Source organism: Octopus sinensis, linkage group LG18 (genome assembly GCF_006345805.1).
Source record: "Octopus sinensis linkage group LG18, ASM634580v1, whole genome shotgun sequence".
In the NCBI taxonomy this organism is placed as follows: Eukaryota; Metazoa; Mollusca; class Cephalopoda; order Octopoda; family Octopodidae; genus Octopus; species Octopus sinensis.
This window is the reverse complement of record NC_043014.1, coordinates 31,203,634-31,275,722: the sequence shown is the minus strand read 5'-3', so window position 1 is coordinate 31,275,722 and position 72,089 is coordinate 31,203,634. Positions and strand designations below refer to the sequence as shown.

General features: G+C 37.2%; 2 protein-coding genes across 5 annotated transcripts; both read left to right on the top strand.

The window, feature by feature from the left end:
- The first annotated feature begins 4,335 nt into the window (after positions 1-4,335).
- LOC115221815 (glyoxylate reductase/hydroxypyruvate reductase-like) lies at positions 4,336-14,630 on the top strand. 2 transcript variants are annotated; one of them, XM_036510848.1, is made up of 5 exons: positions 4,336-4,417; positions 5,078-5,209; positions 6,674-6,848; positions 13,009-13,187; positions 14,208-14,630. In XM_036510848.1, exons 1-5 carry the CDS (start codon positions 4,351-4,353, stop codon positions 14,459-14,461), a joined length of 807 nt encoding a protein of 268 aa, XP_036366741.1. In that variant the 5' UTR covers positions 4,336-4,350; the 3' UTR covers positions 14,462-14,630. The 2 variants fall into 2 exon arrangements, with proteins under 2 accessions (XP_036366741.1, XP_029647907.1); XM_029792047.2 differs by lacking the exon at positions 4,336-4,417 and having other exon boundaries at positions 4,798-5,209.
- Positions 14,631-18,075: 3,445 nt separating this feature from the next.
- LOC115221560 (DNA repair protein XRCC1) lies at positions 18,076-65,917 on the top strand. Of its 3 annotated transcripts, XM_036510847.1 has the most exons (16): positions 18,076-19,123; positions 24,661-24,753; positions 26,985-27,089; positions 27,842-28,000; positions 34,121-34,225; positions 36,577-36,697; positions 40,838-40,926; positions 44,603-44,888; positions 46,771-46,933; positions 52,718-52,831; positions 54,689-54,915; positions 55,342-55,408; positions 58,723-58,842; positions 58,882-59,061; positions 63,766-63,841; positions 65,704-65,917. In XM_036510847.1, the coding sequence occupies exons 1-16, from the start codon at positions 19,073-19,075 to the stop codon at positions 65,818-65,820; spliced, it is 2,073 nt and encodes a 690-aa protein (XP_036366740.1). In that variant the 5' UTR covers positions 18,076-19,072; the 3' UTR covers positions 65,821-65,917. The 3 variants fall into 3 exon arrangements, with proteins under 3 accessions (XP_036366740.1, XP_029647622.1, XP_029647623.1); XM_029791762.2 differs by having other exon boundaries at positions 18,077-19,123; positions 58,723-59,061; XM_029791763.2 differs by lacking the exon at positions 18,076-19,123 and adding an exon at positions 20,646-21,219 and having other exon boundaries at positions 58,723-59,061.
- Positions 65,918-72,089: the final 6,172 nt, after the last annotated feature.

Here is a 72,089-nt window from a genome sequence, read left to right as displayed (position 1 = left end):
TTGGTGTCCAGGGTAAATTTTGACAATTGCATAGAAGGAAAACAAATCATGATATCTCATCCAAAAACTGAAGTATTTTTGAAGAATCATAAAATATCAACTATATTACGACTAGAAGATAACAGTTTAGCGCAAGTAGCTGCCTTCAGCTCCTGCTACGGCTTCAAGATGGCTCCGAAACATGGTGCATCCGTTCCTCATTGCGTCCCTGAGAAGTTCTTCGAACACCTTCTTGATCTTGGCCACCAGCTCGGCCTTGGTGTTGCAAGAAAAACGGTTGGTGTCTTTCTGAACTGTTCCCCACACATGCTAAACCATGGGATTACAATCGGGGGATTGGAAGTTCCTTCTCGAGTCATCCCTGGTTTCCCGGTTTCCTTGGCGTATAGGTTCCCCAACTGGACGGGACGCCGGTCCGTCGCAGGGGAGCTGCAAGATGCAGGCGTTAAGAGTGAGAGAAAGTTGTGGCGAAAGAGTCAGCAGAATTTCGTCATTCCCTTCTGCCGAAGCATAAACACACACATCGCCCGGTCTGAGATTAAAACCCGCAATCCCTCGACCGCGAGTCCGCCGCTCTAACCACTAGGCCATGTGCCTCCACTAGTGGGGGGAGGCCAGAAATTGAGGTTGGTGAAGTCATAGAAATTCTCTGACAACCATTTATGACTCTATTTGGAGATACGAAAATCCTGAAATTGACTTATCTAAGTGGTGAGACGATTTAGCGTCTATTTCTCAGCATATAGGCCAGTGAATGAGAGTAAAAGGGAAAAGTAACTAAAGCACAATATAAAACTCAAGAAGAATATAGAGCAAAACTTGAGCAATAAAGTACCGTAAATCCTCGAGTATAATCCGCATTTTTTCCCAAATTTTAATACTCAAAATCTCCAGTGCGTACTATATACGAGGTTAAAAATGAAAAATATTTTCTAAGCAATGTCCGAGTCTCTATTTGCTGTCCGGCAATGTTTATTCAGATGCATTTTGTGATGTCGGGCGCGAAAGTACCTGAAAGCAACGAAGTCATAAAAGAATCATCCATAACTTGCAGTAAGCAACATTATTAAAATAAAAGTATTCAGAACACAGAATAACATGTAACAAAAACAATTTGCAAACATATTTACATTCCCATATAACAGTTAAGAACATCACCATTATTGTATTACGCATGCGCGGAAGTGTTTGTTTGACTAGGTGCTGCTGGCTTATTTACACACGACTCAAGTTAGAGAAGGGGTGCGTATTATACACAAGGTTTAGGTTTTTCAGAGGTACAGCCCCCTAAAAATCCCCTACGTATTATACTCAAGGGCGGACTATACTCGAGGATTTACGGTATTAAGAATTATTGAAAGGAGGTGAAATAAATCCCATTGTTTTTTATGTGTTCTAAAAATTAAAAGGAATCATTTACTTACACTGAATTATTTTCCTTGACATTGCCAATAAGAGTGCCATACCAAAATTTGCAGCAGCTCCTCCATCTTGGATGCTATGACCAATCCTAATGCCCATTCAGTGTCAACACTATCGAAACCAATGCCAAAGAAGGAAATAATTTTAAGGTTTACTAACTTCTCAAGTAATTCAAGGAATTCATGGTTACTGTTTAGGTCCGAATGTACATACAAGCCAACAACCTTCTCACAGAATGAAGGATTTTGTTCCAGTTCTTTGAGAGTCACCACATTTTGTTTACGGAATACAACATTGAAGAAGAAGCTCTTAAAATCAGGCAATTTTTCATAAAGATGTCCACAAAAATTCACTACCAAAGCCATGGTATTGCTGTTATTGAGAATGAAAAATATTTCACAGACAGTTGAAACGGTTGAACGAATAAGAAACTACATATAATATAGGACCAATTATTTTCCATATTAAATATTTTCTGTCATACAAAATTAATAGACGTTCTATTGGGAAGTAATCTACGCTGCCTGACTTTCCTCATAGCTTCCTTTGAAATAGAATATAATTTCACCATTTCTTATTTTGTTTAAACCATAAAGACAGAAATAAAAAATTATCTACGATGTATATTAATTTTTGAAATATACTTTTTTTTTATCTTTCAGGAATGCAGACGTGACGTTACATATTAACAATGTTTTATATTGTCATCCTTCCCTTTTATAATTACTCTAGTATATCCATGCCTCACCAGTTAACATATTTTGACACAAGTGAAATATGACACCAAGATTTACACAATCTGTATTAGATAAAATATATCTCTTTACTGACTGGAAAGTAATCGTATAATTTGTCATGCAATATCTGCAAATGCTAGAATCACACACACACACACATTGTCTGATATAATTTTTACGCAACCCTTACAAAATTATCGTCAGTCAACTTTAAAGAAAAAAATAATACTGACCCAATCACTAATCCGGTATCGTTGAAACCGGGAGAATACCGAATTAGTCATTTCGCCTGATTATCGATTGATTAAGTATGGTAGGCTATGTTAGGTAAAATACCCTGTAAATCAGTACAAGTTGGTTAATAAGGGAAAGGATAACATCAATTTTAGTGAAATTTTAATGAAATCAAATGAAGTTGAATGAAATTTTAATAAAACTCAGGTAAAATGAGTGATAAAGTACTGGTACACTAATTCTGTTGACGTACACAAAGATCGTCACTGAGGTGAGGGGATATCAAGATTGGCATCCTCTTGAGGTGAAGGGCTGTCAGGACCCCCATCTTCATTATCTTGTAAGGTGAGTGAAATATCAAGAACTGGTGATGACAGTGACAGCACATCTAGGCAAGATGATGTTGAAGACACTAGATTTTCAAATGATGACTCCTCTGTTATACGCTTTCTAGCTATTTTTTAAACATATCTTGCAAGCTAAGCTGTTTCGTATATTTTGGCGTTTCTTTGATCAGTTTATCTTGCAGCATATAAATGTTCAATATTTCTTGCTCACTTATAAAACTGCATCGATCTAGACCTTTTAGCAGTTCACCTGTTATCTGAATTAACCGATCAATAGAAACTCTTTCGCTTACATCTTCCTCATTTTCATCACTGCTTTCTCCTTCACTGTCTTGCTATTGTGGATTTACAACCGTCTGCACAATTTCTTGGTCAGAATAATAATAAACAACGGCTGCGTTTTCATTTGATCGCTTTTCACCACATACGCACGAAATTTTAACCCATGTCGCTCCTTAAAACGCTGCAGCCAGCCTTCTCTCTAATCGCACTTGTATTCCAGTCCGGGTTCCTTCACAAGATCACCCGACGACTCGACACCGTCATTTTCACGCATTCTAAACCACTTCTTTTTTGCAACCGAAGGATCGTTTATATGGTTATTCGATCTGCTAGAAACGACAGACAAATTTCCCTGAAACTATCCTCTATCATATTCAAAAATGAAAGAATACATATAAGATAATGTGACTTCTGGTTCGTGGTGTTAATTTAAAAAAAGCCATTTTGACGGTGTTGTATAAAGTCTCCCTTGGTTTTACTACGGGATTTTGCATACCATTATATAATGTATGTTGCGCGTTCACTCGTGGAAATAATGCAAGAAACGAACTTTAAAAACAACAGCGAGACTTTATTCCTCCATTAAATAGTACAGGGGACAAAATAAAGATATCGCGAATTCTGGTGGTTGTATAGTTCAGCCATCGTTTAGATAATTCAGCTGTGATCGTAGTTGGTTACACGTGTTCCGTTATATTAATGTTGTTCAGGTGAATAACGGCAAGAAAGTAACATGCCTCGCCTTCTTGAAAATCGGTCACCCCTCTGCATATAGATGATTTGTTAGACTTATATTGTAGGGATGAGATGAGCTGGAAGGAAAAGGCAATGACATCAACGGTCAAGGGGCCTGACCGAAAAATGAAGCGGGAAGAGGAAGTGAGGGAAGCAAGACCAGGATCGTCCTCTTTCGGCCTGCTGCAGTCGCCGTGAACGGACGTCAGTGGAGCGAGCCAGCGGGATTGGTAGTAGCAGCTGCTAACGTTAGGTGATACGGATAGGGCACGTTTGGACTTAGCACAGCTGGACAGCCAACAACGAGAGGTAGGTGAACCGTATCTTATTTCCCTGCATCACAATTCTCTCATCCTACAAGCTATTTCGGCTCTCGTGTATAAATACATTTTCCCATTGCTGTTGTCTCCTTCCACGAGATGACAGTGAAGATAAGAATCGGCAGTGATGCCATCACACCTTTCTATGGTGAAGGAGATGTAGTCGCCTGGATCCGTAAGATCAAGGTGGTAGCCAGGCTACAAGGCATCGATGATGTAGTAGGTCTCGTGGCTCTGTACCGGGAAGGAAGCGCGTTGGCGCTGTACCTAGAAATGGACGAGGAAGACCAACTGAGCGCGGCGAAGATCGAGCAGCGCTTGAGGGAGGCCTATACAGAGGGTACGTACGCCGCGTTTCCTAAGCATGAAACTTTTGTAAGGGATGTGTAAATTTCCAGTCAGCAAAGAGATATATTTTTATCTAATAGACACGATAAAAGTTCGTGTTACATGTCACCTGTGTTAAAATATATTAACTGATGAGGCATGGATATACTAGGGAAAGATGATAGAATATAAAACATCGTTAATATGTAACATCACGATTCGAATTCCAAAGATAAAGGTGTATATTTCAACAAACTTTAAAATATTCTCTTTCAAAAGAAGCTATTAACACTCTACGGGGCTCTCCTTTATGGAATGTCTATTAATTTTTTGTGACAGAAAAGATTAATATAGAAAATAATTAGTTCTTTATTACTCGCAGTTTCTTATTCATATTAACATTTCAGTAGCTTGCGAAATAACAGTAATATCATGGCTTTGGTAGTGAATTTTAGTGAACATTTTTATGATATGCCTGATTTTAAGAGATTTTTCTCCAATGTTGTATTCCGTAAACAAAATATGGTGACTCTCAAAGAACTGGAACAAAATCCTTCACTCTGTGAGAAGGTTGTTGGCTTGTATGTACAATCGGGCCTAAATAATAACCAAAAATTCCGTGGATTACTTGAGAAGTTAGTAAATCTTAGAATTATTTGCTTTTTCGGTATAGGTTTTGATGACGTTGACATTAAATGGGCTAAATCGCGTGGCATTAGGATTGGTCATAGCATCCAAGATGGAAGAGCTGCCGCAAATTTTGGTATGGCACTATTATTGGCAATGTCAAGGAAAATAGTTCAGTGTAAGTAAAATTATTCCTTTTACTTTTTAGAACACATAAAAAACGGTGGGATTTATTTCACCTCCTTTCAGGAATTTCTTTTTTTTTTTTTGTTCAAAGTCTTGCTCTATAATTTCTTGAGTTCTATTTTGTCTTTTAGTTATTCTTATCCTTTTTTAGCTTGTGGAGGCGCGTGGTTTAGTGATTAGGGTGTCAGCATCATGATCGTAAGATTGTGGTTTCGATTCCTGGACCGTGCAACGCGTTGTGTTCTTGAGCAAAACACTTCATTTCACATTGCTCCAGTCCACTCAGCTGGCATAAAGGAGTCCAGCTGGGGAACACACACACCATTGAAACTGGGAAACCGGGCCCATGAACCTGGCTAGGCTTTAAAAAATAGGCGCATTTATTTATTTTTATCCTTTTAACTTAATTTTCTCTTTCCTTATTCTCACAGACTTACATCATTATTTCTTCTCCCCACTCTCTCTCACGTGCGCATACACACACATACACGCAGACACGCGCGCACGCGCATACACAATCATTTTCCCATCTTTAAGTCTCATCAAAATGTACCTTCATGTAATTATTTGGTATTATTTGATTCATTCACTCGCACGATTTTCACTAAGAAAAAAACTCGGATTTTTTGCACAACGTTTCGTCCCTTTGATGTAGGAACCTGGGTTCTCGAGTATTTTCCATGCAATCGAATATGGTATCCCTTCGTCTCTTATTTGCAAGATATGTTTGGCCAGCGATGTCACGTATCTCCTTTCCGGGACTGTGAAGGAGGACAAATGATTGGAAAGACGCTGTTTAATAGAATACCCAGTGCATCCCACGAGAACCCAGACCCCTACATTAAGGGGACGAAAAGGTTGCAAGTTATGCATTGCCGAACACACGAGAATCCTAAAAGACTCGGTCGTGCCGGGAGCATCCTGAACTACAGGACGGAGATATTCGGGCCATGCCTGTACACCACATTTGATTCCTCCTACGCCCTCTGTTGAACATGCACACTGACGTTACACATCCAGCGAAGCATACTGGCTTCATTTCTTTCAAGCTTACGCCTAATCTTATTCTCACAACTACGATCTCCGAGCATCCACCTCCACTACAAACTTGGTCACCTAGATATCTACTACCTCTGGCAGTTGATGGAGTCTATTTTCTGCACATTTTCAGTGATTGTTGTACCTATACAGTTTCCCTGTTAACCATCCTGGTGTTGCTGCATCTTTTAAGCGTCCAAAGCTTACACTGGGTGCATCTTATGCAGTTTTTACCTACACCTTTTCTACAGATTGAGCAGGGTCATCTACCTGAAGAGATTTTTGATTTGTCTACCTTCCTACTTACTAAGACTTTGGTTTTTGCTAGGTTAACTCAAAGGCCCTTTGATTCTAGACCTTGCTTCCATATCTAGAACATCTTATATATAAGTATCTACGTATTTATATCTTTATACAGGTGCCGAATATTTTCCGAAGACATTGAAAACAAGTTTGTATCCACCAGAACTTTTGGCACATGACATCACAGGAAATTCGATTGGAATAATTGGAATGGGAACCATTGGCTACAAGCTGGCAATCAGAGCTCATGCTTTTGAAATGAAGGTGTTGTATCATCAAAGAAGGCAAAGGTGAGTGTTTCAAGTATATTTGTGTATGGGACATTATGACAAGTGAAATAAGTGAATTGAAGGATAATGCATGGATTTTTTTATACTTTCTGAGTGTGGCGGAACAAGAGGAGCCCATGACTCACCTTTGTAGGCTCTCGAAGACTGGTTAGGTAGATGCTGTTTGTGTTCTGTTCAAACTGTTGTGGGAAAGATATGAATGGAGAGGAGATTCCAGATAGCCAATATTCTGTGGATGAAGACGTGGAAATCCTGGTTAGTGCAGGGAAAGAGAAGGGATTTAATAAAGGTGACAATAGGTGGGGATACAAATGGTACAGGGATGGGCAGTGTGGATGGGGCTACGAGACCAGCCAGCTCCGAAAATCAGGGGCTATTATAGGGGCGATAGAAACGAGAGAGGGATTAAATATGACGGTCAACGTCATTGTTAACGGATGTCTCTACAATCTTAGAAATGTTAGAATTGGTAGCAATGAGACAACAAAAGCTGGCCGATCCTTAGGGTCCCTTTCTTTGAATGGATAACACTGAAGCATGCCTGCAAATGAGAGTGAGATATTAAAGAGTTTGGTGAAAGCAAGAGAAAGTTTTGGGACGCATTGTTTGAGTGTAATACAAGGTACATCATAATGTTATTCTTTTATCTGTGGGAGTCTAGCCAATTCCTGATCAAGCAGACCTATGATGGTAGGAGGTATTTCAAGTGAGATTTGTCATTTTTTAGCAGATCGCATAGTTTTGTAAAGGCTCTCTTATAGATGGCCCTCTCTGCTCCACATAACTTCTTGATGAAAGGACCTCTAAAATCTTTCAGACAAGATAAACTTGGATGGCATGGGAAAATCAATCACATATACTATATACGGTGGCTGTCCACTCGTGACCCAGGAAGACCGTCACTGACCACTAAGAAAATGTACAGTCTAACAAAATTGTACTTTACACTTGCTGATCCGCTTGGGACTAATGAGACCAGCTCTTGATAGACGTACACGTCTGCAGACACTGCAGACGAAACTTTACCCATTCACTCCACTGGTAGTGTGTTTTCTAGCAGTTTGCTTAAGTTCAGCATTCAAGATGTGTGTTTCTTCAAAAATTTTCATTCCTTCCTTTTCTAGTTTCTTTCACTGGTGGCGATGACAAGCATTGCTTTGCCTGTTGACTTTCCATATATTACAAGCCTTCAACAAGGATTTTATACAATCCTTGAACCGTAGTCTCAGCATCTGTTTAGGGATCCTCTAATCATTCATCTGAACAAGGTGTCCAGTCTAACTTAATCGACGCATGTTTATATTTACGAAGTTATTTCGTGTTAAAGTTGTCGAATTTCGGTAATTTCAACCAATCAATGACGTGTATTCAGCTGAATAAAATTACTGTTGTTGTTTGTCAACAACAACTTCCAGCGGTGTATATTTCGTTTGTCGCTGTTATTTATGACATCGTGCGTACGTTTGTACTGGTTTTAGCTTTAATGTTTTAGTGTTAGAGTTACGGAAAAAAATGAAAAATGAAGAAATTGGAGAGGGGGGCAAAAAAGTCTTTCCGAAATTAGTAGATGAAAAACAGAGAAAAATAACTAAAAGCAGTAGAAATGCACGAACGATTGTGATGGTGCCATGAAGTAAACATGCTTCAGATACACTCGTTTATTCATACAAATGTAACTGAGATGAAATATGTCATAAATAACAGTGACAAACGAAATATACACTGCTGGAAGTTGTTGTTGACAAACAACAGCAGTAATTTTATTCAGCTAAATACACGTCATTGAATGGTTGAAATTATCAAAATACGACAACTTTAACACGAAATAACTTCGTAAATATAAACTTCGCAAAAACGCTAAGAGTAAAATATGTTTCATATGACACATTCTACCAGTATACGAAGTTTGAAAGTGTTTAGTTACAAAAAAATTATTTTCTAAATCTGCCGGTCAAAAGGTAAAGATCCAATTTCTGAAGTGTTTTGCATATTTTTAATGTACCGCTGATAAATTGTAGTTGGGGAAGGCAACATTCCAACAAATCGCGACATTCGGGTTTTAATGGCGTTGTATAAAATTTCTCCGACTTTAACTATGGAATCTAGTATACCATTATATAATATATGTTGCGTGTTCACTCGTGGGTATAATGCAAGAAACAAACTTTAAAAATAACAGCGAGACTCTATTCGTCCGTTAAACAGTACAGTGAACGAAATAAAAACATCACGAATTCTGATAGTAATATGGTTTATTCATTGTCTGGATAATTCAGCTCTGATCGTCGTTGGTTACTTGTGCTCCATTATATTAATGTTGTACTGATGAATAACGGTAGGAAGATATCATGACTTGCCTTCTTGAAATTCGCTCACCCCTCTCCTCATAGATGGTTTGTTAGATCCATTTATAGAAGGAGGATGTGCTCCAGCGCACATTCAGATTATTGTTTGTGAATGTATTACGCGTAACGTGATTGGATCGACGATCAGAGCTGAATTATCCAGACAATGTTTTCATTTTGTTCACTGTACTGTTTAACGGACGAAGTCGAGGATTCACTTACATACTTACATGTATCGACCGCTTTTCACGTTGGCCTGAAGTCATCCCTCTAGTCGATATCAGTGACGCATGCCCTCATATCAGGTTGGATTTCACGTTTTGGTGTTCAATTAAAGATTGCTACTGAATGCGGGAGGCAATTCGAATACCAGCTTTTCCAACAACTTTCAAGCATCTTAGAAGTTTGCCATATCCGGACGACTAGTTATCATCCAGTCCCGAATGGCATGGTGGAACGGCTCCACCGTCAATTAAAGGCGTCATTGCGTGCCGATTCTGATCTTCATCGATGGAGCGAATACCTGCCTGTTGTTCTATTGGGTTGTCGCTCATCAGTGAAAGAGGATTTAGGATACTCCCCTGCTGAGCTTCTCTACGCTTCACCATTATCTCGACCAGGTCAGATGTTGGCATCTGTGGACTTATCAGTTCAAGATCCTGCGTCTTAGGTACATAGACTGCAAACTTACTCCGCGGATCTTCCACCGATGTCTTCTTGACATCAGACTGTTCTTGCTGCAGTTATAGCAGACATTGCTACTTAGACTCATGTGTTCCTTAGGGATAACTGTGAGTGGTCCTCTCACAAAACCATATATAGGGCCCTATCGTGTCCTTGCACAAACACACAAACTCCTCACCATAGACATTCATGGTAGAAAAGAAACAGTGTCTATCGACAGAATGAAGCGCGCTTTCTCTGAGGCCCTCACTCTAGAGCCAAACATTCCCCTCCAATACAAACCGCAACAAACTACAAGTACTGCACCCATGCAATCACCACCTTCAAAAGCGCATACACCTTTCCCTTCATCAACACTCGTCACGAGGACTCGTAGTTGTCGTCGTGTACACTGGCCAAAAAAACTGTGCAAGATTGTGTGTATTTAAGCTTCTTTTCATGCATCAACTTTTGAATTGTCTTGTTGTCCCACTTCGCAAGTGCATTCATTTTATTCTTTGAAATTATGTTGCTATATTTTCTGCTTAGTAGCAAACACTTGTACCTTAGCTCGCCTTTCTTTCCAGTCCTCCACCACAGAGTGTTAACTTTTTCGACTGGTCGTCGAAAGGGGGAGTATCTGTAAAGAACCCTACTGGAGAGAAAGGGAAATGAACGAGAGTTACATTTCCTACTTCGCTACAACATGTTCTGAAAGATGTTGCAACTTCCAGTAGGAATGCCTACAGGTGGCATTACCGTCGGTTGATATAAAAAGCGAAGTACCGCGAAGTTCTCTCTCTTCTTCTTCTTGCCTGGCTTTCTCTGGCACATTAGCTCTTCGCCTGACCGCTCGACATGTGTGGTCACATACAGCTAACCTGATGTTTCGGACTTGCAACGGCGAGTTCTATATTAGCAGCATTTGGATCTTTTCGCTTTGACCGGCAGATTTTTAAAATAATTTCTTCTTTTATGGCAAAAGCGCAGTGGTTTATTTTTATTAGACCTGCAAATATCAACACGAAACGAAAAAGATAATTACAGAGATGTATTTGCAAGGCGAGTGTTTTGATCTGAAACGATTAGAGCGTTGAAGGCACATGTTAGCCATCCAGGAACACATACTAATAAAATGTTTGAGAGGTATTTCTGTATGGATATAATCGAAAAAAATAATAATAAAAATTAGAATACAGTTATTTCCCTTGGATGAAGTTGGCTGGAAGTTACTTCCCTTCAACAATAAATTTTGATTGAGGTAAACTCTTTTTAAACAGTTTTCAAAAGATTAAGGCGACGAGCTGGCAGAAACGTTAACACGCCGAGCGAAATGCGTAGCCGTATTTCGTCTGCCGTTACGTTCTGAGTTCAAATTCAGCCGAGGTCGACTTTGCCTTTCATCCTTTCGGGGTCGATAAATTAAGTACCAGTTACGCACTGGGATCGATGTAATTGACTTAAGCCCTTTGTCTGTCCTTGTTTGTTAAGCTCCTTGTGGGTAATAAAGAAATAAGTTTTCAAAAGATTACCAACAAAATGATTTAACAGAAATAAAATTCGAATTGCTTGTTTTCTTTTTTCATTCTTATAAACTTTATAAGTACTGTAGTAAAATGCAATAAAGCGTTTCCCTCTTGATCCATTGCATTTAACTGCGCTTTGAGCAGCCAATGCTGAGCTCTAACCGACCACAAGGAAACATACATAGGAACTAATAACATATACTTGCGCTTATCGCGATTTTCTCCTAAGTAGGAAGCTTTAAATTATTTTTTAGTTCATTAGCACTTTTTGCTTTATAAAAACACAAATTAAATGTTTTAGAGCCACATCCGAGCGTTATTGTTGCCAGAACGGCTAACTGCCTTCCGTACCGGTGACATGTAAAAGACACCATTCGAGCATGATCGTTACCAGCGTCGCCTTACTGGCACCTGTGCCGGTGGTATGTGTAAAAAAATTCGAGCGAGGTCGTTGCCAGTACCACCTGACTGGCCCCCGTACCGGTGGCACGTAAAAAGCACCCACTACACTCTAGTAGCGGTTGGCGTTAGGAAGGGCATCCAGCTGTAGAAACTGTTCCAGATCAAGATTGGAGCCTGGTGCAGCCATCTGGTTTGCCAGCCCTCAGTCAAAATCGTCCAACCCATGCTAGCATAGAAAGCGGACGTTAAACGATGATGATGATGATGAGTTAGTTATTTGGTTTCACGGTCCAATATTGGACCTTACTAGCCAGAACGGTCACAGACAGAAAACGTTTGAACATGAGGGTGTTCAGAATAACCGGAAGCTGAACAACAACAATTATAGAAATTTATGGGTAAAAACACCCAAACGATGCTTGTCATTCTTTCAGTCTGTTATAAAAAACAACAAATATAAAATTAAAATAGTTTCTTCTGTATCAGCCTCGATGAATATAAGGTTAAGATCATGAACTAGTGACTACATGACTGAGTTCAAACTACTCAGTTATTAAGCAATTGTTTAATCTCAGGTCAGCTCTAGTTCTGTAGACATCAGAACTAAAATAGTCCATCTCTTATTCAGAGAGTGTGTTGACAACTACATTATTTAATCTGTCCTTTCCTTTTTTAAGATACTACAATGACAGAAATTTGGCTGTAGTTCATAACAGACCAAGCAATTACACATAAGCTCTCTGCCGTTCAAGAATTTGGACCTGGAGATCTCCATTTCCAGTGACTTCGAGGGCCACCTCCCAGTGGTGTCGGACGTCAACGAAGAGCCTTCGACTACAAGACGACGACCAAAGTTTTTTTTTTCCAAGGTCTGGGGTCTCCTGTCCCTAAGCCCTAGACCATCACCTAATCACCCTTACCCGTCTTGTTGATTAACAACAACAACAACACAGGATCTCTTGGTCGCATTGTTTCACATTATTGAAGTATGTGCTTATGCAAGAATTGTATCTTTGATTGAACTGTCTGCCTACTTGACAACACATGTTCCATATCTGAATGTTACCTGAGTCTTTGCACTGGAAAGTGCTCCTAACTGCAAACACCACTCTTATTCCAGCAGTAAATCCATCATCAATTATAATATCAAAATTAGATGCAAAATGATAAGAACAAAATATTATACTTCAAACACACATTCCAGAGACTCAGTTTCTTTTACAGGTCCGAAGAAGAAGAAGCAAAAGTGGATGCGCAGTTTTATAGTAGCTTGATGGACATGTTACCATTGTGTGATTATGTTGTGATTACCTGTACTTTGACACCACAAACGTATCATTTTATTAGTCACAAGGAACTGGAGGCAATGAAAAAGACAGCAACGTTAATCAATATTGCCAGAGGTAGGTACTTTAATTTCTTGTCACTAATAGTTATGGATGTATGACAAACGAAAATAGACAAGTAATAAAACGTCTGATTTGATATTGGAACTTGAAGATATGAGGTGACGATCTTTGAAGAGAAGGAATGGTAGGATTGTGAAGAATTTAATGATATTGGACAGGCAGTTAAAGGGTTAATTACTGGTATATAGTTATAGGAAGTCTCAAGGATTTCATTTCTTGGTTTCTTTAACACTGAATTAGAGAACACAGAATGAAATGACCTAATGAGAAATATTGACCTGCCTTAATACTAATGTTTTACTGTCCCTTACTACTTTTGTAACTAGGCATAGTATTAGATCCACATGATCCTCTCATCTCTTCAATACCCTCTCTCTTATTCACTGAATCATTCCATATGAGTAGTTGCACCCTGTCAGAACTTAATTCCTACTTCTACCACATCTATCAACCTATCCTTCTCTCCAACAACACAAAGTGACTATTACACTGAAGCTCAAAGTTATTCATATGCAGAACTGCAGGAACAAGTACATTGCACCAGTTAGTCTGTTTTAAATGTTCAGTTTCTTTTTGAACAAACCTTATGTGTGCGTACATATATGTGCATATATACATATATACCAGGTTGAGTAAAAAGAATTTGTACTGGATTTTTGCAATTGTCTGATAATACACATTTAGACTTGCCCAAATGCATCAATAAGTTAACATTGGTATTTTTTTACCGTTGTTCCAATCATCTGAAATGGAACCATCAAAGCCTGATATTTGAGCAATTTTGCTATTCAACTTCTAAAAAGGATGTAAAGCAGCTGAAACTGCTCACGATATCAACAAAACATTTGGTGAGGAAATGACCAGTGAGTGGTCAGCTCGAAAATAGTTTAAATGATTTCACTGTGGAGACCTGAGCCTTGACGATCTTGAGCATAGTGGACACCCATCTATCATTGATTTTTCTATTTCTGTCGCTCTATCACTGCCTCTTTCCTTTTTATTCTTTCAATTTAGGAGATATCATTGACCAAAGTGCTCTTGTTGATGCACTGGAATCAAGAAGGATTGCAGGAGCTGCCCTGGACGTCACTACACCCGAACCCTTGCCAGTAGATCACAAGCTTTACAACTTCCCAAATGTTATCATTACACCACACTGTGCCACAAACACAGTTGCCATGAGGAAAGAAATTCGCGAGACAGCCTTCAGAAATATGGAGTTAGGTCTTCATGATGAACCTATGTTATCTGAAGTGATTCTAGACTAGAATGAGAGACATTTCCATCCGCTAGGAACACCTGCATAATGATGGTTTTTAAATCAGTAAAGAAGGAAGAGGAGGAGAGTATCAACAACAAAAAGAAGGCAACACTGGCAATGATAACATCAATAAAAATCTGTTAATCAGTGATAAAAATCTATTAATCATTAATAAAAATTAATAAACAATGAGTTTTTCCTTCGTTTTTGTTGCTTTTTCTTTGTAAATTTTTGAATAAATATATGTAAAAAGAACAAATTAAATCATAGTAGACAAATGCAGCAACTTTTAGGCAGAAAAGAGAAATCAGCTAACTTAAAGGACTTGAACAACATATGCATTTTTGTCAGAGGACTGAGATATGTAGCACATTGCTGTACTCAAGAAGGCCCACCCACCACAACAGAACTGAGATCCGAAAACCAAGGTGCCACATAAAAAGCACTGGTGTGGATGCTGGTGTCATGTAAAAAGCACTGGTGATGGTGCCACATAAAAAGCACCCACTAGGCTCTGTAAAATAGTTGGCATTAGGAAGGGCATCCAGCTGCAGAAACAAAACCAAAACAGCCTATGGAGCCTGGTGCAGCCCCTGGCCTCACCTGCTCTTGTCAAGCCATCCAGCCCATGCCAGCATGAAAAACAGACATTAAACATTGATGATGATGATGTACCTGCCATATACATTTAACTCCTGTTTTACTCAATAATGTTAACAGATGCATAATTATGTAATCAGTATTGCAGTCTTCCTAACTATATAAATAAGAACTATTATGAAGTACTTCTCACCAGCAACAGAGATTAATTAACTTTTCATTATTCCCACAGAGACTATATTTTCTGAATTTTTCAGAGCAAAATTTACAGCCAAAAAACATAGGTCAATTTATACTGCTGGCAACTTTGAAGGACTAAAATCTCTAAGTGAAATGCTGCAGGATTCAGGAAGATAGTGTTTGAATGTTTACACTACATGCTCAAACTACATATTACAGTAGCAGTGCTTAACATTCAACACCTTGTCAGTTCTGTAACGAGAAAGTAGTCACAACATATTATCTCATATTTGGCATGATGGCTCTTAGCGAGTAATTTTAGCCCCTATTTCAGCAATCATTGTTCTCTTGCATGTGTATGGTGGCATGATCAAATAGAAATCGACTCCAGTATGTAACTGGTACATATTTCAACAACTCTGAAAGGAAAAAGACAAAGTTAAATAATAACTGTTTCTAATTTAGGCACAAGGTCAGTAATTTTTAAAACGAGGAGTTTAACTGATATTATTAATCCCAGTATTTGACTGGTGCTCTATGTTATCAATTTTGAAAGGATGAAAGGCAAAGCTGACTACAGTGGGATTTGAACTCAGAATGTAAAGAATTAGTAGAAATACTGCAAGTCATGTATTCTGATGACCTAATACCCCTGCCAGCTCACTGCCCCTGGTTTCTGATTAAGAAACAAAGCCAGCAAATTTGAGAAGAAATAGTTAATACTATCAATTCCAGTACTTAACTGACACTTTATCAACAATAGCATCTTCATTATTTTGTTGCATTATTGTGAACCACATGACATATTCCAGAGGAGTCAGTGCCACCTCACTCATTTTAAAACACTTTGTTGGGTTTCATTGTTCCTTTTGAAGATGCTCCTTCTTTTTTAACCTCTTATATTTTCAGTGATGGTTTGTTCTTGGTTCTCCTGCTCATTGGCAGACAATAGGATTGTGCTGTGGATTGCTAGAGTCAAAAGATGTTTGTTCATCTGGTTACTGAACTCAATACAAAGTGATGCTCTTCACCATTTCCAAGCTATGACTGGAAACTGGGACCTACTGGTCTTGGTGCTGCCTCAGATACTTTCCACAGCTTTCCTTTCTCCTGTTTTTTCTATTTTGTTTTTTTTTAGTTCTTCAAGCCAAAAGGATTTACTCCCATAACTAAGCCCTTTACATCAGTTTTATGTCCTTTGTCTCAGTACCTTCAGTTGAGTATGACCTTATAGTTTTCAGGATTCATTAGTTCCACCAAATCCACACTGGTCCTTCCTGACCACCTCTTCTCATCCCAGCTCTAATTACCAGTCCATACTGTAATACAAAGGATGACAGCAATCACAAATTATCTTTTTTGTACACAATCCTAATTGTATTTCTCAGTCCTAAATACTGGGATACAAGAACCACAAGTGTATGGGCAAGTGTTCATTTAAGCTTATGACTCAAGGGTTAGAGCATCGGGTTCACAATCATGAGGTAGTGAGTTCAGTTCCTGGACCAGGTTGTGTGTTTGTGTACTTCAGCAAAACATTTTTTTCCATGTTCATCTGTAGAAATGAGTTTCAACATCACTGGTACCAAGTGTATTGGCCTTTGCTTTTCCCTTGGATAACATCAGTGGCATGGAGAGGGGAGATTGGTATGCATGGATGATTGCTGGTCTTCCATAAAACAACCTTGCCCAGACTTGTGCATCAGGGGGCAACTTTCTAGGTGCAATCCTATGATCATTCATAACCAAAGGAGGTCTTATGTTTGAACTAAGTACTTAGCCTTTTAAACACTTCAACCATACCCATAAGCCTTACTTTGTTCAATCAAGAGATTTTCTCTTAGATATTTTGAGTATTTCTTCTAGGTAGTGTTTGGAAGAAAGGTGAAAACACTGCCACCCTTCACAAAGTACATACCTGTAAGATTTTGCTTGTCCTTAGATTAGATCCTGGTTTCACAAAATTGTCCCAGCCAACCCCTCCTCCCACTGAGAACTTTGCCAAAACTACAAATTTGGTCTATAACAACAAAACTGGCTTCTACAGTACTACTACAAATCCATCATCAGCCATGCCTGCACCTATGTTAATTGCATTTATGTTAATTTCCAATTAACATAAATACAGGCATGACTGTATGGTTAAGAAGTTTGCTTCCCAACCACTGAAAGTGGTTGCAACTCAGCATTTGGTGCCAAAATTAGATGGCTGTGTGATAAGAAGCTTGCTTCCTACCCACATGGTTCCAGGTTGTCCCACTGCATGGCACCTTGGACAGGTCTCTTCTACAATAGCCTCGGGCTGATCAAGAGCTTTATTAGTAGATTCAGCAGACGGAAACTGAAAGAAGCTCATCATACGTGTGTGTATGTGTTTGTCTCCCACCACCGCTGGACAACTGGTGTTGGTGTGTTTTCTTCCCCGTACTTTAGAGGTTCTGCAAAAAAAGGTCGATAGAATAAGTACCAGGCTTTAAAAAAAATACTAAGGTTGATTCATTCGACTAAAAACTCTTCAATGCGGTGCCCTAGCATGTCTGCAGTCTCATGGCTGAAACAAGTAAAAGATACACTTGATTTTATTTGCTTTTAAGAGCTTCATGTGAGTATAAGAACAGAATAAATACACATTTCGAAATTTTTATATTAATCACCTATGTAATTGCTCGTGGCAAATGTTACATTATCTGACCAGTATCTAGTGAACTCACATTGCATTTGTTCTCCGACAGTAAACAGGTCTGATATTCTTGAGCTACAAGTTGATAATGTGAAAGTCGCTCATAAGAATCAAAGGTCGGTCAGCTCTCTTAAACAGTTGAACGGCGAACATAAATTGGTGATTTAAACACTTTACATGGATACGGCCATAATGAATGTAAAGCGAATATGTTACGGTACTTTTTGATAACGGGGTTATAAATTTTATTGTGCGAGACAATTATAGCTTTTGTACTTATTTAAAGTGAAAATACGCATAAAAATTACCCTTAAGGAAAAGGAATTTTTTTGTTTTGACACATTCGCTCATACAACCTTTTATCTCCGTTTAATGGTAAATGTGCAATGAACTGAAAATGCATTGTTTTCTCTTCGGCATTCTATATAGTTTTTCTAATTAATCAGTTCCTTTATCTATTACTCAGCTATTCTTCTACTCCTGGTAATCCTTGAGTTTATGTACCCACTTTACGTTTTAGGCAAGCAGCTATTTTTATTTGGTTAGGCAGCTGACTGGGCAAAACAAACCTGTGATGTGTGTGTGTGCATGCATATATTTACATATATACGTTACAAACAACCGAGCTGGCCATTCTAATAAGTATGTACTAATTTGAATGGCCATCTCTCGTTATTTGTAACACAAAAATGAAAAAAAAGTTTTCCCTGGCACCCACCAAAAAAAAATTTTACCATGAGGAACAGCTATTCCCAAATTTCACCAGCAAATGTTAAGTATCTCAACATCAGTGAGCTCCTGACGAAACATTGATATTTTAAGTCAGTACCTTCTATTACTTTACTAGAAATGCCAACTTTACTTTGCAGAAAGTTAGCAAAAGATGCAACTGTATTTATTTTCAATACTTCCGCCAAAGGGAAAGACATAACTTGGCGATAGAATCTCCTTTTTTTTTTTTTTCGAAAACGAGGCTGTTATTATTTATAACACATTCACATAAACACACACATACATATACACGCGCACATATACATACATGATAGTGCGCCAATTTGATATGTAAAAAAAAAAAATAATAATAATCATAACACTGATTTCCAGCAATAATAGTAAATTTTTGCCTTACTAAAAACAATCTAAGTAGAAAGTGACAAAATGCCAGAAATTAAACTCCAACATATAGTATCATACAGCAGCCAGGACACAGTAAGTATTATATATATATTTATATATAATGTATATACGTATACTACATGCATACATTTATCTATGAAGTAAATATCATGGAAATCTCTATTTTCGTTTACGTTCACTAATTGTGTCTTAAGGACCAGTTACGAGTTTATCAATGGAAATATCTGGAAATATCTTTTATCTAAATCAAATTGGATGTATATGTTTGAATTAAATCGTTTATTTATTTACTAAATGTCGAGATACTAACTACTGTTGTTACGATCGATGGCTAAATAACCGAAGTGGACCATTTTCATCATTTGTATATATAGCAACTAATGGCCATGTGCATTCGTTGCTGTGAGACTGACTTGGGATGTTTGCGTGTGTGTGTGTATATATATATAGGTATTTCTATCTTTAATGGTAATTCGTTAAGGACCTTTTGACAGTGTTTAGGCAATCTAGCTGACCATATACACTCTGATACTGCAGATTCATATACATGCACGTACATGTTCTCTACCAATTAATATATCAATTCATCGCGTATGTAGTGCGTGCATTTGTTATCCTTCTCGTGTTCCCATTAATAAGTTCAGGCGATATACCTTAAATACTACCAAAAATTGTCAGGTAGCAGCTTCGAGCTGATGAATATATGTATGTAATTTTCTTATTAGTTAGAATCCGTCCGAGAAGGAAGTATCTAGAGTTAAGATAACAACAATAATAATTACTACAAGTTGAATTTTAAAAGTATCGGGTATTTTTACTGTTGCACTTTCAAATTTTCTTGTAAAGTGCGTCTTTAGTGGCTCTCTTTCTTTACCTCAAAATTCTAGCCTTTTCACGTTAATGTTCACTAGTAATTATTTGTATAAATGTGAATTTATAATCAGAGTAGAGGAGTTGCAGGTTTCAAGACGTTTGTCCATAAATATTCTCCTTTTCGCCGATTTTGGAAGAGTTGTGTACATCTGCAGGACAGCTAACCTCTGTAACAGTACACGGGGTTTTGCTTTTTTGTCTTAAATAACTATATTAATATTAGATACATTAAGTTTGCCCCTGGTAAAAGTTTTGATTGGAATGCTCCACCAGTACTCCTCGTGTTGATATGTATGTATTCAATAGCAAAGATAATGAAATTATTGTATACAGTGCTCATGTGCATTACAATTCATCAGAAAAAGTAGCCAGAAGTGCAGAAACTGTGCATAGAGTAATACACAGGAAGTGAACAGTGTAAAGAGTCGTTAAAAGAAGTGGTGGGTGGGAACATCAGGTGTACTGTTGGCGAATTTCTGTATGCAAGGAAGTTTTGAAGGATGTTTAAATTTTTCCAGTGAAGCCCTTTCTGCGAATGGCATTGTATATATTTTAGCAACAATATCATGTCGCACTGAGAGTTGTACCTTGACATTTTCAGGTATCTGCTGATAACCTGCATTATGTACTCCGCAGAAGGATGACATAATCGATACTTGGAGTTGCATCATGATCGCTTAAGAACTTCATGGTCTCATTTGTTCATTAGATATTTCATAGCTGCCTTCTTCTCTTGGAGTGCAAAATCGTAACCTTTGAGGTGTGACATGTTGTAACAGTCACGAGTCCAAGAGAGACTACATTCCATGATCTCCCTCAAGTTTATAGGAAACAATCGTGCATAGCCTTTTTGTGATATTCGGAATGTTTCTCGAAGTTTTTGCTGAAGTATACTAGACCTACACTTCGAGATTCAAGTGTGTGTGGGAGGAAAGTGTCATCAGGAAGTGAGTGTTTATTGAGTTGTTCACAACCAGCCTGCAGAATGTTATTTACTTCAATTTTGAACAGTTGGCTGGTGTGTTTATTTTCGCTGCTATTGTTTGGCAGGTGCTGTCTAAGTGATATCAAACATCACTCAAAGACGACCGCCTGCACTGATCTTAACTCTTCCTCCTACTTTTCTTCTGTGGTAGGATTTTTCAATATCACTGTTTATGGAAGTTTGCAGTGGATGTCAGGATCATGCAGGCTTTAATGTCTGTGGAGTGGATTTCCTCTACAGACCAGTCTAGTTTCCTAAATGTTGATACCAGTACTGGTTCTGCAAATGCATTGTGAGATATTGTCTTGATGTAAGTGGAATGTTCTGACTACTGTATCTTTTTAAGTCTGCTGTAATATTCTTTAAGTACTCGATCGTTGTGTACAGTGTGTTTGTATCATATTTTTTCAAAATACCTAGGTATTTGTAACACTCAGGGGAGGTAAAGAGACCATTGATGTATAGGTTTGGAGTTTGAAGGAACAGTATTTCTGCATTCGGTTTGTTAAATATAAGCATTTCTTTTCACTAAATTTCATCCTTATATCAACAGAAAATTTGACAAAATCTAGTTGTTTGCAGTGGCGTATAGTAGTTGTAGTGAGTGTTTTGTCACACTCAATGCCACCAAATTTCAAGCAGGGTATAACAAAAATTTTCCATTAAGATTTGTGCTTAAATTAATGAGTAAGGGTTATAATGAATTTGCTATTTTCGATGGGTGTGCAGTGTATACCTGGCACACCCAGAATATACGCCCCTGATTGTTTGTCAGCATTGTAAAATTTTGAGTATATATTATCCACAAAGAAATTATGGGTTATATTAGTGTTTCTTGCTGACATAGCCAGTGGAATTTCATTAAGTGATGGTGGATCTAGAACCAAAATAAATAGAAACATGAACCGAGAGTCCCCTTCAAATACTCCTTTTGAAATATTTATAACAGCAGAGACAATCTTTCCAGTTTCATTTACAAGTATGAGGATGCTAGAACAGGTGTTCATGAACTAAGACAGCAGATACTTTTACCAAACTGTTTTGACCTAAGTAGCCATGGATGGTGAATAGAATCAAACAACTTTCTATAACTAGATCATGCTGTTATAAGGTTTTCATTGTGTATTCTTGGGAAAAAGCAGCTTTATTTACTAGTTCAGTGCATTTCCGCATTCCTTCCTTTGCATTTGCTTGCTCGTTAGTGTCTGTATTATTGACTTGCAATAGTCTTGAAGGAATGAGTTCAAGCTAACACGTGTACAGTTTGTATGGTTGGCTCTGGGGTTATCTTTCTCTTCCAAGTCACTCTTGGTTAAAGGCTTTTCATGCTATGGCAAGCCAGTTCAGTATCTGGTTTTCCATAATGCTTTGAAATATATGTATAATTAAATGACTGTCTATGAGTCTCTCAAGTACCTTTCCATTGTACAGCTTTCCTACAGCTGTTTCAACATCATTTGCATAGGTTTTACTATTGATGGTGGTTTTGTTTTTTTTTGCTATACTGTATCTAGCTGTACTGTGTTTTGATTAAAATTTTTACTTTCATTCTAGAGCTTAGACCAGAATAATTTTAGATCTTCCTGAAATGGGGCTCTTTTTATAACAATATTTTTCCTTTCATCCTCTAGTATACAGTTTGTGGGTTAGAAGCAAACTTTTGGTTTATAGTGGCTTATATATATTTTTTTAATAAGGACACTTATGCTTTAGAGTTATTAATTTTCCATGAGATCATAAAATTTGGAGTAGGATTTCTATTCTTGTTAATTTTCCCAGGATACATTCTTGGTGTGTTGTAAAATTGTCATACACCTGACACTTTATAATGGCATCCAACTTTAAGAGTGTGTGTGTGAGAGAGACAGACAGACAGACAGAAAGATTTTAACTGAAAGGGCTGTGGTACCTAGCTAAATTCCAAACTGTTTCTCATTCTTCCACTTTCTTATCTGAATAACCCTGCATCAATCTGGATGTGGGTTCTAAAATAGTGCTCTTGCTCTGTTTCTCTAGAAGACATACAAAGTGCAAGAGATAAGGTAACTGTCTACAGTGTAGCAGATGTAAAAACTATATGAATGAATGGAAGCAACTCAAATGGGCCAATGCCATACATTTGGATAAATAATGAAGGGTAGTTAAAGGGACAGCTATGGGTATATTTCAGTTTATTAGACTTCATCAGTGTAATATAGCCTTCACAAGACTGCTTGGTTAGTCAACAAAGATTTTTATTTAGAAAACAATTGAAAATAATTGTTGACTGGTATAATTTCCTGCATTATAAAAAATAATAAAATGACCTGAGGGGACTAACTGAAATGTGGATAAATGGAGTGTGATATACTTGTGCAGTATCTTTTACTTGTTTCAGTCATTGGACTGTGGCCATGCTGGGGCTCTGCCTTGAAGAATTTTTAGTAAAATGAATCAATCCCAGTACATTTTTTTAAGCCTGGTACTTATTCTGTTGGTCTCTTTTGCCAAACTGCTAAGTTATGGGGGACATAAACACACTGACACTAGTTGTCAAGCAGTCATAGGAGACAAAGATTCACACACACACATATATACAATGAGCTTCTTTCAGTTTCTGTCTACCAAATCCACTCACAAGGCTTTGGTCAACTCGAGACTACAGCAGAAGACAATTGCCCAAGCTGCCATACAGTAGGACTGAACCCGCAACCATGTAGTTGTGAAACAAGCTTCTTACCACACAGCTATGCCTGCACCTTTAAGTATGCTAAAAATCCTTAATCCAAAAGGCAGTTAATGTGAAGGATATGTTGAACTGGAAACAAATAAACAAGCATACTTCAATGAAGGTGTAATGTTGAGTGCATGAATGACAGTGCGAATGAGTTGAGAAAGATTAGAATCAGAGAAGTTTGATGTAGCATGCAAGAGAGAAAACTGTCCTGATATGACACATGATGCATGTGGAGGATGCCAGTTGGGTGCAAAAGTAGCAAGCAATTCAAGTGGAAGGATCATGCAAAAGAGGAAGAGAGAAAACATTAGAAGAGGCTTTGAATAAGTGAATATGTATTGTGTACTTTTCTCCATTTGAAAATTCAAACATGCACATACTGTCACAGTATCTTTTAATAGCGCTTGTAAAACTTGAAATGACAGTCTTTGTAATATTTTGCTGTTGTTTAAGGCAGTGAGCTGGCAGAAGCGTTAGCATGCCAGGCGAAATGCTTAGCGGTATTTCATCTGCCGCTTCGTTTTGAGTTCTAATTCTGTCGAGGTCGACTTTGCCTTTCATCCTTTCAGGGTTGATTAAGTAAGTATCAGTTATGCACTGGGGTCGATGTAATCGACTTAATCTATGTGTCTGTCCTTGTTTGTCCTCTCTGTGTTTAACCCCTTGTGGGTAGTAAAGAAATAGGTATTTCGCCTGTCTTTACATTCTGAGTTCAAATTCTGCCAAGGTCAACTTTGCCTTTCATCCTTTCAGGGTTCATAAATTAAGTACCAGTTGTGTGCTGGAGTCGATCTAATCGACTGGCCTCCTCCCCCAAAATTTTGGGCCTTGTGCCTAGAGTAGAAAAGAATTGTTAGCACACTAGACAAAATGCTTTGCAGCATTTCATCTGTACTTACATTCTGAATTCAAATTCTGCCGGGATCAACATTGCCTTTCATCATGGAGGTTGATGTAATTGACTCAGCTCCTACCCCGAAATTGCTGGCCTTGTACCAAAATTTGAAACTAATGTTTTTTGTTGTTATTTTCCAGAATCATCCAGCAGAGAATCTCCTCAAACCTGATGGTGTCCACAAATGGAAATCAGCAAGTGCTGGGGAAAAATCATTATCTGCCATATTACAGGTAATTTGTCTTTATCCTATCACTTGAAAATATTTTTTGCGACAATCTGTTCTAGTAGGTGGGTAGTTGTGCAGTGATGCTGGTGCTGCCACAGTCTCTTTTAATAGTACTTGTAAAACTTGGAATGATAGTCCTTGTAATATTTTGTTGTTGATTAAGGCGGTGAGATGGCAGAATTGTTACCACACTGGGCAAAATGCTTAGCAGCATTTAATCTGTCCTTACATTCTGAGTTCAGATTCCACTGGGGTTGACATTACCTTCCATCTTTTTGAGGTCGATAAAATAAGTACCAGTTGAGCACTGGGGGTTGATGTAATCAACTCAGCTCCTCCCCCGAAATTGTTGGCCTTCTGTCAAAATTTGATATTGATATTTTGTTGTTTAACCCATAAGTTGGCCTTGATTAAACACCTATGATCCAAAGTTTTTTTCCAGACTTAGTGTATCTGGGATTATATTATCAAATAGATGCCTTCCTTTTTCAAAACAGAAATGTGGCTACTATGATAGACAGTATCCTATCTCAAAGAAGATTTGATTCTCCTCCTTAACATCATAAAATTAGAGTTAAACATCAGCTCTTAGACTGTAGAAAACATCTTATTATATATTCCATTACTTAGGCCACAAAATTAATCCTTGTTGAGCCAGTCCTTAAATTAGTGTCAAAGGTAATGTATATGGACAAGGACTGCTGCATAAAGAAGTGCCAGTCTCTAATTGTGGAGGGAATCTGGAAGAGGTAGATGTAGGAAGATGTGGGATGAGGTGGTGAACTATGATCTTTAGATGTTAAGTCTCATGGAGCCGATGACAAGTAACTGAGATTTTTAGTGATTTAATTGTGCTCGAGAAGACATGTCAGGCTGAAATCATAAATGTGGCCAGTGACATTGAAAGGCACCCAGTACACTCTGTGGAGTGGTTAGCATTAGGAAGAGCATTCAGTTGTAGAAACCAAGCCAAGACAAACTGGAGCCTAATGCAGCTCTCTGGCCTATCAGCCCTAGTCAAACCATCTTACCCATGCGAGCATAGAAAAATGAATGATAATGATGAGTGTTTTCAAAAGAAAGCTATTCCATATTTGTATTAGTTTATATAAATAACAGTCAAATGGGCAAGACTTCTGCCCCCCCCCCCCCATAAAAAACCCCCACTCCCCCCACTTTTCAGCTACGGAGAATACGAATCTGCAAAAAAAATTGGCAAAAATCGACATTTCTAAATTACACCCCCACCCCCATTTCCTTCATTTTTAACTTTTTGCACAATTTTTTTCTCAAAATATGCGGAAAAATACAGAGATTATGATTCTGAAAAAAAATTTCCAAAAATCTTTGTAAAATTTTTTTTTTCTAAATATGCGGAAAAATCATGATTCGGACAATAATTTTAAATCATTTCTGTACTTACGGTTTTAGGGTTAGTGTTGAGGAAAAAAGTCAAAATTGAAGTAGTTGGATGGAGGGGTAGAAACGGGGGGAAATTTTCACAATGCTGATTTTTGGCAATTTTCCAGAACCTCCATATCTGAAAATGGCAATTTTTGGCAAAAAAAAAATTACAAAAATAAACAAATTTGGGAGAAAATGGGGTGGGGTCTTTCCGTCAAATGTTTGGGTGTTGATATAATCTATGCTTTCCCACCAAATAAATGGATTTCTGTAAAAGATAGCTATTATCTTTATTATTTTCATTACTGTAAGTGGGAAGGCAGCAAACTGGCAAAATCCTTAACAGAAGTATGGAAGAAATGCTTCACAACATTTCTTTTATACTTTTGTTCTCAGTTCAAATTTCGCCAAGGTCAGCTTTGGCTTTCCATCCTTTCAGGGTTGATAAATTAAGTATCAATTGAACACTGGGGTTGATGTAATCGACTAGCCTCTGCCCCCAAAGTTGTGCCAAAATTTGAAACCATTATTACTACAAGTGTATAGTTAAATCATTAGTGTGCTAAAGAATATATTTGCAGTATTTAGTTATGCTACTTTATGTTCTGAGTTGCTTTTAACAAATTCTGCTGTTGTTATTTACTTTGCCTTCATCCTTCCTCTCACACATACTCTTTTTTTCAAATATGCATATATATATATTCTATCTCTTTCTTTCTCTTTCCTATCTCTCTCTCCCAATTATTATTGTTTTTTTGTTTTTTTTGAAAAAATGAAATATTAACTTGGTTATTTTTAAAAATTCATTTCTTATATTTTGTCTATCTTCAGTTTGAAAAAGCCTCAAAAATCCACTCAATTGATATCGGAAATGATGGCTCTGCTTTTATTGAGGTTTTGGTGGGACGATCCTCATCTCACAATGAAGATTTCAAGGTTTGTCTTAATGCAACTGTTATCATCATCTACTACTACTGCTACTACTACTACTACTACTACTACTACTACTACTACTATAGTGGCAAGCTGGCAGAAACGTTAGCATGCCGGGCGAAATGCTTGGCAGCATTTCGTCTCCCGTTACGTTCTGAGTTCAAATTCCGCCGAAGTCGACTTTGCCTTTCATCCTTTCGGGGTTGATAAATTAAGTACCAGTTACACACTGGGGTCGATGTAATTAACTCAATCCCTTTGTCTGTCCTTGTTTGTCCCCTCTATGTTTAGCCCCTTGTGGGCAATAAAGAAATAAGAATCATTAGTAAACCTGACAGAATGGCATTTTGTCCATCTTTACATTCTGAATTCAAATTCTGCCAAGGTTGGCTTTGCCTTTCATTTTTTTGGAGTCAGTAAAATAAGTACCCGTTGAGCACTGGAGTTGATTTAATCAACCTAGCTCCTCCCCCAAACCTACTGGCCTTGTGCTACAATTTGAGATCAATATTAAAAGTGGAGTCATGGCAGAATTGTTAACATGTCAGACAAAATGCTTTGTGTCATTTCTTCTGGTTTTAGTTCAAATTCTGCTAAGGCTGATTTTGCCTTACATCCATGCGAGATCATAAAAATAAATACCAGTCAAGTACAGGGATCAGTGAGATTGACTAGCCCCCTCACCTATAATTTCAGACCTTGTGCCTATAGCAAAAATGACTATTATATATATTCTTCTTTTTCCTGTTTATCAGGTTATTCTTGTCACATCATCATTTATGTCTCCAATGGAAAGCCGGAATAATACAAATCGATTCAGTGTACGCATGTTTGGTTCAGAAAAGTTAAGCAAGCCTGCAACTGAAGAGAAGTGGGACCGAGTAAAAATAATATGTACTCAGCCATTTAACAAGGTTAGTTTTGTTCTGTTTTGCATTCTCTTTTTAATTTGATTAATATTTTTTTTTTTTTTTGCTAAAATTGCTTGGTTTATCTTTTTCTTTATTGTTTGTATAAAGATGGTGTATAAAAAAAAGGGGGATCAGAGGTCCTTCCCAAGTCATACTGACTCATAAGCACCAGTTTCCTGGTTTCCATGGCATATATATTCCTCATCTGAATGGGATGCTGGTCTGTCACAGGATTACTCATTTCTGCCAGCTGAGTAACCTGGAACAATGTGAAATGAAGTGTGTGGCTCAAGAACACATATCGTCGGGTCCAGGAATTGAAACCACAATCTTCAATCTTACAATCATGAATCCAACTCCCTAACCACTAAGCCACCACTAAAAAAGGTGTGTAGTTGGTTAGAAATAGAATATAGCTTATTAAGGAAGAAATATAGTTGATTAACTAAAACCTAATTGTTACTTCAGTAATCGATTATAATCAATTAACAGAAGTCTAATATTCTAAGTTTGAAATTTTGGTACAAGGCCAGTAATTTCCAGGAAGGGGATATATTGATAACATTAACCCCAGTGTTCAACTGGTACATATTTTATTGACCCCCAAAAGTATGAAAGGCAAAGGTGACATTGGCAGAATTTGAACTCAGAACGTAAAGACAGACAAAATGCCGCTAAGCATTTTGCCTGAAACGCTCACAAGTCTGCCAGTTTACCACCTTACAGAAGCCTAATCATCATCGTCATCATTATTTAACACTTGTTTTCCATGCTGGCATGGGTCAGACAATTTGACAGGGGCTGGCTAGGCAGAAGACTGCACCAGACTTCACTGGCTATTTGGGTAGATGTTTTTATAGCTGGATGCCCTTCCTAACACCAACCACCTTACAGAGTGGGCTGAGTGCTTTTTATGTGGTACCAGTGTCAGCGAGGTTTGTTTTGGCATGTTTTTACAGTGTGGACTAGATGCACCACCACTGGTGGGGTCACCAACTAATTTACAAGACAAAGATCCTTTGAGCAGTAGAGAGAAGGGGCATTGGAAAACATGGCCTTGTGCCAGGTGATGAGAGGTTAAAGTGTAACAGAATGATAGAAACAGGTGTGTTGCTGTAGAGGAGCTACATGGTTACCCAGTATAACAGTATATACTTTATTAACAGAAATTCAATATATTTTGATTAATGAAATTTGACCTAACCTTGAAAATATATAACTTTACTGAAATGCTTTCATTTATGAAATACTACATATAGTATTTTCACTTTCTATTCCAATTTCGCTAACCATGTCCCAAGTATACTCTTTCTGATACTAACTATTCACTATAAAATTGATTGGTTATTTAACTATCTAGCATTAAGATTTCTTTGTGAGATGCAATGCTTATTTATTTACATTGTTTTAAATTAATCACACATTATCTTGTAGGTTCAAGATTTCAGTGGTGTGTTTGTATATTTTTAGAATGATATTGTTGGGTAGGTTTGAGAGGTTGGGTCTGGTCAGTTTTAACATAAAACAAGTGGAATATTTGGGCCAGATTTGGCTGGATTACATGCTAAAGGGTTAATTAGAAAAGGCATTATGTTACTCCAATAATTTCTTCAAAGATGTAAATCTGAATTTGCAGACCCATGTAATCTGTAGTAACATCTTGATCTTAGACAGGTAGTTTTCTTTTCATATTCAAAATAAATTTTAACTTAGAGCAGCTGTTTATTTTTTTTTTCAGTGTCAAAGTGTCGACAGCTTTGAAGGGCTGTTTTTGTTTTGCTTAGTCAGAAAGAAAGAGCAGTTTCCATAACATTTTTCAGGGTCTCCAATATTGGTTTGATGCAGATTGGAAGTCTTCCTCAGGCAGGGCATTTTCCTCAATGCTTGCAATATAGTGGACTCGACTTAAGCCCTGATGGTGGTGTATACACTTGGCAACGAATTAAGTCAACCTCCCAAGAACAGGAGCAGTTCTTTCAGTGGGCTTTCACACAATTTGCATCTACTAAATTTCATTTTCAAGTTTTAGTTGACCTCAAGGTTAAGGCAGAGGACACTTGCTCAATGTGTCACACTTTGGAGTTGAACCTGAAACCATATCATTGTGAAGTGACCTTCTGAACCACACAACTGAACTATTACAACCTCCATTAATGGCATCATAGGTCATATCTGGAAGCAAACTATGGGTTTCACAAACAAATCCTTCTTTACTGAAAATATTCATTAACCTTTTAGTATCTAAACCAACCACATCCAGCCCAAATATTCTACCTGTATTATGTTCAAACCAACCAGATCCAGCTCATGCACCTGATGAATGACAATGACTGGTCCCTAGCTGGTGACTGGATGGGGAGGCTGTCTTCTCAACCAATATGCTGCTGGATGATGAACTCTGCTGATGTTATTCTATGCTTTCTGATTCATGGCACTGAGCTTAGCATACTCAAGGTTGAGATGCTGCGACTTCACGTCTTCCTCAGTTTATTTCACCTGTGTCTTCTTTGGTGTGCTGTACTGGATTCTCCAATGTGTGGATCACACCTACCTACCATGTCATTTTAAAAGTAAACAATCACAAGGAAATCTTGAAACCATGAGACAATGTGTGATTGATTCAGAATAATGTGAATGAATAAGCATTCTATTTGATAGAATAATCTGAATGCTAAAAGGTTAAATAGTCTACTGCTTTGCCCTGTATTTCTTCTCTATTTCCTCTACAAGAATAAATGTTGCTCTTTATGACCCAATAAGCTAGCATCAGCATTCTTGTAAAAAAAGAAAAAGTAACCAACTCTTTAGGTCACATCTGGCAGTTCCCCAAAAAATGCAAAACACATTGGAAAACTGAGTAATATATACATTATACCTGAAAGGAAGAGGAGATGGTCACAACAGCAATGGCTTATGAAGCTTCTACATGACTAAGGTGGACTTGTTGCTAAACAACTCTATTTAGATCTTTAGCTCTTGCTGTGTAAAACCCAGTTTCCCTTGAACCCACACAACTGCTTTTGTTTTTCTACTGCTTGGTCTTCTACTGTACTCCACCTCTCCTCTCTCTCTCTCTCTCTCTATATATATATATATATATATATATATATATATATATATATATAGGCACAGGAGTGGCTGTGTGGTAAGTAGCTTGCTAACCAACCACATGGTTCCGGGTTCAGTCCCACTGCGTGGCATCTTGGGCAAGTGTCTTCTGCTATAGCCCCGGGCCGATCAATGCCTTGTGAGTGGATTTGGTAGACGGAAACTGAAAGAGGCCTGTCGTATATATGTGTATATATATATATATATATATATGTGTGTGTGTGTGTTTGTGTCTGTGTTTGTTCCCCTAGCATTGTTTGACAACCGATGCTGGTGTGTTTACGTCCCCGTCACTTAGCGGTTCGGCAAAAAGAGACCGATAGAATAAGTACTGGGCTTACAAAAAGAATAAGTCCCGGGGTCGAGTTGCTCGACTAAAGGCGGTGCTCCAGCATGGCCGCAGTCAAATGACTGAAACAAGTAAAAAAAAAAAAAAACCTATATATATATATATGTGTGTGTATATATATATATAATATATATATATATATATATATATTCTACACACAACGTTACATACAATGATCCTTAATACAATAGAAGTCTATCTCTAGCTTGCAATGATCCACATTGTAACATGCACTAACCGCTTGTAACATGCACTAACCACTCTCTCTCTTTCTCTCTTTCTCCATTGTTTGTGTGTTTAGACAGATAGATAGATAACCTCCATTCATTCATTCGCTAACTTTATTAGTTTATTACTGTTCCTATTATCCACCTTTTTCTCTCTTCTTTTAACATGCTCCCCCACACACATACACACACACAATGTGTGTTTGTTTTTATTTAGATTGAGTATTGTTTTATCATGGTTATTATTTAGTTCTTTGGGAAGGCGAGGGTGTTGGGTTTTTTTGTGACATCTCATGTAAAACACAGAGAAAAGGTCATAATTAAACATTAGCATTCACCAATAATAAAACAGAATGTATGTAATACTGTATAGCTTGTTATGAGTAGATGATTGTTCACAAAACTAAGCAACAAATGTATAAGTGCATATGCACTTCTAGATAGATGTGTGTTTGTGTGTATATATACACACACACACACACACACAGTCACATGAAACCCTCTGGACGAAGTTTGACATTTCTGGAAAAATTATTATACTAGAATATTCCTGTTGATTTTATTTTATTTCAAGCCTGTCACTTTTCAACTAAATGTGATTTATAAATACCTATTAAATTTCTTTACTTACAGCTGTAATTACCTATTTAATGTAATTACAATTATATCTAACCCTTTTAGCATTTAAACTGACCATATCTGGCTCAGTTATTGTCCCTATATTTTACATTCAAATTGCCCAGATCCAACTTCTCACATTTACTCTATAATGTCATTCTAACTGGCATTCCTTCAGTTACAACAACAAGCGCTCCAATTGATTTGTTCAATGGAACAGCCTACTCATGAAATAAACATGCAAGTGGCTGAGCACTTCTCAGTCCTGCGTATTCTTATTGTAGTTCTCAGCGAAATTCAGTATGACATAGAATGTGACCAGGCTGGCCCTTTGAATTGCAGGTACAAATCATTTTTTTCCAGCTGAGTGGACTGGAGCAACATGAAATAAAGTGTCTTGCTCAAGGACACAGTGCACCACCAGGAATTGAACTCATGACCTTACAATCATGAGCTGAATACCCTAACCACTTAGCCATGCACCTTCACAATTGTTATTCAGTAACGTCATTCTAAAAATAAACAATCGCATCATTGAAATCTTGAAGCTGATGATAATTCATGGTTAACTCAAAGCAGTGTGAGTAAATAAGCATTACACTTGATGGAGTAATCTCAATGTTAAAGGGTTAAAACATTGAAATCCTCTGCAATTGTTTTTAAAAAAAAAACAAAGGAAAGAAAAAAAATACGAAAAGTTATCGTGGATGTATTTACTTCAAAATGCTGCCTTTTTTTTTTTTTTAACATTTTGTTGTATGATTTTATGAATAATTATATTTTATAAAATAATAGGTTTAGCAGTGTGAAAAGTTTTTTGAAATATGGCCTTGTCAGATGGCTGATAACTTCAGTGAGGCCTTCCTGCATAAAAAAGCTTCTCCACTTTTTGTCTAACAGTATTTAATTTTGCTGTATCCACCTGTTTTCAGAGTTTGTCCAGGCAGAAGTTAACTTTGCTTTTCATCTCTGTTGGATAGGTGGAAATCAGTAACATGAATATCCCTTATCTGGTGATAGTTTAATCAAATATACTACTCCCCTGCATCTGTCCTTACATTCTGAGTTCAAATTCTGCCAACGTCAACTTTGCCTTTCATCCGTTTGGGGTCAATGAAATAAGCACCAGTTGAACACTCAGATTGATGTAATCAAATATCTCCAAAATATCTCCAAAATTTCAGGCCTTGTGCCTTTAGTAGAAAGAATTATTATCATCATTATTATTATTATTATTATTATTATTATTATTATTATTATTATTATTATTATTACTACTACTACTACTACTACTACTACTACTACTACTACTACTACTACTACTATTATTATTGTTATTATTATTATTATTATTATTATTATTGGTTGGCATAATCAGTAGAGCATTGGATAAAGTGCCTTGAGGTATTTAGTTAGACCCCTTTACAATCTTAGCTTCTACTGAGGTCAACTTTGCCATTCATCTCTCTGATATCAACAAAATAAAGTACAAATCAAGTACCAGAGTTGATTTGATCACCTAACACCCTTCTAAATTTCTATCTCTGTGCCTGCTATATGGATTGGCAGAGTCAGTAGAGAATCAGACAAAATGCTTTGTGGTATTTCTTTGGATACTACATTTTGAGTTCAAATCCTGCTGAGATCAGTTTCGCCTTCCATCTTTTCAGGGTTGATAAAATAAAGTATTGGTGAAGTACTAGGGTTGATGTAATTGGTTGTCCCTCTCCACTGCAACTTGAAGCATTGTGCCCATGTTAGAAGCAATCATCATCATCATCATGTTTAATGTTTATTTTTTTTCTACTCATTAAATTTCAGACTACCAATTATGGCTTATCATTTATAAAATTTCATTCTCCCCCATCTTCAGAAAACCGATCACGTGCTACTGTAAGCACAGTGGACAATGAAGAGGATGATTTAGTAAGTATATGTACATAAAATATATATATATATAGGTGCAGGAGTGGCTGTGTGGTAAGAAGCTTGCTTCCCAATCACATGGTTCCAGGTTCAGTTCCACTACATGTCACCTTGGGCAAGTGTCTTCTATCATAGCCTTGGGCCAACCTAAGTCTTGTGAGTGGATTTAGTAGATGGAAACTGAAAGTAGCTTGTCGTGTGTATATATTATATGTGTGTGTGTGTCTGTGTTTGTCCCCCCACCATCACTTGACAACTGATGTTGGTGTGCTTATGTCTCCATAACTTAGTGGTATGACAAAAGAGACTGATAAAATAAGTAGGCTGTGAGAATGTGTGTGGGGAAAGGTAGATTAGTTCATGGCAAGAGTGAGAGATGTATGGTGGTGAAGAAGGAAGTTTGATGGCATAGAAGGGCAATCAATGGAAAATGTGAGTGAAGAGGAACAGTGTAAAGAATGAATGATGAATAGCAAGTGAAATGGTCTTAGGCACCAGTATCAGAGAAAAAGATGATGAAATACGCACTTCTGCTCACATTAAATTACAGCAGTTAGGGTAGGTGATGGAGGGGTCAGTGATAGATAAATGGTGTGTGGTGGGGATAGCTTGAGGAGGAAATTGGGTAAGGAGCCCAGTTACATCAGCATGTAACTTTTCTTCGAAACTACGTAGAGTGACCAGTTTGTATAAATGAAAAATTGGTTTCATGTCTTATGTTTTTATTTAAGTATATGAAATGAACCATTTTGTTAGTAAATAGCTGAAACAGGCTTATAACATGTAGTGTACACATAAGTTAACAATGTGAACACAAAAAGCATAGTTAAATTGATTTATTTCAAGGTTGCTTAAAGCTTTTCCTTTGTAATAGTTTATGCACATGCACTGTACAATCAAGTGAGGTACTTTGCCATTTTTGAATTTTGGTACTCTATATAAACCCTTTTATTGACTAGATCAGTAAGTTGGATTAAGTTGCATAATAGAAGTATTTTATGAGTATCAAGATAAAGTATATTTTTCATTCGTCCAGTCTTTAACCAGCTGAATTGGTAGATTTTTCCCTAATTATCAGAAACAGTCACTCTTTATTGAAAGTTGTCAAGATATTAACTAGTCCAGTTTGTTATGTAGTCATTCCAGAGAGTTCTCTGGAGAGCAAAATATGAAATTGGGACCATCAAATTCCATCTATATCATCATCATCATTTAATGTCCGTTTTCCATGCTAGCATGGGTTGGACGGTTCAACTGGGGTCTGGGGAGCCAGTAGGTTGCGCCAGGCCCAGTCTGATCTGGCAGTGTTTCTACAGCTGGATGCCCTTCCTAACGCCAACCACTCCGTGAGTGTAGTGGGTGCTTTTTACGTGCCACCTGCACAGGTGCCAGACGAGGCTGGCAAACGGCCACAATCGGATGGTGCTTTTTACGTGCCACCGGCACGGAGGCCTGTCGGGGCGGCACTGGCAACGGCCACGTTCGGATGGTTCTCTTATATGCCACTGGCACTGGTATCTCAGCTACAATTTCCATTGATGTTGATCGATTTCGATTTTGATTTTCACTTGCCTCAACAGGTCTTCACAAGTAGGGTTTGTGTCACAAGAAGGAAAGGTATGCATAAGTGGGCAGGCTATGTCCAGGTAGAGGTTATGCATTATTTTTCATGAAAATTAAAATTAAGGGTGTATGTAACACATAGATTTAAAGTTTTTGCTTACCCACATTTATTAAGACAAAAATCCCCAGAATCTAAGCTTTAATCATTTTTTCAGATTATTTCTATTATTTCAATTTAGTTTATTTAAAATGACATATAAAAAGACTTAGACACTGGATTATTACAGATAATCTACTCTTAGCTTATGCGACAACGTGTTATTCATGCAATTATAAGTTTTTAAGACAATTTAGATCCCATCACACACTTTTATAGTAAATATGATGTGAAATTTTAGCTATTTCTTTTTCCCATAACATGTCAACATACCATGTCAGATTTTTTTACTTCTTTGCAAGTAGGCTTCAGGACCTATTTTTCTGTCTACCTCTTCAGTAACTTTCTTCAATTAAGACTGAACTGAAGATTGAGTCACAAGATGTGATGTTCCCATTTGAGATTGACAAAGAGTGATGCCTGCTTGCATAGTTCAGTGGTGATACTAGTTTATCAAATGTTCATAACCATTTCATTACTACCTGCTGATAGATTTTCCATTACAGTACTTAGAGTTTTTTTGTATTCTCTGCTCAGTATGTAATTTTTACACTCTTGTACAAGAGAATAGATAATGCCATCATCATCATCATCATCATCATCATTATTAATTTATTGTTCAATATTATAGAATAATCCAAAGAAAATTGGTGCCTTCTTTTTCCGCCAAGATGAGGAGGATAAAAAAGATTTAAAAGTTGGAAGCCTCTTTGCTCGACAAAAGGAAAAACCAGAAAGTTCACCTTTAACAGGTAAATTTTGCTCTCTTTTGCTTCTGAGTCTTCAAATTAAAATATCTCTGCTTGGAAGAAAACTCACGAGCATAAATCATTTTATTTTTGCTCCCTATTCAAATTAATCATCACTATTATCATAATCACTACAAACCCCTATAATCATCATTATCGTTATTATTATGGTCACTACTGTCACTCTTATTACTATTGTGATCATCTTTTCCACAATCTTAGTCATCTTTATCATTATAGTCATATCATCTGTAATCCCCATTATCATCATTGATGGTATTATGTTTAAGTTCTGAAGATTTGTGAAAGAGATAATACTCTTCTCCTCTTCCGCATACCATCACCATCATCATTACCCTTATCACCACCACCATCATCATCATCATTATCATCATCATTATCATCATCATCATCACCATTAACATAAACTCTAGTGTTAACAAAAGGATATTTTTTATTAATAATTTTTCAACTTTCTTTTTTCATGGCTGCTCAAGTCAGATTTTAAAATTATTTTTTTCTAAATTTGTACAGTATGACAGTTCATTGTCCTTCTTATAATTAACAAGTCAGCCATGTTTTTCCTATTATTAACTACTCAGTTATCCATCTGTGAAGTTGAGATATAACCTGTTTATCAGTCACAAAGTCTGAACTAAGAACAATTTTGTGCCTTGCCTAAAGGTAAAACAAAATAGCTGCTGCATGTTTTGAATTCTTGACCATGTGGTTAGTGGTCCAGCATGCAAATCTCACATCCATTGTGCATTTATGATTGATCTTTAATTCTAAATTCAGAATGATCTTCCCTTATTTTAGTTAACTTATTTCCATTCATGGTTATATTTGACTTTATTCAAAAAAATGTGTATTTTCTTGCTAGAATCTTACGTTGAACAATTGTCTCCTCCTGTACTACATCATGGATATGGTATACAAATCATTACTTGATCACCTTGAGTTCAAACCCACTGTAGATGTTTTGTTGTCTTTTTGGAGGGTAAAAAAAGACTACACTTTATTCTGTGTTCTTCATTATGTCTCGCAATTAAGAAGAGGTACAAAAAAATGAGAGTGAATATAGGTTTGCTAATTTAGTAGCAATACAAGAGACAGAAAGAACATAACTTGAGAATGGGCTAATGGTTGATGGAAAAGTAAAAGTTTGATAATTTAGAAACAAGAGAAGAGACAAGAAGGATATTACCTGAAATAGAAGAATATTCTTTCCAGGAAAGAATATCATGAAACTACTTACGTATTGGCTCAGAAGAGATCTTTTTTGATATTAGTTGCCAGTTTGCTGTTAAACTATGGCCATTTGATGTCTCAATCCCTTGCTTCTCTAATACTATTATCACTACCTTTCTTACTACAGTTTACTCTTTTACTTGTTTCAGTCATTTGACTGTGGCCATGCTGGAGCACTGTCTTTTAGTTGAGCAAATTGACCCCAGGACTTATTCTTTGTAAGCCTAGTACTTATTCTATCAGTCTCTTGCCGAACCGCTAAGTTACGGGGACGTAAACACACCAACATTGGTTGTCAAGTGATGTTGGTGGGGACAAACATATACACACACATATATACATATATACGACGGGCTTATTTCAGTTTCCATCTACCAAATCCACTCACAAGGCTTTGGTTGGCCCAAGGCTATAGTAGAAGATACTTGCCCAAGGTGCCACACAGTGGGACTGAACCTGTAACCATGTGGATGGTAAGCAAGCTATTTACCACATGCATTATGTGGTGGTTTATTTTTTCTAGTTTGAACGTTTGAATCTTCATATTGTAGAAGCAATTACTTTTTACAACTAGATGTCCTTCCTGTTGATGAACCGGAGTGGGACCTGTTATCAGTTCAAGTAACTTACAATAACAATGAACAGTGGATGTAAAATGAACTGGAGATGAGGAATGATAGTGGGTGGATATATATGTATGCATGTAATGTGTGTGTGTGTGTACCAAAAATATACAAAAAGTACTGGTGCAGGTACCATGTGAAAAGCACTGGTGATGGTGCTATGTAAAAAACACCCAGTACACTCTATAAAGTTGTTGGCATTAGGAAAAGCATCCAGCCATAGAAACCAACCCAAAACAGACTATGAAACCTTGTGCAGACCCTGGACTTGCCAGGTCTTGTCAAGCAGTCCAACCCATGTCAATATAGAAAATAGATGTTAAATATTGATTCTTTTATTCCTTTACTTGTTTCAATCATTCAACTACAGCCATGCTGGAGCACCAACTTTAGTCAAACAAATCAACCCTAGGACTTATTCTACTTGCCTCTTTTGCCAAACCGGGGACGTAAACACACCAACATCGGTTGTCAAGCAATGGTGGGGGGACAAACATAGACACATAAATATACATACATACATATATATATATGTGTGTGTGTGTGTATAAATATATATATATATACACACACACAACTAGCTTCTTTCAGTTTCCATCTACTAAATCCATTCGCAAGGCTTTGGTCAGCCAAGGCTATAGTAGAATATACTTGCCCAAGGTGGGACTGATCCTGGAACCATGTGGTTGGGAAGCAAGCTTCTTACTATACAGCCATGTCTACAGTTTGTAGCTTTCAGTAGTATAGATATATAGTATTCTTTTATATCTTATTTAACCTTTTAGTGTTCAGATTGCTCTGTTAGATATAATGCTTTATTTATTCATATTGTTTTGAATTAACCAAGCATTATCTCATAGCTTTGAGGTTTCAGTGATGTGATTGTTTATTTTTAGTGTCAATGTAGGATAGGTGTAAGAGGCTAGATATGGCAACTTTGAATGTAAAGCAGGTAGAATACTTGGGTCATATATGGTCAGTTTAAATGCAAAAGGGCTAACATGTATATATTATATACAACTGAAAGCTACAAAGACTGCAGCATTCATCTTGAGAAAGTTTCTTGTATAGATGTATGGTGCTTTAGCACTAGAAGACAAAAAGCATCCAGCAATGGTGGAGTTGCTAAATCCAGATTTCTGTGTCTTTACACATCATCAGCAGCAAATCTCCACTTTGCTTAGACAAATTTTGCTTCTACTGATGTAGAAAAACAGTGATTGATATATCACTGGTGTCACAAATTGCTAGCAGTCTGAGTAAAAATTCATTATTAGTGATGTGTATGTATTTGACTAGATCTTGCATTTTGGTATTCAAGATAAGGTGGCACCCTTTGCTGGTGCCACATAAAAAGCTCTCATGCTGGTGCTGCATAAAAAGTACACACTGCATTCTGTAAAGTAGTTGTCATTAGGAAGGGCATTGAGCCATAGAAACTGTGCCAAAACAACAATTGAACCCTGTGTAGCTCTTTGGCTTGCCAGCTTCTGAGAAACCATCCAACCCATGCCAGCATGGAAAACAGATGTTAAATAATAATGACAACGACGTATGTATGTGTGTGTGTGTACTTTTTTATTTCTTCTCGCACTCTCACTATACATATACACATAGGCTAAGACTACCTCCACCAACACCAGGAAACTTCTGTATGCTTAACTGACCTGCTAGTAATAATAGCCACTTTTCCCTCAAATCATATTCTGCTGTCTTAAATGAGAAAAGAGACATTAAGTAATGTAGTTCTAGATACACTTTGTTTGAAAAATAGGCCAGGATGATAAGGGTTGGAACACTTTTAATCATAGGTCTTCTTGATCAGGGCTCATCATCATCATTTTAATGTCCATGTTTCTGTGTTTGCATGGAATAGTTGGAGTTTATTGAGACAGATTTTCTATGAACAGATGCCTTTCTAGTTGCCAACCCTCACCTGATTCCAAGGAAGATGATATTAGAAAGGAATGAGACTGCTTGTATATGACAGTGACAATAATTTACAACTAACAAGTGATGTCAAGACAAGGAAATGCAAACATACACACACACATATATGTGTATGATGGGTTTCTTTTAGTTTCTGTCTGCCAAATTACTCACAAAGTTTTGGTTGGCCCATGGGCTGTAGCAAAAAATACTTGCCCAAGGGACCATGAAGTGAGACTGAACCTGGAATCATGTGGTTGGAAAGCAAGCTACTTACCACACAGCCATGCCTGCATCTGTGGGGTTTGTATTAAAAAGGTTTTTCTCTCCTCGCTTGTAGGTGCTGCAGCTATTCGAGCTGCATCCAATCAAGCCCGTTCGACCTATCTTGAAATAAGATCCAGCACCAATACCAACAGTACCCCAGAGGTAAGTCCTAATCATGCCTTATACCAATATATTATGGGTATAATTCCGAACACTGAACCATGTTATTTAAACAAAATAATGAGAAACAGAAACCTTAATTCAAGTAATAGATCAAATTAATCTTTTATTCACAGAGACAAAAGTTGGCCCCAAACTAAATTCAGTCAAATTTAGTTTAACATAGGAGGACTGTCCACACATAATGGTCACTAAAAGTTGTTTTAAATAAGAGCATACAAACATAAATGACTTTAAAACGTTAAGCTGTCATCTCATCATCATCATCGTTTAACGTCTGCTTTCCATGCTAGCATAGGTTGGATGATTTGACTGAGGGCTGGCGAACCAGTTGGCTGCACCAGTCTCCAATCTTGATCTGGAAGAGTTTCTACAGCTGGATGCCCTTCCTAATGCCAACCACTCCGAGAGTGTAGTGGGTGCTTTTACGCGCCACCGGCTTGGGGGCCAGTCAGTCGGTACTGGCAACGACCTCGCTTGAATGTTTTTACACATGCCACCGGCACAAGTATCAGTAAGGTGGCGCTGGTAACAATCACACTTGAATAGTGCCTTTTACGTGCCACCGGCATGGAAGCTGGTTAGCCACTCTGTCAATGATCACACTCGTATGGTGCTCTTTGCACCCCGCTAGCACGGATGCCAGTCATCAAATTTGGAAAAAATATGTACAAGAGAAAAAATTTATGTGTAACAAGTTCAACAAGCAGAAAATCATTTACAAAAACAGAAAAATAATTCTTGTTACAAAAATATTGAGTTTGGCAAATGAGATGCCAAGGACTCACTGCTAGAAAAAAAAGCAACCCATAAACACATCAACTTTAATTACAATGACAAAGAAATATTCTTTCTTGAAGCAACAGTCAAAACAATTCATATTTCACTAGAAAGAAAGAAAATGGTCAAAGAACTTGAATATTCCTGCTAAAAGCAGCTGTGTTCATTGTATTTGTTTTTGTTAGGTTGAATTTTTAACATTGCATGTATACATCATCATCATCATTTAACGTCCGCTTTCCATGCTAGCATGGGTTGGACGATTTGACTGAGGTCTGGCGAACCAGATGGCTGCACCAGACTCCAATCTGATCTGGCAGTGTTTCTACAGCTTGATGCCCTTCCTAACGCCAACCACTCCAAAGTGTAGTGGGACGAGGGCCAGTCAGGCGGTACTAGCAATGGCCACGCTCAAATGGATCTTTTTACGTGCCGTCAGCACAAGTGCCAGTAAGGCGACGCAGGTAACGATCACACTCGATTGGTGTTTTTTACGTGCCATTGGCATGGAGGCCAGTTTGTTGCTCTGGCAACGATCATGCTCATATGGTACTCTTAGCACTCCACTAGCACAGATGCCAGTCATCGAATCTGATTTCGATTCAGATTTCACTTGCCTCAATAGGTCTTCACAAGCAGAGAAAATTTTGTGTGTGACTGTAAATGAAACAGTTTCTTTTACTAGAAACAATATCATACTGTCATTTTGTTACTAAAGAAAATTTTAGTGATATGAAATAATAAAGAAATGAAATGAGCTGCAAAAGCATTTTTTTTATAAGATTACATGTGTGAGAAAACTTGTCTTAGAAAAGAAAGGTATTTCATGCATAACTTGACATTGTTTTTATGTCAGCTTCTGAGTTCAGAGTTTTCTTGATAGCAACTTGCCAAATATTGTCTACATTGTGGTCACCACTTGTCCACTATTTCACTGCAATTGTCCACTTATCAGCTGCAACTGACTCCTGGGCAGATAAAGGCTGTTCTTGTAACTGATGGTAGGCTCATGCAAGCAAAGACACAAATTTGGTAGCAAAGAAGAAAATTTAGCCATATAACTGCTTTTAAACTGATGTCACAATGAAGAAATGTAGTTTCTGCTAGGGTCATGCTAAGAGAAATAAATGTTAGCTGGAGTTTAGACCAACCACAGGGTTCTTTAAGATAGGTGAACATTGTTTGCCTACAGATGTGAACTAGGTCGGTGGGTAGTTGTTGTAGAATAGAAATAAGCAAGGTTTGTAGGTAGATGTTGTAGTGAACATGAATTAGGTAGAGATATACTATATTTAGAAAATGAACTAGGTAAATGGGTAGATGTTATAGATGTAAACTAGGTAAGCGGCTACTGTAAAAGTCAAGTGTAAATACCGAAACTCTACTTATCATATGGAGTACTTTTTTCTCATTTGTAAATTTAAACCCACTTAGACTAACCCATCCATCCATTCTTCCAACCAGTCAGTCATTCATTCTTTTGTGTTATCTGTTTATCTATGTATGTCACCATGATGAATCAGTGCTGGCTCTGACCACCGTTACAGTAGTAATGTAAGTCAGTGTATGTCGATAATCTCCCTTCACATGAAGTAACCCAGTGATTGAATTATGCATTTGTTTTCTTTGTATTCCTGTATTTGTCTATGTGCCTACCCGCTGATAGTGAACACTCCAACCACACCTAGTAAAAGATAAAGATACCCCCTTCCCTTGTTAGTCATGTAGGACACATTGTAACTACTCTAGGAGACTTGTTATTTATGATATAAAAAGTTGAGAGGTACCTTAATCCCAGAAGGTAACCTCTCGTGAAACAACAAGGGTTGCTGGACCTGTTAAATTAGTAGTCAAATTTCCCTCAAATACACCCTACTGTCTCACAAAAGCAAGGCTAAATTGAACAATATGGCTCTATAATGGCTTAGATGCCTTTGGTCCATCAACACTAGCCCAAGGCTAAACAATAAAAGACCTTTCTAGTTCATGGAACTTCATAAAGACACCTGATCCACTCTGATTGTGATTTTTATTGACATTTCCTCATAAAGCCCCTCCAAAATCAAATATTTATAACAGAACAAATTCATTAAAAATGAAACCGTTTGTAAGTAGAATGAAATACCTGTAGATGTGCTGAAGCACGCAAGCAAGTAGTTCTTTTACTTATATTCTGGCTAGGATTCTACTGAAGACATCTCTGAAGAGAAAAAATGACATCAAAATTTTAAATCTAAGTTGTGTTTTCCATCGTAACATTAACTAAATTTGTTCCTTATCATCATCATATCATCATCATCATCATTGTTGACAATGTTCTCATCCTCTTTATCATTATCATCACTACTACCACCCCCAACATCCTTGTCGTTGTCATCATTACAACAGAATGACTGGTAAGACTTGAAACAGGAATCTGTTGTTTCTCAAGTATAGCAGACACAGGATCAGTTCCACTACTCGACACCTTGGGCAAGTGTCTTCTACAGTAACCCTGGGTGTACCAAAGTCTTGCAAGTGGATTTGGTAGATGGAAACTGAAAGAAGCTCATGGTGTGTGTGTTATTTAATTTCATGTAATAGTTGTGTAAATGAATGTCACTGTCATGCAAATGGTGCCCTTCATTTTCAATATTTCATGGAAACATGCCTGGTCATGAAGAAATATTGCCTTGCTTGGAAACAGGTGAGGGTTGGCAACAGGAAGGGCATCCAGCTATGGAAGATCCACCTCAACAAATTGCAACTCATGCAAGTGGAAAAGTGAATATTAAAACAATGATGATGAGGTTGCAGATGATGATGATCTACTGTGTTTTATATTGGTCATTCCACTTCTTTTGCTTCTGCTTCTCTTCAATTCTAAACCAATGTTTAGGTGAAAAAGAAACGCAAGCATAATGTCAGTGATGATGAAGACGTCCTGGAGGTGAAGAAGAGCAAGTCAAAGAATGGAGACAGTCATCGGAGCCACATGCCACAAAACGACAGACCAACCCATCAGAAGGAAGATTCCAGAAAAGAAAAACAAGCAGACATTATAAAGAAAGAAAAGAAATCTAATTCTTCATCGAGGGACGATGTCAAATCTACTCCTAGTAGTAGTAGTAGTAATAATAGCCACAAAAATAGCCATCACAAATCAGAAACCACTACATCTAAAGGTGAGTTGTGGGCTTCAGTTTTTAAAACCTTTTTTAGGTGCTCTTCATGATGTTGGTGTTGTTCTTGTTGGTTAGCTTCAAGCTCATTGTGATCAAACTGTTTTATGGTGTAAAACATTTTAGCCACAACTAAGTTGTCTTTTTTTCCCTTTAGGCGATGTATCTTTTTATCTTTTCTTTTACTTGTTTCAATCATTAGACAGTGGCCATGCTGGGGCACAACCTTGAACAAGTCAACCCCTGCCCCTAGTGCTTATTATTATTTGTAAAGCCTGGTACTTATTCTATTGGCCTCTTTTGCCAAACTGCTGAGTTACAGGGACATATTCACACCAACACCTGTTGTCAAGTGGTGGTGGTGGTGGAGGACAAATACACACATACATGCACACAAACACACACATACATGCACACGAACACACACGTATATATATACATGACAGGCTTCTTTCAGTTTCCATCTACCAAGTCCACTCACAATGTTTTGTTGGCCTGAGGCTATAGTAGAAGGCACTTGCCCAAGGTGCCATGCATTGGGACTGAACCTGGAGCCATGTGGTTAGGAAGCAAACTTCTTACCCCACAGCTATGACTGCACCGTCTAGAACTTTTTTAATGACAGTAGTGTCCATTTTAGGAAGATTTAGCTGCTATTTCAGCAAATTAGACAACTACATTGAAGCTTTGTAATTGACTTGTTATGTAACTGTTTGTCCTGCATGGTGGATTTTCACAAATTAAATATTTTATGTGAAAGGTGCACACATGGTTCTGGGGTTTAATCCCAGTGTGACACCTTGGGCAAGCATTTTTTAATATAACCCTGGACCAACCAAAGCCATGTGAGTAGATTTAGTGGACAGGAACTGACATCATGAGGTAGTTGTAAATGAATGTCGATCATACAAGCAATGTTATTCATTTACAATATTCTGTGAGGACATGACTGGCTATGGAGAAATATCACCTTTCGTGGAAACAAGTGAGGGTTAGCATCCAGCCATGGAAAATCTGCTTCAGACAAACTCATCTAACCCATGCGAGCATGGAAAAATAGATATTAAATGATGACAGTAGATGGACCAAATATTTCTTTATATATTGCAGGAAAGTATAACCTTCATTTTTAATGTCATCAACCACATCATCTTTGTTGTAGTACTTTAGCCCTTGGTAAACTCTGATCAAGAACATTCCAGTCATGACCATTTCAGTTTTTCTCTTTTGTTCTTTCTCAGACACTGTATTAACCCTTTAATTACTGTATTTATTTTGAGATGCTCTGTGTTTCTTTCAATTGTTTTAAATATTACAAAGAATTTTGTAAAATAACTTAGTTATCATTAAACTATTGTTAGGAACATAAATTGTGATTAAAGTTTGGTGGAAGATTTTAATTCAAAACTTATGAAAACAAAACATTTGTACTACAGAGCCAGAGCCAATTTCAGCCGGGTTGGTAACAAAAGTGTTAAAGACAGCATTATCTAATATTTTTTAGAAATGGAATGGTGTGATATGAGAGATGTTTCGCATCTATTTCTAGCAGGTATGAAGGCACATTGTTTGGTGTTTTGGGAAACCAAAGGTGAAAGGTGCAAAAGTATTTTTGATTAGTTGGTTGCCTAAAGACACGTCACTAGGAACTCTGTTATAGTTTCAAAATCAATGGTTAGAGGGTTAAATACTTAGTGAGAGTGCTGAACATTGGCAGTCAGAAACCTAAATGTCTGGCATCAGTGGTTTAAACACTTGTGGTCTGTGGTCTAAGCATCTGAGATCTTTCCTATTAAAATTGTCATTACAATTAATTGTATGATTCCTCCTCTCAGAGGACCATTTTCTATTCCTCATTCAGTCTCTTGTTTCATGTATTATCTAGCTGCCATATCAAAGTCGAACAAACCATTCAGCAAGCTCATGGATAATGTGGTATTTGTACTCAGTGGTTTCCAGAACCCATTCCGTGCTGATTTACGAGACAAAGCCAGAGAAATGGGGGCAAAATATCGACCAGATTGGAGCAGTGACTGCACTCATTTGGTGTAAGGTTTTATTTTTATTTTTTGTTTTTTTTAGGACACGCACACACACACGTATGTATGTATATATATACATATATATATATATATATATATACATATATATATATATATACATACATTCAAAATGTGACCGTGTGTGTACCGTTGCCGGTTTTTTTTTCCTCCGTCTTCCCTTCTCTAGATCTTTCCTTTTCCTATGTTTCTGACGAAGAGCTCCACTCGAAACGTAAAACCCTCCTTCTTCCCTTCCTTCCTGAGCGTCCAATAATACTATATTTGTTCCACGTCCTCGCATTGTTGTGTTTTCTCTTGATGTTTTCATGTTTGGATTAACTTTATATACATATATATATACATATATATATATAATATATACATATATATGTATATATATATATATATACATATATATATATATATACATACATTCAAAATGTGACCGTGTGTGTACCGTTGCCGGTTTTTTTTCCTCCGTCTTCCCTTCTCTAGATCTTTCCTTTTCCTATGTTTCTGACGAAGAGCTCCACTCGAAACGTAAAACCCTCCTTCTTCCCTTCCTTCCTGAGCGTCCAATAATACTATATTTGTTCCACGTCCTCGCATTGTTGTGTTTTCTCTTGATGTTTTCATGTTTGGATTAACTTTATATACATATATATATATACATATATATATATATATATACATATATATGTATATATATATATATAGATATAGATATATAATAATAATAATAACAACAATTGTGTACAGTGCTCAGGTGCACTACAACTCATCTAAAGTGTATATATAATCAGGTGTAGTTTCGGCAGATTTCGGAAAGCATGAGGGCCTTAAAGGATGCAGTGTCATGGCAGTCAACAACTGACGCAGGCAGTTTATTCCATGCTTCAGCAACTCTGAGCGTGAAAAAATGTTTCCGAAAGTCATGGGAGCTGTGTTGTTTTCTGACTTTGTAGGCATGTCCACGTGTGATAGACACATGGAGATCAAAAAGGTGTTCAGTGTTGTTGTTGGTGAGGTGGTTGATAGGGGTTGGACAAAATAATGGAAACACCTTAAAATTTCAAACAAATTTATTTGAATATGGGGTTGGACTGCATTTGGCAGTAATTACAGCTTGAATTCTACGAGGTATGGACTCGTACAAAGTTTTTCCAAAAGAATTTTTGTCCATTCTTCAGCTAAAACATTCTCCAGTTCTTGTAGTGATGATGGTGGAGGATATCAACTCCTTACTTGTTTTTCTAAAATATACCATAAATGTTCAATAATATTGAGATCTGGCTACTGTGGTGACCAGATAAGATGTTCAACTTTACAAGAATGTTCTTATTAATCATTCAGTAACAACTTAAGCTATGTGAATTGGTGCATTATCATCCTGAAAGATTGCGTTTTTCCCCAGAAACAGTTCTGCAACCATAGGATGAATTTGATCAGATAAAGTACTTAACTAGTCTTGACTATTAATTCTGCCATGAAGGGAAACCGTTGGGCTGGCAGATTTCCAAGATATAGCGCCCCTCCCCCATCCCCCCTAATCATCACAAATCCTCCTCCAGGTTTAACTGTTGGAAGAAGGCAGTCTGAGTCAAATGCTTCTTTTGGCTGTCTCCACATGTATACTCAGCTGGTGGTCGGAAATAAGGTAAAGAATGACTCGTCCGAGAAAATAACCTTCTTTCCCTGCTCTATGGACCAATTCTGTAGGATTTTACTCCACTCTAAAAGCTTTGCAATGTTTGTTTTTGAAAGTAGTGGTTTTCTGGTTGCAGCCCTCCCATTGATATCTGGCTTTGTGCAGCTCCCGTTTTTGTGGAAACTGGGTTCTCAAGGTGGTCATTAAGCTCTGCAGTAATTTTGGGCACTGTACTTTTGTGATTCTTTCTAAGAATTCAAGTAAGAGTCCAGTGGTCCCTATCTGAAAGTTTTGAAGGCTGATATGGGGAAATTTCAAACTTGGGTTCTCGTTCCTTATTTCGATGTTGTTATCATCATCATCATCACATTCATTCAGGTCAGTGCCTGGAATCGAACTCGGAATCTTGGGGTTAGTAGCCCGCGCTCTTAACCACTATGCCATATGCCTGTGGGCATATTTTTTTGTTTCCAGAATATGATTTTACTTCAGATAAAATGTTCTGTTTTAAATCATACTATTTATTTTTAGTTTTCAAGTCCCAGATGTATCTATGAAGAGAAGTGTTATTTTTTGTATGTGTGTTTTGAAATGTCTATGTACTTGGTTGAAATGGAGTTTAAATGGATTAGAGGTGAAACCTATGTTTGCCTTGGTTTTAGTTGATGCTTTATACAGTCCTTTAATAATACTGTACTTTTACTAGCTGAGAAATCAGTGACTCATGTTTCATCACCATTACTGCATCGTGTCCATGGCCAACATAATTTTCCACTGACCCAGTCTGCCTGGCTATAAACATATACCATAAAGTACAAACAACTCACAGATGTAAACAGCTGCAGCTATCAGATTTATGTATGTTTTGTTAGATTTTATCTCTTCCTGTGTGTGCATATTGTAGAGAGATGAACTCACCAGGTTACTTGAAAATGAAGTTTTTAATTCTGACACTAAATCATTAGAAAGTTGGATTGTTTTTTTTTTCCAGGAAGTTTGCATCTACTTTATCAGTGGTTTGAGAATACATTTGAATTTGTTGTGACTTTCCTAAAGCTAGAAACTATTTATTTTACAGACTGTGTACATGGCCAATGCATCTTTGGCTTTTAGAAACAAATCTGAGGTTTATTGAGAAAGTGATTCAAGGTTTTAGTAAAGATAATTATTCATGATTCACTCTAGTAATTGGTTTCAAATTTTGGCACAAGGCCAGGGGTTAAATCAATCGCATCATCCCCAGTGTTTAACGGGTGCTTATTTTATCTACCCTGAAAGGATGAAAGGCAAAATTGACTTCAGCAGAGTTTGAACTCAGAATGTAAAGACAAGCAAAATGCTATTAAACATTTTGCCCAGCACTGTAACAATTCTACCAGCTTGCTGCCTTGTTTGCCCCAGCAATATTCCTTTCTGCTATGGGTACAAGGCCTGAAATTTGGTGGGATGAAGATAGTCGATTTCATCAACCCCAGTGCTTAACTGGTACATATTTTCTTTTACCCCAAAAGGACAAAAAGCAAAATTGACTTCAGTGGAATTTGAACTCAGAATGTAAGGAGGGATGAAAAACCAGCTCGCCACCTTATTCACCTTAGTATATTGGTTTCAAATTTTGGCACAAAGCCAGCAATTTCAAGGGATGGGGTAAGTCAATTGCATCAACCCCAGTGCTCAACTGGTGCTTATTTTATCAATCCCAAAAAGATGAAAGGCAAAGTCAACTTTGGAAGAATTTCAACTCAGACCATAAAGATGGACAAAGTGCCATGAAGCATTTTGCCCAGCATCCCAATGATTCTATCAGCTCACCATCTTATTTGCCATAGTGATATTGAAACATGAGTGATAAAATAATATTGGAACGAGAAGTGTCTGTACCCATGGGAGTGCTTGTATTCATGATTCCCAGTAGGTGTGGTAAAGGAGGGAAGAAGTTAAAAAACTTGGTTAAGAGAGAAGCTGATTCTAGGACACATTGTTTCAGAGTAACTCTTGAAATGTTATTTCGTTCAAGGAATCTGGTTGTGATATGAAAGCAAAGAATTTGCTAAACTTAGCTGCTGAGGTAATAAAATAGACAGTTTGTTATATGTCTGGTAACATCAAGTCACTGAGTTCAAATTCTGCTATAAACAACTTGTAGTTTTATCATAAAAAGAAATACTTTCAGATTATAAGATCTGACATAAATGATGGAAAATGTAAATGTGTATATTAGATTATCTTTAAAACACGAGCATGGCTGTGTGGTAAGAAGCATGCTTCCCAACCCCATGGTTCCAGGTTCAGTCCCACTGCATGGCACCTTGGACAAGTGTTCTATAAGCCTTGGGCCAACCAAAGCCTTTGAGTGGATTTGTAGACAGAAACTGAAAGAAGCTTGTCATATATGTGTTTTGTGTGTGTGTGTTTGTGTTTGTCCCCCACCACTACAAGACAGCCAGAGTTGGTGTGTTTACATCCCCATAATTTAGCAGTTCAGCAAAAGCGACTGATAGAATAAGTACTAGGCTTAAAACAATATGTACTGGGGTCAATTCATTTGACTAAAAATTCAAGGTGGTGCCCCAGCATGGCCACAGTCTAATAACTGAAACAAAAGATAAAAGGGAAGTAAGAGTGTATATTGATTTCAAATTTTGGCACAAGGCCAGTAGTTTTGAGGGAGAAGTTCAATTGGTTACATCAACTCCAGTACACAACTGGTACTTATTTTATTGACCACCAAATGATGAAAGGCAAAGTCAACCTCAGTGGAATTTGGACTCAAAATGTGCAGATGGACAAAATGCCATTAAACATTTTGCACAGTATGCTATCATTTCTGCCTGCTTGCCACCTTCATCATCATCATCATCATCATCATCGTTTAACATCCATTTTCCATGCTAGCATGGGTTGGATAATTCAACTGGGGGTCTGGGAAGCCAGGAAGCTGCACAGGCTCCAATCTGATCTGGCAGTGTTGTCTACAGCTGGATGGCTGTGTGGTTAGGGAGCTTGCTTCCTAGCTACATGGTTTTGGGTTCAGTCCCACTGCGTGGAAATTTGGGCAGGTGTCTTCTACTATAGCCCCGAGCCGACTGAAGCTTTGTGATTGAATTCGGTAGGCGGAAGTTACTGCCGTATGTATATGTGTGCATGTAGGTGCTCAGTGCCTCTCCGAAAGATGCCCTTCCTAACGCCAACCACTCTGAGCATGTAGTGGGTGCTTTTTACATGCCACCGTTGGCCCACGTTTTGATGGTGCTTTTATGTGCCACCGGCATGGGAGCCAGAGGGGGCTGGCATCGACCACATTTCGATGGTGCTTTTAAGTGCCACTGGCATGGGAGCTAGTGAAGGCGGCGCTGACATCGGCCATGTTCGGATGGTGCTTTTCAAGTGCCACTGGCACAGGAGCCAGTCAGGGCAAAGAGGCTGGCATCGACCATGTATGGATAGTGCTTTTTATGTGCCACCATCACAGGGAGCCAGACAGGCGGTGCTGGCATCAGCCACAACTACAATTTCCATTTGATTGTGGTTTGATTTGACTTTGATGTTGATGTACTTGACTCAATAGGTCTCCTAAATGTTTAGATAAATACATGTGTATCTTACATGTTAGACAAGTCATCATCATAATTGTTTTTACGTCCAATTTTCCATGCTATCATAGATTGGACAAAACCGTTGGAAGCAATATTTGATGGTTGGATTTGAGGTGGTGAGCTGGCAGGACCATTAGAATGCTAGGCAATATGCTCAGTGGCATTTCATCCATCCTTGTGTTCTGAGTTCAAATTCTGCCATGGTCCACTTTGTCCTTCATCCTTTCAGGGTCGATAAAATGAGTACCAGTTGAATATTGGGGGCAATGTAATCAACTTACCTCCTATCTCAAAACTGCTGAAACCAATATTTTACAGTTGGATGCCTTTCTAATGCCAACCCCATTAGCTGCTTTTTACAATATACCAGGATACAATACACTTATTCAAAAAAACGGTTAAACATTTTAAACAAGTGAGTTCGTATATTATCTTTTAGACTAGTGAGTGTTGTGGCATAGATCTGATTAATCAGAACTGGCCTCAGAAATCCTGAAACAGTCAAAGAATGTTTTATATGTAGTTCTCCATCTTTTTTCTTTCCAGGTGTGCATTTGCTAATACACCAAAGTATAATATGGTCAAGGGACAAGGCAGAATAGTTACAAAACAATGGGTGTTGGATTGTCACAAACAAAGAACACTCCTACCTTGGAGGAAGTAAGTATTGTTTCAGTAAAGTTTTTACTGATCTGGCAAGAGGACAGCTTTCTCTCTTTTTATAGCTTGAGTGTGGTTAGGTATGCTGTTGACTTTTCTACTTGGTTGCTTTTGTTGTTGTTGTTTAGTCCTAGTTGAATTCTGATGAAGCAGATTTATAATCAAATACATTCTTGTTGTGACCATCACATGGGGCTACATTTACTGCCCTCTACAGCAATGTTATTGTGCTACCAAAGATCAGCATCCTTCCTCATTGCATTCTGTTTCAATTAATCTTTATTCAAATTCCAGTGGTTGTTTCCCCTGCCTTTTTTAACCAGAGTTTATTAACATAATTATTGTTCATCACATAGGCTTTGATTTTAATCAATTAATTTTCTTCTCTGTTTATACTCACTTTACTAAATGTGGTGGTATATATCACTTTTCTATGCTGGCATGAGTTGGATATAGATTTATTAAGGTAAAACTTTATGGCTGGATGTCCTTCTTGTCATCAGCTCTTGTTTCTCATGTGGATTATATATTTGATAAGTGCCAATGTACAAAACTCTTGGACCTTAAGTTAACCTGTTACTTCTGCTAAATATTAATAAAAATATATATATAGTGTAGGAATCAATTAGAGGGGTTTAAAACCTCTAAGGGATAATTAAATGCAAAGTCGCTCCTAGTTATTACCTGGGTAGGTACAGTCTTTTGTAAAGTTGTACGGTAGCAGGTGATTCAGTTTAAGGTTATATAGGAGAACAAAATGGATATAATAACAAGTCTATAGTAAAAGACACTTGCTGAATGTGCCACACAGTGGGATTGAACCCAGAGCCATGTGGTTAGGAAGCATCCTTCTTACCACACTCCTGAGCCTGTATGTACTTTTTTTTTTTTATATTAATAATTGGCAGAAAGAGTTTTGTGCAAATTTCTTATCCCTTGAGTCACTCTGCATCTTCTGCATATTATTAATAAAAATTATGTATATACTCATGTTTTGATTTCTATTTTCCTGTTTGTATCACGAAATCTACACACACATACTTATATATATATATATATATATATATATATATATATATAATATATATATATATATATATTATATATATTTCGAACATTAGGCCTCACCAAGGCAATGACTAGTGGCCGAGACCTTTGGATATATGCTGTGCTTGAGAAGACCTGGCAAGCCAAGTGAGACCTTAACCTGTGGCTTATGCCAGGGGTGTAACCAGCCCACTTATGCATACCTTTCCTTCATTGGACACTAAACTCTGCTTATGAAGACCCGTTGAGGCAAGTAAAGTCAAAATCAAATTCGATGACTGGCATCTGTGCTAGTTGAGCGCTAAGAGCACCATCTGAGCATGATCGTTGTCAGAGCAGCTGACTGGATTCCTTGCCGGTGGCATGTAAAAAGCACCATTCGAGCGTGATCGTTACCAGCGTCACCTTACTGGCACTTGTACCAGTGGCACGTGAAAAAACATTTGAGCGAGGTCATTGCCAGTGCTACTGGTCTGGCTCCTGTGCAGGTGGCACATAAAAAACACAATTTGAGCATGGCCATTGCCAGCACCACCTGACTGGCCCTGATGCTGGTGGCATGTAAAAGCACCCACTACACTCTCAGAGTGGTTGGCGTTAGGAAGGGCATCCAGCTGTAGAAACTCTGCCAAATCAGACTGGAGCCTGGTGCAGCCATCTGGTTCACCAGTCCTCAGTCAAATCGTCCAACCCATGCTAGCATGGAAACGGACGTTAAATGATGATGATGATATATATATATATAGATATCCTTACACATACACCTACACACACATACATATTAATGAGGATACTGTTCTTCTTTTCCAGATACCAACTGGAAGACGAAGAAGAGGAGGATGAAAAAGCAGACAAAGTGCAAGTGAAGGATGAAGGGAAAAAGCAGAAAAAAGAGAAAGAGAAAAAGGATGATGAGGAGGAGGAGGAGGAAGAGGAGGAGCAGCAAACCCAGGTGATCGATGAAGAGGAAGACTATTCACAACAGTCGAGATTGTCAAAGAGTAAAAGTGATCCTGAATATTTACCATCCATGGAGGGTATGTAGGATATATTGTATGGGTGTGGGATTCTATGTGAGTGTAGGATGTGTTGTGTGGGTGTGGGGTGTGGGGTGTATTGAGTGAGCTATGTGAACATGAGTTGTATTGTGTAAGTGTGGGCTGTGCTGTGTTGTGTGAGTGTGAGGTGTGTTGTGTGAATGTGGGCAATATTGTGTGAGTATGGGATGGGCTGAGTGTGTGGTGTGAGTGAGCTGTATTGTATGAGGGGAGGTGGAGTTGTGTAAGTGTGGGCTGTGTTGTGTCATTGTGAGCATATTGTGATGTTGATATTTTCGTTTTTGTGGTTGATGATGATGATGATGATGATGGTAATATTTCTGTTGCTTCCTTCTTTGTTACTATAGCAACAGTCATGTGTGTGAAATGTTATGTAAACATGTTTATTGTTTATTCTATCTTCAGACCGAGAGTCCACCGATGAAGAAGAAGGCGTAGTATCTGAAGAAGACACAGATGATGAAGTCAGAAGGTAACTACTAGTTGCAAGAGCAGTGGTGGCGGTGGCAGCAGTATTTGTAGTAGTAGTAGTAGTAGTAGTAGTAGTAGTAGTAGTAGTAATAGATGTTAAGATCTGTGAGAATGTTTGGTGCTGCCATGGGTCGAATACGTGTATTGCATTGCTATTGTTACCATGGTAACAGTGCCAAGAGAGTCGTTTTGCTAACTTTAGATGTATGAATATATGTTTTAGTGTATGTGGATGGTAAAATGCTACTGCCCTATTTTGTATCCATCTTGACTGATGTCCAACAGGATATCCGTGTTGGTTGGACAGGACTTATGTGCCACATCTTGTTACCATAGAAACTGTACAGAAGAGAGTGGTGGTGGTGGTGGTGGTGGTAGTTGCTAACATGAATAATATGAAAGATTGTATTGAAACATATAAGTTTTGTTGCTTTTGTAGTTTGTTTCTTTTTCTTTGATGATTCAACAAGGAACTGGAGCAAGAAACAGAACCCATATCTTTTTCAAGTACTCTTTGATTGATAATGGAGTATCGCTTCTCGATTTTCTTTCTATTTTTATGTATATGCCTTCATTGGCTGTGAGGTAAAGGTGCTGGACAGCTAACCACATGGTTGTAAGTTCAGATCTTACTACAGCCATTCTGTTGTGGCCCTCAACTGAGTATATAACTTTGCTTATTCTGTTTTACATCACCGGATAATAATGAGGTTCTTGGAATTTCATGGTTAGAGGAAGGAAGGACACCATCCAGCTGTATAAACATTGCTCCAGCAAATAAATTATCCCAATACAAACATTTAAAAATAGTTGCTAAAAAAATAATGAAGTTGGAACAAATTTGAAACACTGTATATGTGAATGTACAGTTAATATCACAGCATATCTTTTCTCAAAGCTTGCAATAAATTTACCTATACATTAAGGCCCAGTATGCTGAAGTTCAAGCCCCACCTCCTCAGTCTAGTTAGACAATATCTTCTTTTATCTCTTTTTTTTTTTTTTATTTCAGTCTTCAGACACTGCCCTGAAGGTTTTTTTATTTCTTTCAGTCTTCCGGCACTGCCCTGAGGAGTTTAGTCAAGCAAATTGACTCCTTTACTTATTTTTAAGTTTGGTACTCTTTTTGTCAAACCGCCTGGTTCTGGGAACATAAACTAACATTGGTTGTCAAGCAGTAGTGGGGGACAAACACACACACACACACACATATATATATAAATGATGGACTTCTTTCACTTTCCATCTACCAAATCCACTCATAAGGCATTGGTTTGGCCAAGGGCTGTAGTGGAAGACACTTGTCCAAGATGCCACACTGTGGGATTGAACCCAAGGCCACATGGTTGAGAAGCAAGCTTCTTACTGGACAGTCATGCCTGTGCCTAGATGTGGAACGTATTTATATTACCAATGTCATTGATTACTGCTTTCCAACAGAACAATCACTGGTTCACTGCACTTATGATAGCAACAGTAATCATCTGTGTAAATTGGGTAGAAGAAATTCCTCAACTTAGTTTTGTTCCAAAACATTGGTTTATCAGTTTTCTCATTGACAAATATTATGGATTAAGTGTGAGTGGAACTGGTTTGTTAGTGAGACACACTGGGGCAAACTGAGTCTTGTGCATTGCTCAGAGGTATAAAACAGTAAGTGTCAGCAAGGTTCAAACTCATGACCATGTGGGCAACAGTTCAGCACTAATAACTATTGAATTATGGTAGAAAGAAAATAAATGTCTGAATATGAGATGAGTTCTTATTAATATAATTGAACATTTTTGCCTGTTGTATTCATTCATGCATAATAATATATGTAAGCATGACAGTGGTGAACTGGCTGAACCATTAGTACACTGGGCCAAAATGCTTAGCAGCATTTCTTCTGCCTTGATGTTCTGAGTTTAAATTCTGCTGAGGTCAACTTTGCCTTTCATTCCTTTGGGGTTGATTAAAGAAGTACCTGTTGAACACCAAGGGTTGATATAATTGACTTATCTCCTCCCCAAATTGCTGCCCTTGTGCCACAATTTCAAACCAAGCATGGCTTTGTGGTAAGAAGTTCACATTCCAACCACCTGGTTCCAGATTCAGTCCCAGTGAATATCATCTCAGGCAAGTGTCTTCTACTATATCCCTTGGTTGACCAAAGCCTTGTGAGTGGATTTGGAAGACAAGAACTGAAAGAAATCCATCTTATATATGTATGTTTGTGTTACCTTGTTTAGTTGTAAAGGAGTGTCACTGTGATACAAGCAGTGTCATTCGTTTCCAATATTCTATTAGAATATGCTTGGCCATGGGGAGATATTACCTTGCTTGCAGACATGAAGGGCATCCAGCTGTAGAAAATATGCCTCAGTAAACTATGTCCAACCCATGCAAGCATGGAAAAGGTGACATTAAAATGAAATGATGAATATGTATTTTTTCTTATCAAAAGACATGGTCCTGTGATTTTCATAATGACAGCTTTACTGCTAATATTGCTAAAGTTCAATTTATTTTTTATTCAGCCTTTCCAGCATTACAATAAATCTTACTAAACACTCTTTTCTCCTTTCTTTCTAAAGAAAAGTTAATGTGTGTTACATCTGAGATAATATTTTTAGCAGGATTTCATTGCTCATAATTATATACACACAGTGTACATGATTTGCTATTATACACAAGTAAATGCAGTATGAACCTCACTTTTAGAGATTAAAGATTTTTGGGTTCAGTCCCACTGTGTTGCACCTTAGACAAGTGTCTTCTATTATATGGCTTTGGGCCGACTAAAGCCTTGTGAGTGGATTTGGTAGATGGAAACTGAAAGAAGCTGGTTGTGTGTGTATATATACTCACACACATGTGTGTGTGTATCTGTGTTTGTCTCCCACCCCTGCTTGACAACCAGTGTTGGTGTGTTTATGTCTCTGTAACTTAGCAGTTTGGCAGAATAAGTACCAGGCTTTAAAAAAACTATGTACTGGGGTTGATTTGTTTGACTAAAGATTTTTCAAGGCTGTGGCCCAGTATGGCTGCAGTTAATGACTAAAATGAGTAAAAGAGTAATCGAAAGACCATTTGCACTGCATTTTGATCAGTTTGATTTCTGGTCAACATTATGCATCTTATTCTGGTCTAGATTTGAACTGGAAAACCTTTATTTCTAAACTAAGGGTAACAACATTCATATCCACTATGCTAATGATGTATATACATTATGATCTTATCATGTGGAAAAGAATATCCACCCCGACCTCCATAAAATGGCACAATCCATTGAAACCTGTTAAATAACAGTTTTTCTTAATGTTTATTTTGTAGGATCAAAAATGCTGCAAATATACAGTCAGAATCATCTAGTTCATCTGATGCTGGACCATCCTCATTCATTTCCCATGCAGCAGATACTTTGGAAATTAACAGCAATGATGATGATGATGATGATGATGATAATGATCATGACAAAAATAACAGAAACAGTGATGATGATGATGATGCTTTCGATGCTGCCACAGATGTTGATGAAGATAAAAACAGTGATTCAGATTCTGAATTGCCCATCCTGCCAGACTTCTTTTCAGACAAACACTTCTTCCTTTATGGAAACTTCAATGAATCAGACCGGCATGAGCTAACTCGATACATTATTGCATATAATGGGTAAGCAATTCTCCAGTCTTGTTAGTTCTTTATGTTTATACGTATTGATGTATTACCAACATATTTCCTTTTTTATTGTAGAATGATAATGTGAAGATACATGACCTAATGTTTGTTAAGGCATTTGACTTTATGATCATAAAATTGTTTTATTCCTAGACTAGGCAACACATTATGACCTTGAACAAGACATTTCATGTTGTTCCAGTTCACTGAATGAGTACCAATCAGTTGCTGTTTACAACCCTCTCTCCTTCCCACTGTCATATCTTAGATCAGGGGTTCTCAACCATATTTTACCTATAGATCCCTTTGATTCCTATTTTACTTAGGTAGACCCCCACAACCATTCAATGTTTAAAAAATCCTATTTTTATAATTAAAAAATATTAGGACTTGTATTAAAATTGTTAAAATATTTTGTGTATTGTGGGTGTATAACCAATTTATTGCTCATAAATTTTATTGGTCTGAAACACAATTTTTTCATGGTCCCTGAAATGATTACTATGGACCCCTGTCTTAGATGGTTCTTTGAATCAAGTATAGAGATGCCAAGGTGTTTACATCTGCTTGTGACTATATGATGTGCATTTGTAAAAGTATGGTACATATGACCAAGGCATACTCACTTGCGAGTGAAAGGTGGCTGTACTTTAATGTGTTGCTGGTGGTTGTGGTGGGAGTTAATGCATCATATTGTTGATCAAATGCATACTTAGTATGTTATTGTGATTTCAGTGACTAAGAACAAATAATCATCCATAAAGTAGGGCACAACTTCTGCAGGAAAATACATAACTTTGCCCACATGGAGCCAACAGGTGACAACAGGTGTAAATTAAGTTCAGAAGTAACCCCTTTATGTTTTGTACTGCCACTACGACTGTTTCTGCATTCTCTCCTGAACTTGATGACTATATACCAACTACCTCCACCTAAACCCAATTTTTCTTTCCAGTTCTTAATTGTCTCACCTCTCATCCATGCCAAATATTTTTGTTTCTCTCTAAATCTCCCAATATCTTAACAACAACAAAAAAAACACATGATTTGGTCTTTGGAAACACCATAAATGATCATAGCTGGAACATCTTTCATAATAGGTCTGCTCGATCACACACACACACACAGAGCAAGAGGAGAAAATATGCTGAGTTGCTGGAGTTACACCAAAACAATGAGTGGTAAGCAAGGTTTGATGCCATTGAGGTGGCTTGCAGAGGATTTGTAAGTTAGTCCCTCCACAAAGCTTACTACATGCTAGGCATCACAGGGACCAGAAGGTAGAAGGACATCAGGTCAACTATGGATCAGGAGTTGCAAGCCCTGAAAGGGGTCAGTCCTACCAAGGGTTATGCTAACTGAACATGAGCTAGGGTTTGATCAACTCCTCACCTGGGTGAGGTCGTTTGATGTTGAAAAGCTCAAACCATCATTGATAAGATGATGTGTCCAGGTGCATCAAGGGTGATGTGTAAAAAAATTATATATATATAAAGTGGTATGGATTGGAGATATTTGCATGTATCGATATCTGCTGGTCTTCCATTGAAATTTTCCCTAGAATTGTACCTTGTAGAAGAACTTCCCAGGTGGAGGTGTGTGGTCTCACAAGATATATATATATATAAAGTGGTATGGATTGGAGATATTTGCATATATCGATATCTGCTGGTCTTCCATTGAAACTTTCCCTATGTACCTTGTTGAAGAACTTCCCAGGTGGAGGTGTGTGGTCTCACAAGATATATGGAGACATCTCCAGATCTGTGTGTATGCATATTACTGTCTCCTTGCCCTGATAGGAACCCCTATCTTGCCCAGGATATCAATTGTCTGGAAGCTGTTCAGCGACGTGCAACCAAAAGAATACCCTCCATCAGGCATTTGCCATATCCTGAACGCCTTACTTCCCTGGCATGGACACATTGAAACTCCGACGTCTGGCAGCTGACTTGGCAGACACCCATAAAATTATCAACCATCGTACAAACAATAACTCTGAGCACCTTTTCAAACTCCATCCATCTAACACCCGTGGACATATTTACAAAGTAAGAAAACAGCACAGCTCCCATGACGTCAGGAAACATTTTTTCACGCTGAGAGTTGCTGAAGCATGGAACAAACTGCCGGCATCAGTTGTTAGTAGTCGGAGCACTGCATCCTTCAAAACTTCCATGCTTCCTGAGATTCGCCAACACTACACTTGATTTTCTCCCCTCCATACACACACAAGCATGTATCTGACTCATACATTGTTCGCTTTCCAGACATTTCTACATTACTGCATGTACTTTATATGCACTTTCTGACAAGTTGTGGTGCACCTGAGCACTGTATACAATAATTTCATTATTATTATTATATTAGGTGATAGTTGTAAACAAGTGTCACAATTATGCAAGTGGTATCCCTCATTTCCAATCTTCCATGAAAACATGTCTGCCCATGAGTTAATAATATTACCTTGCTTGGAAGCAGGTATGGGTTGACAACAGGGGTGGGGTATCCAACCATAGGACAATCCACCCTCAACAACTTACGTCCAGCTCATGTGAGCATGGAAAAATGGATATTATGACAACGATGATGATGATGATGTTGATCATCATATTTGTATATAGGTATATATTATTCGCAAAATTGAATTAAACCAATGAATCACGAAATCTAAATAAACAGGAGTAGAGAATCTGTTATTGGTCCTTTTCATAAAGTTCTGAAAATAAAAAAAAAACAAGTAAAAAAAATAGAAATATAAAAATAAAAGGGGAAGAAATAATGTCTATAAATAATCAAAGAGACTGACTAGACTAGTGAGACTGGCAGCTTTTGCTTCTTGACACAATGGTTTATTGATTTCTGCCGTCTAGTGTAGCATTTGAAAATCTTGGTGATGGTAAGAGTTAAGTTGTCACATACAGTATTCAGAGATAGAGACAGACAAACACTCCCTCCTCTCATGAACAACGAAACAAAACGCCATCGCTGCCCAGCATTCACTACCACAAACAGGTGAACAGAAAGAGTTTGTAGTAGAATTGAGTTAGCAATACTTACTCAATAGAGTGCTGAAACGGATTCGAGTGTTGCATTTGTTTTTTTTTCTTTTTTTCATTTTGTAAATAGAATTGTACACTTTATGCTGACAACCTAAATTAAGTATCCATATGCTACTGATTGTTCTTGTTACTAGAAATTATTATTATTAAGGTAAGGTGGTGAGCTGGCAGAATCGTTAGCACACCGGGCGAAATGCTTAGCAGTATTTTGTCTGCCGTTACGTTCTGAGTTCAAATTCCACCGAAGTCGACTTTGCCTTTCATCCTTTCGGGGTCAATAAATTAAGTACCGGTTATGCACTGAGGTCGATGTAATCGACTTAATCCCTTCGTCTGTCCTTGTTTGTCCCCTCTATGTTTAGCCTCTTGTGGGCAATAAAGAAATAAGAATCGTTAGCACACCAGGCTAAATGGTTAGTGGTATTTCGCCCATTGTTACATTCTAAGTTCAAATTCTGCCAGGGTTAATTTTGCCTTTTATCATTTCGAGGTGAATAAATTAGGTACCAGTGAAACACTGGGGTTGATGTAATTGATTAGCCCCCTTTTCCAACAGTTTCAGGCATTGTGCCTATAGTAGAAAGGATTCTTATTACTATTAAGATGGCAAGCTGGCAGAATCGTTACTGTGCTGACCAAAATGCTTAGCAGCATTTCATCCATTTTCACGTTCTGAGTTCAAATTCAGCCAAGGTTGGCTTTGCCTTTTGTTGTTTCGGGGTCTATAAAATAAGTACCAGGTGAACATTGCTGGCCTTGTACCAAAATTTGAAATCATCATCATTATTATTATTAATATTATCAAATATGTTGATGAGGGATGGTAGAATTATTGTACTACCAGACAAAACGCCATGCACTATTTATTTACATTTTGTGTTCAAAACCTTCTGAGGTCAGCTTTGCCTTCAGCCTTCTAGTGCCAATAAAATAAAGTACCAGTGAAGTATTAGGGTTAATGTAATCAACTAGACCCCTCCTTGAGTCTGTTAAAATCATTTATTAATATCCCTTTCATTCATCACCCTTATGGCAAAATTACTATTGAGTAGTATTATAAGATTTCTAGAGAAATTGATATCAGTGGAGATTTATTAGTAATTAAAGAAAATAGTTGTTCGTTATATTGTAATTTTATACCATTAACATTCATATTATGCTCTCAACTGTAATTCTTATTTGTTCACATTATTTTGAATTAATCATGGATTCCTGCATAGCTTTGAGATTTTAGTAATGTGGTTTATTTTTAGAATGACATTGTAGGATAGGTGTGAAAAGCTGGATCTGGTCAGTTTGGACATAAACAGGTAGAATTTTGGGGCTGGATATGGCTGGTTTAAATTCTAAAGGGTTAAACAGTTAGGCTTAATTTATTGAAGTTTCATCCCATCATTTTATGCTTAGGGTGCCTTTACCATTGAAGCCAGAGTCACAACCCACTTGAATCAACCTCTGTTTTAAACTGCTTGTGTTTAAATTCTAACTAATCATAAAGATAAGACACATTAAATTTTGTTTCAAGCATCATGACAGTTATTTTTACTAAATTTCTTCAAGTTGTTGGTTATTTTTATTTCATTAAAGATATGATCATGAAAGCCTACATGTTATTTTTTCCTTTTTGATATTCCAGTGAAGTTGAAGATTATATGAATGACGATGTTAACTTTGTTGTAACATCTGAACAATGGGATGATAACTTTGATGAGGTGAGTGCTCCTTCATTAACTTCGCTGAAATAGTAGAAGTAAAACACCATAACTATGTTTTGGTTTTTTTTTCCATTTTGGCATTGGTTGAACAAATCTCACAGTATTTCACCTCATGGTACATTCTGTATCTCACACATGTAGTAACAGAAAAAAACTGCTAATCATATTTGTTATGTGTAGTTTTAATAACTGGATGCCCTTTCAGTTACCAACTTCTTGAAAGCCTGAGCTAACTGTATTTTATTGAACAACTAAGAATAGAGAGGTTATCTGCACCAAGACTAAGGTATCCCTACTACCCTAGGTCTTATTTTATTCTGAGTTACTGCCCTCCCAGATGGCTTGACTGTGGGATTTTGCAGAGCCTATGTCTCTTCTGTTTCTTCATTTTGGCAGCAAGGCTTCACATGAACTGGATGCATTTCATTATGCCACAAGCAACAGAAAGGTCTAAGGTGCTTGCTCGATCCTGTGTCATCTCAGAAAATCTATTTCCTTTGTGTCCTTAGTGTTCATTGCTATTGTGAATCTTCTGCATACAAAGATTATTTTCTCATGATCAGTTACTGTTTTTCTCTTAGCAACAGGACATCCACAATGAAGCATCCTGCCTTTTCTTTTTTAACAGACATACTGTTTATATGAATACATTATCTAATGTGTCCTTGTTGTTTTTCTTTTTTTTTTTTCAAGGCAGTGGAATATGATTTAAAGAGAGAAAGTTAGCTGCTGTTTCTTCAACATGAACCAGCTACACAGAAGCTAAATTGTTAATTAATATGATCAGTTAACCTCAGCTAAGCTATAAATTGTGAGATGTGTAGTTATTTCACAACCTAAATATTAAATAACAAAGATATTTAAGGAAATATTATATTAATACTGTTGTTAATTACTTGATAGATAAATAGATAGATAGACACAGTAAAAGTGTTGAATCTGGTCCCTCTGGTGGAGAGGATTAGCCTGCAAGAGTCCTGTGCCAGTGCCATGTAAAAATCACTCCTGACGGTGTCATAAATGTGCCTGTGCAGTGCTACATAAAAATGCCTGTGCAATGCAATGTAAAAGCACTTGTACGGTGCCACAAAAGTGCCTGTGTGGTTCCACAGTGCCACATAAAAGCACCCATGTGGTACCATGTAAAAGCACCTGTGTGGTGTCACATAAAGGCAACCATGCGGTGCCACGTAAAAGCACCCAGCTCACTCTGTAAAGTTGTGCAGCTCTCCAGCTTGCCAACTCTGGTCAAACCATCCAACCCATGCCAGCATAGACAACGGACATTAAATGATGATGATGATCACACACACACATATGTATGTATATGTACATAGGTGCAAGTGTGAATGTGTGGTTAAGAAGTTTGCTTCTCGGCCGCATGGTTTCAGGTTCAATACCACAGTGTGACACCTTGGACAAGTGTTTTTGACAATAACTTCAGGATGACCAAAGCCCTGTGTATGGATTCAACAGACGGAAACTGAAAGAAATCTGTTGCTTGTGTGTGTGTGTGTGTGTGCGTGCATGCGTGTGTGCATGTGTGTGTGCCTCCTTGTGTTGATATTGTGTAAATGAGTGTCACTGTCATAGAAGCAATGAATGTCATTCATTTCTAATATTCTGTGAAAACTTGTCTGGCTCTGGCAAATATTACCTTGGAAACGGGTAAGAATTAGTGACAGGAATTGTATCCTGTCATAGAAAATCTGCCTTAATAAATTCTGTTCGACCTGTGCAAAAGTGGATGTTAAAAGAAACAGTGGTGATCATTACATACATACGGACAGACAGACAGATTATTTTATGTATTTATTTAATTTTGAGTCTCATTTTTCTCTTCCCATTGCATCTTTCAGGCTTTATCAAACCACCCACAACTAACTTTTGTACATCCAAAATGGCTGTATAGCTGTCATAAGAAGAACAAATTGGTTCCTTACCAACTTCACATTGTCACTCCAGCCAGTGAGTAATGTATGGCTCCCACAGACTAACAACTAAAGCTGTTTTTCTCATCATTGCTGTTTGGATGTTTAAATTGGGGTGGGTGGAACAATGAAGAGAAGAAACCAAAACAGTTGTACATAAAACAGTAGTTATATATTTTGATTGATATATAAGACTTGTTTTCATTTACATTATATAAAACATTCTCATTTGAATTTTAAATTTTTTTCCCTGTCTCCATCCTACCTCCACAAAAAAGTTTGTTTTTTTTTCACATGTTTTCAATCATTTTACACATTTATTGGATAAGTGTTCCAATAAACTTTTATAAAAAAGCAAGTTGATTTCTGGATTTTTATTTGACCATATTTTTTTTTTGTATTCAAGAGACTGACCAACTTGACACAGAGGGTGTCAGTCTGCTAACCAACTACAATTCCACAGTTTTTATCTCTAACCAACTACAATTCCATAGTTTTTATCTCATCTCAAGTGTTTACACTGTTTCTATCTCCCCAAACAGAGCAGTCAGTCTGTCCTGTTATAAACAGGCACAATACACAGTAGCCTTGTAAATAGTAGAATAATTGGTGAGTGATTTGTTAGTGTTGAGTTTAATTCTTTCTGAGTGTAACGTGGAAAGTGATGGATTGTATCAGGCAGATTTATCATTGCTACACTTCATGATAACTGTTGGGTCCTGCAAATTAATGTGATTGGTGATAAGTTAGGGTTAAGGTTAGTACATAAAGAGAGGTGGTTGGACTGTATCATAAAACTGTAACTGGATGAAAAATGAATACCTGTGAGTGTAGGATGTGTTGTGAGTATATTGTGTGAGTGTGGGGTGTGTTATTCTGACAGGATGAAAGACATAGACTAAGCATTTTGTTTGGCATGCTAACAATACTGCCAGTGTGTCACTTTAATAATACTAATAATCTGTTATCTTTTACTTGTTTCACTCATTAGACTGCAGCCATGCTGAGGGCAGTGCCTTGAAGAATTTTTGTTGTTGAATGAATTGGCCCCAGTACTTATTTTTTTAAAACCCTGATACTTATATTTTTGGTCTCTTTTGCTGTACGGAGATGTAAACACACCAGTTGTCAAGCGGTGGTGGGGGACAAACTGACACAAATACACACACAGATATATATATATATATATATAATATATATATATATATACACACACAACGGACTTCTTTCTGTTTCTGTCTACCAAATCCAATCACAAGGCTTTGGTCAGCACAATTTACAGTGAAAGGCACTTGCCCAAGGTGATACACACTAGAACTGAACCCAGAGCCATGTGGTTGGGAAGCAAGCTTCTTCGCACACAGCCATGCTTGCACCAATAGTCATGCTTTCTTAATTAACTGCAAAACTTAACAAAGAGATCAAGGAGGGTACAACATGATACAATATGGGATTACATATAGAATAAACGTGTAAACAAGAGAAATAACAAAAACAAATTTCCCTAAAAGTGGGAGACTTTCAATTGCTACCACTTGTGGAAATCCCATCAAAACATCACCCTGGCCACTAAGTTGTTCCTCTCCAATCTTGAGGTGTGTGCTCAGAGCAGGCACATTTATTTGAAACAAGCTCAGCACTCCATCCCTTTTTTCAATGCATTTGCTGGGAAACCGCACTTTGGTCATTCAGCTTGTTAGAAAGAGCAGTTAAATCTCCCCAAGCAATCTTTAAAACAGGGAAGAACATACTGAGTAATACATAGATATCACAGAAAAAATTATAGGGATGTTCACTGCTGGAGTGCTTTTGATCATTGGTCTGTTCAGCCAGGTTTGACTTGGGGTTGAACAACAACAACTGGTCCATCTTTAGAAGTTATGTTGACATTTAAGTCAGAATTCCTAGCACACTTGTAATAACAGTCTGATAATGTCATCAGTTGCTTGGCAAAATGTCAACTAATCTAAACATTGACCAATCGATACATGTTTGGCAGATCCATACGAGAAACGGTCAGTCTGCCAGCTTGTGTGTGTTTCTTTTCCTTCAAAGAAATTACACAATTTGGAAAGATTCTTACACGTTTGTATCAGTAATAAAAAGAAAATTAATAAAGGATGATGGAGGTGTGGAGGGAGGGGGATAATACTGTTGATGATGATACTTTTATTGGTGGTGTGATGGTAATACTAGTTGCGACATTAGCGATGTTGGTAGTAATGAGATGACAATGGTATATGTACACCCAGACACATAAAAATGTATATATATATACACACACATATATATATACATACATAGATACAAATATATATATATATACAAATACACACACATATGTATACATATACATACATACATACAAATATTTACATACACACACACATATATATATATATATAGATTCAAATGAATATGATACTTAATTTAGCTGCACCAGAATTTTGTATGGTGTTACCCATAAAAATTTGCGGGGTGATTATAATAAAAAATAACTAACAAGAATGACTCTGGTATATATATATATATATATATATATATATATTGATAAAACGGTAAGATAACAAAAGAAAGAAAGAGACCTCAATATTATGTAAATAGAGGAAATTTATCTATACAATACATTACTCGGTAGTCAAGATAAAACTCGGCATCTGAAACTCAGAGTTTTATCTTGACTACCGAGTAATGTAACATATTGTATAGATATATATATATATACAAATGCATACACACATATATATATGCATATACATACATAGAAACAAATATATATATATATATATACAAATACATACACTCACACATACATACAATACTTTCTTTAAGTTGATCAGCCTGCCTTCAGCACTATCTAACAGGTGGTGCTCTTGCAGTTATGTAAGCAAGATTTGACCTTGGCCACTCCAGTTTTCTTGTCTTACAGAGTAAACATGGCCACTCTGCTGGAGGTGTGCACCAAGTAAGAATAAAGTCCAAAGAGGGAGCAGGATGCCCATCAATCTCCGTGACTGACTTCAAGATTCAACAAGCTCAAGGGATGCTTCTGCATAAGAAATCATCCACGACAAGCAAAATGAGTGTCGTGAGATCTTACACATAAGCACAATTGTGTGAAGATCTGTAAATGCTTACTCAACTGCAACAACAATAAAGGTGAAGCTATTTTGGAGAGAATAGTTATAGATGGAGCCCTTCACTTTGTGCTGGAATTTAAATGGTGGATCCATCACTTCAAATGGCACAGTGTGGAGTGGAAACACCACAATAGCCAGTGAAAAAGAAATTCAAGACTCCACAGAAAAAGTTATGCTAACCATTTTTGGGGATGCAATGCCTGAAAAAGGGGTCTACAGTCTCCAATGTAGGCAACAGTGAAATGGTGGCCAACAAACAGAAATCAGCAATTCACCCCAACTATTGAGGTCTATTCTCAAATCAAGTGTTGTTGCACAACAATGCATGCTTACATATGGCCATCCACATAGTTAAAACCATTGTAAAATTGGGTTTCAAGTTACTGGAACACTCTGCATATAGTCCAAATTTCGACCCTTCCAATTATCACCTCTTTGGATTGCTCAAACATGTTTTACAAGGTTGTCAAATTGCTATAGACAAAGAAGTGCAGGAAGATGGCTGCAAAAACCTTTTTCTCTGATACAATAAGCAAGCTTGTGGACCACTGGAAGAAGTGCATCAAAAAGCATGAAGACTATGTTGAACAAAAATGATGAAATTGTTCAACCCTTGCTTTTGTTTTAATAGATTACAGAAACAAGAGTATGTATAATTTTTGAATTACACTTTGCTTTTTAATAATCTTCCATTGAATATATAACATTTAGTTCACTCAAAAAAAAAAAAAAAACTACCATAAGTGGTTTTTAAAGAATTTAAAGCACCCACAATTTTTTTGCAATATTCTTTGGCTATGCTAAAATTGAAAAGTTCCATGAATTTAAGTTCTTCTAAGGATGAGTATCTTGCTTTGAATACTAAAGTATTTAAACCGGCCATATCAAATCCAAGTATTTTACCTGTTTTATGTTCAAACCAACCAGATCCAGCCTCTCACACCAACCGTGTAGTATCATTCTAAAAATAAATACTCACATCATTAAAATCTTGAAGCTATGAGATAACACATGATTTATTCAAAACATTATGAATAAATACATTTGACAGAGTAATCTGAATGCTAAAGGGTTAATTGGTCGACTATTGTGCTAATAATTTTATTGTGGAGCATTTTAATATGTTGCGGGTCAATAGATTTATTTCTGGATCTCTTAGTTTGGAATGCTGCATTGATTCCATATTTTTTCTCTAACACTTCATCGAAAAATTGCCCTGTTTACTTTCCAGCACTGTTCTAGTTTTATTTATTTGCTCTTTACAATACACTGTGTCAAGACGTTTTATCTGAAGAATGTTAAACCAGACATCAGTGAAGGAAAATGTATAACTAAATGCATCAAATATAAATAAGAAATTGGTATCTTTTAAATTGTGTAAGAATTCAATTGCAGAATTTATAGCTTTAAGATTTTCAATGATGTCTTCAAAAAGGTGATTAGGTAATCACAATTTTCTCCTGTAGATATAACATGTAAATCTATCTAATTGCTGTTGCTTTGGGAAAATTCTTTTTTAATATTAACTTCTACATTGGCTTGAGTGGTTTCATTGAAAATGTACCCAGTGTACTTATAGAAAGAAATATTTTGCATTCATTTATATAGCAGATCATGCTTGTGAAAGAACTAAACTCAAACAATGAATAAGGATAGCACATTCATACTTCTCTCTTACCTTTGATTACAAACCTTTTTAATTGCCTTACCATTGTAGTGACACCATCACAGGTTTGTGTAATTAATTTGTTTTCACACTTCCACATTTCAATCTATTTAAAAGCATGTTCAAAAGAATCATTTGCTGAATGGTCTGCTTTAACATTGTTGAAACTGATAAATCACTTTTAGTAACACAGTCTTTTATAACATAATGTACAACAGTTGACAGTTACTTTGCTGCACTTAAAAAAACCTGTCCTCCACTGCAGAAGTGTTAAGGCAACTTCCCTTGATGAAGATGATTGGTCTGCAAGTGTCCTGTGCTGGTGTCACATAAGAAGTGCTTGTGTCAGTACTATGCTAAAAGCAGCCAGCATACACTGTAAAATGGTTGATGTTAGGAAGTGCATCCAGCTGTAGAAACCAGGCCAAACCAGACTGGAACCCCATGAGTTCCTTGGCTTACCAGCTCTGATCATACAGCCCAACCCATGCCAGCATGGAAGGCAGGCATTAAAGGATGATGATGATGATTGAATGTTTTATTTACAAGAATAGCTATAAATTCAGCCTATTCAAATTCATTTTCTATTACATTCAGCATAACTTTTTGCATTGCATCCAACATGTCATTTTGAACTTCATTTGAGAGACCTGAGAAAGCAAACTGTAATCTAGATAGCTTGCCAACTTTTCATCAGACTTACTGATTATATATAACAGTCCTTTATAATTCCTGGGATTATTGAATTCTATGGATTCAAAATGACTCTGAAATGAAGATTCCTGGTGACCTAAAAAAATAACTACATCAATCAATCTTTTCAGAATATCTCTATTTCATTTAACTTCATTATGCTGCTGTATGCTGTGCCTCTTACATGCATCTGACTATAAGCCAATGTGAACATTCTTAAATATTTTAAGATCTATCAAAGATTTTATATATTTTTCAAGAATGCTCATGTTTTAGCATAGTTGTATATAGATTATTTAAATCTTTATAACCTTTATGATTTCTAAACTTTCTTCTAAACTAAATAATAAGCATGAGCATCAAAAATAATATATTTAGCTTAGCACTTCCAGTTAATCATTTTTTTTTCTTTCATATAAATTAATCTGAAATTGTCTGACACATTTCAAGTTGGAACTTCTGAAATCAAGTAATTTCAGCATTGGTCTGCAATCATTTATAATTAATTGTTTCCTTTTGAAGTCTATTTTAGAAAAACTATTTTTCAAAAGTTCTATAACACACATTTTAGTCATTTGAACTAACATTTCAAAAGTTCAAAAGATATCTAAGAAAGAAATATGTGTGTGCATGCTTGTGTGTGTGCATGCTTGTGTGTGTGTATACTTTTCCTGTGAATTGGAAGTTACCTTGAATAAAAGGGAAGCTAATTTTAGTAAACAAGGAGGCTTAATTAGTTTGCAATTGCAATGAAAGAAAATGTAACAATGTATCCTGTTCGGATATTAAATATCAAAGAGAAAATAAATCTTTAT

Excerpts from the sequence above, each read along its gene's own strand:
- LOC115221815 (XM_029792047.2), top strand. The coding sequence starts at position 4,837 with ATGGCTTTGGTAGTGAATTTTAGTGAACATTTTTATGATATGCCTGAT. Across the intron at positions 6,849-13,008 it reads TATCATCAAAGAAGGCAAAG|GTCCGAAGAAGAAGAAGCAA; the intron begins GTGAGTGTTTCA and ends TTTCTTTTACAG. Across the intron at positions 13,188-14,207 it reads GTTAATCAATATTGCCAGAG|GAGATATCATTGACCAAAGT; the intron begins GTAGGTACTTTA and ends CTTTCAATTTAG.
- LOC115221560 (XM_029791762.2), top strand. The coding sequence starts at position 19,073 with ATGCCAGAAATTAAACTCCAACATATAGTATCATACAGCAGCCAGGAC. Across the intron at positions 24,754-26,984 it reads CATTATCTGCCATATTACAG|TTTGAAAAAGCCTCAAAAAT; the intron begins GTAATTTGTCTT and ends GTCTATCTTCAG. Across the intron at positions 28,001-34,120 it reads GTACTCAGCCATTTAACAAG|ACTACCAATTATGGCTTATC; the intron begins GTTAGTTTTGTT and ends ATTAAATTTCAG.